This window comes from Xiphophorus hellerii, chromosome 20, assembly GCF_003331165.1.
Source record: "Xiphophorus hellerii strain 12219 chromosome 20, Xiphophorus_hellerii-4.1, whole genome shotgun sequence".
In the NCBI taxonomy this organism is placed as follows: Eukaryota; Metazoa; Chordata; class Actinopteri; order Cyprinodontiformes; family Poeciliidae; genus Xiphophorus; species Xiphophorus hellerii.
In genome coordinates, this window is record NC_045691.1 from 12,476,923 (window position 1) to 12,549,011 (window position 72,089).

Genomic DNA, 72,089 nt, shown 5'->3' on the forward strand with positions numbered 1-72,089 from the left:
TCCTACGCAAGAGAAAAGGAGTTAACTTCAGTAGAACGAGGTCTCTGTTAGTTGCCAGTGAGGAATAAGCTGCTACCTCAACAAAATAAAGAATTAGCAAGATTTTGACTTCACTCAGGAACAAAACTTTAATTTTTGGAGACACGTCCAGAGTACATGTGGAGAAAAAAGAGGAAGGTTGTTACTGAGAACATAAAGCTCTAACCCTGAAGTCTGTCCTGATTAGGGGAAAATTTAGCACTGAGCAATTTCAAAGTTACCAACACACCAGATATATAAACGCCAGAAAATCTACAAAATATTGCTAACGTATTCGACATAACAGCAACTGCAAGTAACTTTTAAGTGATGCTCTCAAATAATTATGGAGAAGAAATAAAAGAACAGAATGACAAAGAGTCACAATAAAGATGAAATTGGATATTACAGAGATGAAACGAGTTCAGCAGCGGGGAGAAGCTGCATGTGTTCAGTTTAAATGTCTCACAGGGAAGCAATTAAATACCACAGCTTATTGTTGATGGGAATTAAAGCCCCTCAGAAGATATTGTCTCTATACTATACATCTTCATGGTATAATTACTATAAGTAGGTCATGGTGAATGATATGCACTCTATTATTAGATATGCAAAGATGCATATGTGGAAGAATTGGAATTTTTTTCATAATAAACTGATTTCTGAAGGAAAGATAATTAGTCCTTTCTATCCCTCTGGCACTAAAATCAGTAATTCATATTAAAAACAATCAACACTTTTAGACGTGCAAGTTTGGAGATTTTTTCCTTCTCATCTAAAGATTCAGATGAGATTTAATATGTGATATAATTCCAGTCAACAGATGAGACTTTCACATCCTGTAATGTTAAGTGTTTTTTTTTGTGTGTGTGTGCATGTGTGTGCATGTTGGCGTGCACTTGTACAAAACAGAAAAATGCACAGATATACATAGATTAATTTACACGTATGAGGAAGACAAGTACATATTAGGATCGTCAAATACATCAATTGTATCTCTTTTATGTGTTATTTTTTTCCATAAAAATGTGTGTTGGAAGCACACATCTCAAAGCTTCTTGGCTTGCTTTTCCAGTCTGCAATGGGAGTCCTTGGCCCGTGACAAGTCTCTTCAGTGAGAGGATGTTCCCCTTGGCTGTTCTATAAAAGCAGATGCACATGTACTTCCTTCCAGATGGTGGAAAGCCTGATTCAAAGGGACTAATACTGTGCAGGAAAGACTGCAAACTCAGCATTGTTGGCAACAGCTGTACACTGCAAAGCAATCCCAGGCAAAAAGCAGAAATGACAGTCATAAAATGTATTCAGATAAATATTTCTAGATTCTAAATATGTCAAATGAAGGTTGTGTAACTTTATCACCTGAACAGATTGCACTCTTGAACTTTTACATATTTTGTCATGCCGCAGTCAACTGCAGAGATTAACAGGTTATCTGGAATACATGTTAAAAAGGACAAATATTAGAGATGCATCCCACAAATCTGACCTGTCTGGATGTGTGGCAAGAAGAAAAACATTATTTAAAGTCACTGTTTGCTACAAACTTTGTAGTGGACTAAGCAAACATTTGGAAGACGAACCAAAGTCATTCTTTCTGGCCTATATGCAAAGTACCGTGAGTGATGGAAAACTAGTCCTCCATATCTGGATATGACGGGGTGCTTTGTCTTGAGCATGAACAGGAAAGTTGGTCGGGGATGATGCAGGGTAACCCTGGAAGACAATCTTTTTAAGCAAAAACCTATCAAGATAACTAAAGTGTACCGCCAGAACCACAAGTTCAAAGCATATTTGTGTGTTAAGATGGCCCAACCAAAAGTTTAGACTCAAATGTAATTGAGTGTTTGTGGTAAGACTTGATGTTCACAGAGGCTCTCAGTCCAGTATTACTCAGCTTGAGCTATTGTCCAAGAAAGAATAGCCAAAAGTTCCAGCATCAAGATGTGCACAGCTTTGTAGAGACTTGGAAAAAAAATGTGACTCTACAAAAGATAGACAAAGGTGAGCTGAATAAAAACACATTTTTAAAAAGTCATATAATTATTCACTATTTTGTGCCAGTCTATTGCTTAAAATTGCAATAAAACATGTTTTAACTTTCACAAAAATGTAAATACAGCTGCAAGGCACTGATTCACGACATTGATTTTATAAGAGGTTGTTCACCTTTTTCAGATCTGCTAATTGAAAATGACATGATTAGTATCACAGTTGGTGTATTTTGCTCCCAGACCTTTGCATAACTTTTTGAACTACAGCAGTTTTAAAACTCAAACTGACTAATCAAAGCCCAAATTAGCTGTTTTAGTTACATCTCCAACAATTCCTTCAGATCAGGATCTCTGCCAACATTGTAATGTCAGATATAATCAGATGGCACATCTTTTTCATGTTTCAAAAGATTGTCTTTGTTTACTTTCATTTCTGTTTTGAGGCAGTGGGTATGACTGTTAGCAGCACCTTGAATGATGTTGTGATTGGTCTGCTCAGTTCAGATTTATTCTTACTTGCCTTTGCAGTGTGTTTCACCTTGCCTTACCATAGATATTCCTTATAAATTACTGACTCTTGTCTTGGCATCGTGGAGTTTGTTGTTTTATATTCAGTTTACTTCCCAGCAAGCAAAAAGTAACTTGTTTTCATTTCTTAATTGTGCATTTTGCTTCATTTTTACCTGACATTGTGTGAATGACTGATGTGTAGCTCAACTTACTGAACGGGCAAAGACCTGCAGACTCAGACAAAAAATGTTACTACTATAAATCTTTTTAAAGGAGCACAATGAAAACTAGCCAAACTCTATTCCAAGCAATGTGGTTGGAAGTATTTTTAAAGTATTGTACTGTTATGCTTTGAGGTTTGATAATTTAGAGTTTCAGCGATGCAGCTGAAACCATCTCGGCCAATGATTGCAGGACGATCAGATATAAACCAGTGAAGGAAAAAAAAAGCTCACTCGAGCATGTTCATCTTGTTGTTCAAAACTCACCACAAAACCAAAATCACCATGTGTGAAAGATATCAGAGAAAGTGAAAGCCAGCACGCTCTCCGCCGCTGTCAGATGAGGGAGAAAACAAGAAACAACACATGTATCCAAATCTGTAATTGACTGAGGAGAGCTGAGAGCTGCAGAGTGGAGCAGGAGAGAGTCTTCTGATCAAACCAGGGGCTAAATATAGGATCCTGCGGCACGATTTCTTCTGCTTGAGCAGGGATTCACCCAGTCTGGGAAAGAAAAGGAGAGGAAAGGAAAGGAAAGGAAAAGTGAGTATAGAACAGTCCCTTGGTGGATCCTTGGTGTGTGTGTGTTTGTAAGGGAGAACAAGATGTAAGCTCATTCACACGGCTCTGCATCCATTCACACCCTTCATCACACAGAGGAGGAACAACAGCACAGCAGTCTCTGTGGATCTGTCTGGCTGCTTTCTAATCTGTCCATCATCTCACCTCGCTGTGTGCCTTCGCTAAAGATATTCTCAGCAGATCTGTGAAATCAAAGTCCCACAGAATCTCAACCTTGTTTCATTCAAGCTTCTGTCAAAAACAATGCCTTCAAGTCATTATCTATAAGCTCCCAGTGAAGAGTTGTTATACACTGAGTGGCTCGGCGGAAAAATATAGTTAAAGCCTTAAAGTTGTGAAACAACTGCTGGAGATAGGAGAATAAATCAGCATTCAAGGGAGTAAAACATATCTTTTTAATCTGTTATAAATAGGCAAACACAATCTGTGTCCCCAGAAAAATATTTTTTTTATTATTATTATTATTTCTCTCTTTCTGTTCTTTATTGTGTTTTACATGTTTAACAAAAGTCAGAGAAGTTATGTAAGTTATGCAAAATGCATATAATATGAACAACTTTGTATAATCTCTTGATAACCAAATAAAGGTGAAAGCCCATGTGTGTAACCATTTCTAGCTGACTGTGTGTTTCAGCTTGTCATTCTGTGAGTCATGTTTTTTTTTCAAGTTTTCCCTCTATCCGTCTTCCAACTCAGGTCAGCTTCCACATCTCTACTCAGGAAAGCATCACCACAGTCTGATGCTGCCACCAGAATGTATCAACATAGGAATGAATGGTATGTTCAGAGAGATGCATACTTATTTTTTTCCACTTACAAGCATTTTGTTTGTAGCCCACAAAGTTCCAATTTGATCTCATCTTATCAGAACACTAGTGATGCACAGACAACTGTCAGATCCTTAAAGAGAACAAAGAGAGAAAAACACCAATGTTTAGAAACCATGACCAGACACGCCCCTCTCAGCATCAGCAACAGTGCGGTTGATGGAGTGGTTAGCTTTATGTTCCTCTGTGCAGATCGCTGATTACCTCACATGAATCAGAAACAAGAAGGAGGGTGTGAAATGGGCCCCGCAGAGACCGCGCTTTCTGAGGAAGTGAAACAAACATCACTCCCTACCAGTATCCTCAGAACATGGGAGAGCTTTCGTTAGGAGGGTGTCGGCTTTCTGCATCTCAGTGCCATCAGTTAACTGCAGCAGGGCAGAGGATGTTGAAGGAAGCTGGAAGAAAAGGGTCGCTGAAGTGTCTCTACAATTTACTGAATCTCCATCACAGTTCTTGCAGGAGCAGGCTCTGAAACATAAGCAGATTCCTCACACTCTCTCCATGAACTTTTGAACTGCTTCCATTATGCAAATGACATCACAACATCAAAAGCAGAACCAAGAGGCAGCTACACACCTTTCTGCCTCAAGATATTAAATGTTGAACCACTGCAAAGATTGTGCACTCTCTATGATTGCAATTATATTCTGGTTTTTTTTTTTTAATTTATCTATCCAGCCATTGATTGTCCATACCTGCTTATCTTCACTGGTGTCTGTCTCCAGCAGTCATTGGATGAGAGGCTGGTCTAGGGCAACACAGAGACACACAGAACACACAACTACACATGCACACAACTACACATGGACAATTTGGAAACTCATTAAGCCAATATGTAGTCATGTTAGCTTCACAGCATGCTTAGGGAGAACATGCAGAAAGACCTCAGGCCAGGATTCAAACACAATAGCTCTTTACTACAAGGCAACAGTGCTAACTATCGCTCTACTGTGCAGGTCTAGTTGATATTTGGTAAATTAAATATAATTATTTACATCAATCTGTTGAAGTTACCTTTAGAAAATGAGTTCTCTGTTTGCTTTTGGCTAAACAGTTAAATTACAATAAATATATTTGGTCTGAAGGCCAACATCTCATCTCTAAGTAAATAAAAGTGCACAAGCACAATCTGCTAATAATATTGAATAATTATCTTTATTTTTAATTAAAAATGCGGATGTGATCTGAAAGAAATGGTTAAAAACAATGACCTATGTTGATCAGTGGACCAACACTAATGTCATATACTGTAATTTAAAGCAATTTAATTTTTCTGTTATTATTCTAATTATGAAACGAAAGGGGTATGTAGAGAAATAGCTTAGTCAGATTTTACTCACGAATCGCACATTAATTACATCTAAGTAACAAATAAAGAGGAAAAGAACATTGTGATCTTTCAGGCAAACGGAGCCACGCTTTACTTAACATGTGGCTCTATTTTTTATTGTGGTTTGGAGCGACACCAGGCGGTCCCTGTGTGAGCGCTTTGTTATATTTCAAGCCACCAACAGGTGGCAGTGTGCAAAAACATGCCGCTCTTTCCCCACACACCTCCGCTCTTGACTCAAGTCTTCTTCTCTTTGCCGCAGCGAACTTTCTTTCTCTTCCGGTTGTCGTCTGTTGGTGTGGCAGGTATTTATTCATCCCGGTCCTTTGAGCTTATTATAATCTTCATCCATCTGCTTTTGTTTTATATACTGGTGACCAAACATCCGCGGACATTGATAAAGCTTCTAGTTAACAATGTTAGTCTTCACAGTATGGATAGGATTCGACCCTTAAAAAGAGACAAATAAAACATCTGAATAGTGCTAACATCTGTGTAGCTATTCTCGACAGCTACCTACATAATACCAACTAGTTCGTGATTTAGTTGACTATATTTTCCTCTTGCGTTCAGTCTGTTTATGCAGGGTTTTTTTGTGTGAATAAAACAAGTTTATGGGTGGCTAACAAGCCGAACTAAATGAAAGTTTAATAGCAACAGACGCTAGCATCGCTTTCGTGGCTAATGATGCGCTGGTTCTGTTTTTCTCTTGTCCGTTCTACAGATTTACCAGCGTTGAAATGGCAAAGTCTAAGAACCACACAACTCACAACCAGTGTAAGTGATTGCATCTGAATTTACTCGTTTATATTTATCTAGCTATGTGCAAAGAGCGGCGTTAAAACGAATGACTTTCTTGTTTCAACAGCTCGCAAATGGCACAGAAATGGCATCAAGAAGCCCAGATCTAATCGCTATGAGTCCTTGAAGGGGGTATGTATGTTCACCAACTCTGCTCTGTGTTACAGTGGTGCTTTGAGAAATGCAGTGTTCTTGCACAAACCTTAAATAGCTAAATAATTGTACTCAGTCTTTGTGCATTATCCCTTTGGTTTGGAAGTTGCTTCCACATATCCAAGACCTCAGATTTGTCTCTGTTATCTCTGTCCAATTATATGTTTTGTTAAAAATGTAAAACTTCTTCCAAGTTTCACCTGGAAGAAGATAAACTTTTTAATGATACCAAATTAGTGTTTCTGAATTGACATTTATTCATAGACAAACAATTCAATTTGCTACATACATTCCAGATTTATTCCAGTTTTTGAACATTACAGTCAAGTTCAATTTATTATTCTAATTGGTAGAAAACACTTCTAAGCAGATCACGTTGAGTCACTGACTTGCAGCATTCACTCCTGGATGAGCATGTAGTGATAGTTGAGAATCACTTGCATTGTGTTGTTGACTTTGTAGCAATCTCTTACAATGAACATGCATATAGTGACAATGGAGAGGAAAACTCCTAACAAAAAGAAACCTTAAGCAGAACCTGGTTCATTACAAGCAGCCATCTACCTTGACTGACTAGGGATATGAGTATGCTGTCTGTTAGTACTTCTGTGCCTTCATCTAGGAGAGAGAAACATAACAGATAAACTCTGAGCTGGTTTAAACGGCTACAGGATGAAAAAGTTGCAGCGAAAATCTCAGCCAACATCTTTATCCAGGACACAGAGAGAGACATGGTCAAGTGCATCGTCTAGAAGGAGAAATGGTTCAAATTGGTTCCAATTTTATAAGTAAACCCACCATATTGCACTGATGCAGCATTCCCTCTTGAACAAGCATGTTGTGATAATAGACCGTCGCTTTCATTTAAAATCTTTAAAATGTTGAAAGATTAAAGAATGCTGTTTACAGGATTGTTTTTGTTGAGTTTAATACTATTTCATCTGATGCCCTACAACTATTCAAATTTTTTTTAACCGAGAACCTCTAAATGATAAAGTTGACTTCTTGTTTATGACATTGTTTATTTTGTAAGAAATAAAAATAAATATCGCAATACATTTTCTAGTATCATGCTGGTCCAAATGCTTTTAACTAGATATTTGCACAAATGTTGGATAAAAATGTTTTCTCATTTGGTTGACAATAAAATGGATTACTTGCAGCTGCCAGTGGATCTTTGAAAAACTGTACTTTATTAAAATGAGCTTCAAACACTTACAGCTCTGTTTTCAAAGGTGTAAGGATGTTAAAACGCAAAAGATGTTTTTAGATTAATAAACTTTTTGTATTGCATGTTTGTTTTGTGCATTTCTGGTGAAGCTGCTGTAGTATTCTGTACTTGTGCTCAGAACTTTTGCACCATATTTTTACTTTAATCTAAACTGCTTTACAGGATTTTCTTTGATGGGCAAAATGTGTTTCCCCTGGATGTTTTAATGGTTTATGCTAGACTGTTTAGTGTAACAGCTCACTCATTCTGTTACCCTTCCTGTTTGCAGGTGGATCCCAAATTCCTGAGGAATATGCGTTTTGCCAAGAAGCATAACAAGAAGGGCTTGAAGGCGGCACGGAAAGCAGCAGCTCAGAAATAAGCTGTTTGCTTAACTTCCATGTCTGTCATTGTTCCACATACACCAACATAATAAAGTAATGCTTTATTAACAAAACAATTTTGTTTTATACATTGTATGTGTTGATTGTCCAGAAAAGGATTTATTTTAAACCAGCATTGTGGCTTTTTGCTTCCACACAAAATTTTGAAAAAGTTTGAAAGTTAGATGTGTCCTGATTTAATTTATTGAAGGTTTGACAAAAAGCTGTTTGAATTGGAAACCTCTATACTAAATGCATGATGGTCGCAGCTATTTTCACTTAATGAAAGGCAAGTCAGAATTGAGGATCTTGTGATAAAAGTTGCTTAAATTATGCAAATGAATCTGTAAGTGTCTCAGTTCAGTTCTCAATAAATTATTTATTAAAAAGTATAAAGACATCATGGCATTTATCCAATAATGTAGCCGTAATGGAATATGTTGTACAACCTGGAGACGCCCAAATAAACATTGAAAGCAGTTGAAATATGGTAGTTTTTAATATAAAGAGGATAAATCTTTAATAGTAAAAGTTAGACTTATACCTAAGAAGACATTACTTTCTGTATCATGTTCTGCAACTACTGGTTTTAAGCAGATTGCAACAGTAAATATAAATAAAAGCTCAATTCTTGCAGAATGATCTTTAGGTTGAACTCGGTACATTTAATCACAGGTTCTTGTTATGCTATAGTCTTTCTAGTCAAGATTATATAATAAAATGACTTAAATTCTCTTGTACTAAAAAAAAATCTACATTCAGTGAATTCAGCAATGATTTTTTTTGACATTTACCATTTTACCTATAGAATACCTATTATTTCTCCTGCTTAAATATTGGTTCAAGGACGCAAACGATTCACGGTGAAACCAAATTATCCCCCACAGTGACACACTCCAGTTCAATGTGGAGGACCCAATGGTGTCAGTCTCAGAAAAGATCCTCATCAGATGCTCAAACCACCTTCACTGTGCCCCCCTTGGATGTGGAGGAGCTTCACTTAAAGCTTCCCCTGAATGATGGAGTTTGTCACACAATCTCTCTAAAACATAATTGAGCTACCCAACGGAGAAATCTCACTTGATTCTTACAGTTTCACAAACACTGGGATCTATGTACAGCAGACCTGGAGTTCTGTAAAGCATTGGGTAAACTTGAATTTGAAAACCAAAGAAAAGATGAAACGATCATCTCTACATAGTCAGCAACATTGTAACTTAAATTTCACTAACTAATCCGTGTGTTATTCTAACAGTCCTATTAGAAATATTTCTATCAGTATACTATCAATGTCAGTTTTTTCTTTCTTAACTGAGGAACATATTTTCCCCATCTCTTTAAGCTGTATTGCATTTAGTTTGATGGACAAGCCAACAAACATAAACGGACCTTTTATTTTGAAGCAGCAAATCGGATCTCGTGTCGTCACTTCCGTCCATGCTCTGACTCCAGCTTGCATCATTTCTCGTGTCTCGGCAGCCGGTTGCAGTGCATGTGAGTGCCTCTCATAGAGCAAAGTTTTCAAGAACGCTGTATTTAATCATACTTTTAAGGGAAATCTGAGCACTTATGAGCAACATTTAACAAACGTGTACTGTTTCTTTAACAACAAACTGAGCAACTGAGCGTCTACTTGCTAGATTAGCCTGCTAGCTGACAACAAGGATGTGTCATTCGTGTGAACCAGCTAGTCTAGCCTGTTTGGAAAGTGGTTTTGTGATTTATTTATAGACATAAATGTTGATCTTCTTGTTAGGACTTTGAATTTGAGTTCTATTTAAAAGCCTTGTAGCTTGATATTAACTAAGGGAATCAACGTTGTAAATCAAAGTTTGTCTGGGCGATTGGTGCTAAAATATAGCTCGAATTGCTCAGAAGGTGATACAGGCATTAAACGTTGCACAAAAGTTCTTCATAGGGTACCTAGCAATTTTATTGGTAGAGATAAAGAAAATTATAAAAACATAGCATTTTTACTTATGAAGAAGCAACCTAAGAGATAAGGTAAGATAAATAAGATTTATTTGTCATTGTCATCAACAGATTACAACGAGATACAGAACTTCATTTGTCCTTGTCAGCACGCTTCCTCATTCCTTCTTTGTCACAGTGGAGTTTTGTTGTTTTTAACTTATGATTGTGGGACTTAACGCCATTTTGCATTTTGTTTGAGAAAGGTGGCTTCATTGTTATCTCCATGGTTTAAGCATGAGACTTCTGTTTTCATTGGCAACACAACAAGCTCATCAGATGAATGATAAGTTCCTTTGTGTCAAACATACACAAAAGACATTTTGTCCAGTGAATTTCCATTACCATTTCTATCAGTTCACCACCAACAACATGCATACAAGATTAAAAGAGGCAAATTATTATTTGATATAAGTTAGGCTTTCAGTACCGAAGTTTTTAAGTCTTCGGGTGCCTAAGACTTATTGTCTAAAAAAAACCTAACTTGATGACAAAATAGACGGCAAAGGTTGGATGAATTTCCAATGAAAATATAATGGTGACACAGCTGCCGCTGGAAGGAGCTGCTTGCAAATGTTGACAGCAATTGCTGATGGTGCTTTCAAAGTAAATTGCAATTAAAATAGTTCATCCCACAATAAATAACGCGGTCACTGAAAAAAATAAATATTCTTTCCTTCTTCCATTTTTCTCTGAAAATGAGCAATTGGTGTACAAACACCACTTGAGTGATTTCTTTGCTAAATGTATTAGTTATCTATGAATTGTGAATATCAATTTCACTTACAATTACTTTTTGTTTAAAGTCTTTATATTTTTTGTAGCAAATTTCAGTGTTCTATTATCAACAGTCAAGTTACTATGCGAAAGTAGTTACCTAGCAGCAGTTGCTAAGGCGGGATACATTTTCAAATGGCTCCGACTCTGAGCCATTTGAACATTTGTGAAAAGTTTTTGAGTGATTTTTACACCAAAGACTCTACTGATCCCTTGCTTGTCAAGAGAAAGACCTGAAACACACGTGGCTGTATTAACTGAAGTTAGCTGTAAAGTAAAAGTAAACACTATATATTTCTAATATATTAATGAACTGTTTTTCTGTTTGTGTGTGAACAGACACCATGGTGGAGCCAGTTCCTGAATCCATCAGTTTTCCCTCTGAGGAGGAGAAGATTATGCAGTTTTGGCAAGAAAGGGACTGTTTCCAGGAATGCCTCAAACAGTCCAAGAACCGACCCAGGTGGGACTCCTTATGATGGCATGGGTCATTTAATTCAGAATCATTTGACTTATTTTGTCCAAAGATTCCAGATTTAGGATTTACAGTAAGCTAAAATATTCTTTATATATTTCAGTTTTTATATATGTCTGAACATACATCAGTCTTTCTCTATAAAAATCCATTGCATGAAAGGATGGTTTGTGCTTTTGAAAGTGAGAAAGCAAGTTAAACATTGACCCAACATTAAAGAGATTGTACTTTCAGTGACAAAGGTAAAATTTTAATTTAACTTAGTTATGGTTGCAATTACTCAGTGACAAATTATTCCAGGTTTTAGGGAGACTACGTGACTCATAGATGATACAGATGAAACCATAGTGACTCATTGATAAAAACATAATTTTTTTAAACCCATGGTTATAAAGTATATTAAAATTCAAAAATGTATTAGTATTTGTGTGAAAATGTTGCTTTTTTTAATTTGAAAAAAACATTGAAAACATGTTCAACTACAAAGTCTTTCTTATCAGCACTCTTCATATTACTATGTAGGACCTCACTTTTTAATTTCTTTGTTTTATTGCGAAGTGAAATCCATGATATTACTAATACCTCACCAGGTACACCTTTTACGATGGCCCTCCCTTTGCCACGGGTCTGCCGCATTACGGTCACATCCTGGCTGGCACCATCAAGGACATAGTTACCCGCTTTGCCCACCAGAGTGGCTTCCATGTGGACCGGCGCTTTGGTTGGGACTGTCACGGTCTGCCTGTGGTGAGATTTTGCCCTCCAGTTTCTCAGAATGTTAGAAAAGTAATATTCTATGTGATTTACTTGTTCTTATTTGTCATTCGTCATTATAGGAGTATGAAATTGATAAAACTTTGGGGATCAAAGGACCTGAAGATGTGGCCAAGATGGGCATTGCTGAGTACAACAAGCAGTGTCGAAGTATTGTCATGAGATACTCTCATGAATGGGAGGTGTGTGCAATAAATATTTACATTTAGTCCAGTCTATAATCAATATGCTTATATCTGTTAAATGGCAATTTATTTACATTTTTTCCACCAGAGCTCAGTGAGAAGAATGGGCCGGTGGATCGACTTCAAGAATGACTACAAGACTCTTTACCCGTGGTTCATGGAGTCAGTCTGGTATGGATATCTCAAACTGTTGCATTTTTTTCTGTAGATGGTGTGAATTTAATGAAAAGGACATAAAATCTTCAATTATGGTTATATTGAATTTCTTATTTTATCTTCTTAAGTATTTTACCACTTAAAAATAAAGATATATTTCAGGACTTTATTAGCATGTATTACTTGATTTGAGCTTGATCTTAAAGGCAACATTGTTAGCATTCACATTATAACCCACTGATCTGTGCTGTAAAAAGCTAGAAAACATTTCTCCTCTCAGAGCTCACTCCACTTGCATTTAAACATTGGAAACTAATTGTCTAATTACCAGCTTGACTTTAACTTAAATATCCTGTCGTCTGCAAATTGTAGCCGCATGCTGCTAGAAAATAATGCAGTTGTAATGGCAATGTTCAATGTTACAATAATAATAATGCAACATTATTATCAGCGAGACTCCATAAAAATGTGTGAATATGCTATTGTCAAGCAAAGTCTAAACTCACAAAACATAGAATATATTTTTCTACTTGAAAATTATTTGGATATTCCATGCAATACGTATATATGAATATCTTGAAAAATTTGACCATGTGAGTAAATAAGCAAAGGAAAAGTTGTAAAAGTCTGTTATAATATACAGTATGTGCCTAATTTGTATTTTATGTTTTTTATCTGGATTAGACATTTTATTCTTTTATATTTGACCTGGTATAAAACACAAAAGCAAACATATTTGCATCAACTAAGCATTTTATAGATGTATATTATGAAGTGTGAAAATGTATTTTAATCTATAACAAAACCAAATGCTGCATATGTTATGTTACAACCTTTGCTTGTTATTTCATGTTTAAAAATGTTTTTGAAATCATTTTTATTTTGTTTTTTTTTTCCTTCAGGTGGGTGTTTAAGCAGCTCTATGACAAGGGTCTGGTGTATCAGGGAGTTAAAGTCATGCCTTTCTCCACTGCCTGCAACACACCCCTCTCCAACTTTGAGTCTCATCAGAACTACAAGGTTAGCTCAAGTCAGAAACTCTTTCAGGCTCCTTCAACATGTATTTTTTCTGAAAGGGATATTTGTTTTGGGATGTGGTCTATTTGGCTATAGAAAAGATTTGCATGGACAATAAAAACTCACTAATTTTCTGTCTTGCTCTAAATCAAATGTTGCCTTGCAAGCAGAAATGTATAATTCTTTATCTCAGTTAAAGATGCAGTCTGTTTTGCTTGGGAAAACAATAACTAGATTAAAAATGCTTTGAATTGTATCACCATTTTATAGACTTTAGCTCACGAGCCCATTTTATAGTTTTTCTGCGTTTACACATGAATTTATGAGGTTTTCTATAATTTTGTTGTCAAAGCAGAAGATGGTCAAGCCTGAACTCAAATATGCACTGATTGTGTGGTGTTTTATATTTGTGTTTGCACATATGTTGTAAATATCACCATATTTGTTTATTTTGTTTTTATATTGTATTGTATTTCTTACGCTGTTTGCACTGTCTTTGGAGCTGGGTCTCTTTGACTAAAATCTCACAGTACAAAGGTATAATGACAATAAATTCATTCATTCATTCAAGTCCATATTTATTAGTTTGTAGTAAATGTTTGCTAAGGATGCAGCTGCAGAAACTCTCAATTGCAGAATAAACTTGAAATGAAATAAATGAATAATTTTTAAGGAAGTGTCTGTTTATTCTAGATAGATTCTTAGATTATCGTAATATCATAAAATTATACTCTAGATTTTATGAAAAATATGTCTGGCGTAACAGATTATGCACGGTCCCAAACTGGAAACGAGAATAAAGAACAGAACCTACTCATCCTCTTCTGTTTCTGTCTGCAGGATGTTCAGGATCCCTCTGTGATTGTGAGTTTTCCTCTGGTTGAGAGCGAAAACGTTTCTTTGATCGCTTGGACAACCACACCTTGGACCCTGCCAAGTAACCTGGCGCTCTGTGTCAACCCAGAGTTCTTGTATGTCCAGGTCAAAGGTGAGAGATTGTGTTAAAGAACGAAGAGCTACATAATTTCATATTTTTATCTGTATTTTCTTTTGTAGTATTGTAATAAGTGCAGGAACTAATGGCTTTTTGCTAATAAACAAACTGAGGTTGTAGATTTCTTGAATTAGCTGGTTTGCTATTGTTTGCCTATTCTTTTAAACAATGACCTTAAATGTACAGCCAGAGTATATATACAAGGGAACAGTCTAAGTTAAGGCATATTAACAAATTCTTCACTGTCTGAGATTTTTTTGGACATTCCAAAGTCCAGAAGTAAATCAGCTTAACAATTTTCTCTCCCCTTCACAATTAGACACTAGTTTGTTTTGTTCCATAAGACAAAATGTAAGTAAAATGTGTTAAAGTCAGTGGTTGCTTCATGACAAAATATAAAAATATTCAACAGCTGTGAATAATTCTTGAATGTGCTGCTGTATGTTCTTAAATTTGGATTTCACAACTTAATTTATTTAAATGTTCCTTGGTCCAAATACTTTGGTAATATTATTCTTAGTAATTTATATATAAAATTCTGATTTTTTTTTTTCTATATTTAGTAGTGCTGCAGCTTGTTCACTCACCGCTTCTGAATTGGCTCCTGTTCCTTTAAGCCTCCTTCAGAAATACCACTCTTCTCTGATTGGATATCTTATTGGTCTAAAATGGCAGAGTGCAGGCTGTTTATGTATTTTTTTTTTTATTATTAATGGAGTGTCGATGTGGCCACTTAGTATACATCATGTGATTTTTTTACGTAGGTGTGATCATGTAAAGCGAGACCTCTTATAAAAATGTAAAACTTCAACACACTACAGAGGAAAGAACGTGTTCTCATCCTCCCATTGCCGAGATGTTACATAATTTCTCTCACTGGAAGAAACATTTTTTTAAATGGAACATCTTGTACATCATATCATTTGTTTATTTATTTATTTATGCAAAAAAAAAAAAAAAACAGCTTCTTGCCTCGCTTCCTGATATGAGACAGAATTGCCAGACCTTTACTCCTTGGACTGATTTTTAGGGTCTGGGTCCAGGTCTGTGTACCTATTACCTGAAAATGTGGATGAACCTCAAATGAGGCCACTTAAAAAAAGCATTGTCCTTGTTCAGATACAGAAAAAAAACCCCTAGAGATGTAGCTACTGTTTTCTGTTACCCTACTGCTGTATTTTTTTTCAGTTTCCTGTGAGATAACCGGTAGGTTTTTAAATGGATGACCTAGATTTCTGTCAGCTTGCTATAACCTGGCAGATACTGCAGGGGGCACTGTTGACATGCAGTGTTTAATTCTCTCTCCACTGGCTGTGCTGCATGAGAGACTGCTTTGGAATACCAATGACTGTTCTCGTTTGGCATCGGCACAGTTGCTTCTCTTTACTCTTTTTCCATCTTCATCCCAACATTTTTCCAAATTTTCCCTGATCGCTCTTCCCTCACATCCACCTGTTATTATCTCTTGTTGTTGGCTCCTTGCTTTGCCGCAAATGTTTCCGATTGATTCGAGGGTTGCCAGCTGCGGCAGGTCTGAGCTGCGCTGTCATTTTTCACGCCACTGAGGGGAAGAAACATTTTTTATTGATTCTGCTACGTATTGTCCCCCTTTCTTGTCCCTCTGGCTCAGACAGTTTGGTTTTGCCCGCCACACAGCTGCCGCACTTGCTGTTCTCACTGCCTCCTCTTTTACATTTCCTCTCTGCCATTTTTTTTCAACAAGCTTTAGTTTCTTAACATGTCTGTCTCTTATACTGTGCCTTGCAAAAGTATCCATACTGCAAACTTCAGTGTAATGTGTTTGAATTTTATGTAATAGGTCAAATCAAAGGCATACACTACTGTGAAGTAGAAAGAAGATGATACATGACCTAATTATTATTATTATTATTATTTTTTTACCTGAAACGGATGGTGTGCATTTATAATCACCCCATTATGTCAATACTATGTAGAAACATGTTTTGCTGACATTACATCTTCAACTCTTTTGGGCTTCGTCTCCACCAGCTTTGAACATCTAAACTTTCTAAAGACTGAAATATGTGACCATTGTTCTTTACAACAGAGCTCAGTCTCAGCCAGATTGGATGAAACTGTTTCCAGGTCTTGCTGAAGCTTCTCAAATAGGCTTAGGTCTTCATTCAAGGTGTCGATGCAAACTTAAAGAAGTCTTAAATTCATATAAGTAAATTAAGTCCTTCAAATATCTTAAATTAGTTAAAAATAATTTAATTTGACAATAAATATGTTAATCGCAGGACTTACATTTTTGTTGTTTGCGTGACTATTTATTCTTGTATGTGTAGCTTTTTTATTCTTGCGGGACCTTTCTGTCTGGCAAAAGCTTGAGTGGTGCTCAACTTTACAGTTGAGGCTGCTGGTAACTAGCTGCCACCATAGCTTTGGTATGCTAACAAGCTAGCTTTTTTTTGTTTCTATCATGGGTAATTGCACATTTATTGCTAGTTGGCTGGACAATGTTTGTTTTACTGCTGTCTCATTTCTGCTGCCAACCCACACGATGGTAGGTGCATTGTGTGCAAAAAAAAAAACTTGTTTCTTTTTCAGCCTTGGGACTAGTTTCATGCAATGCTACACTACTGCTGAAGAGATCTGAAGAATATTTGATGAGTTGCTGTTTATCGTAAATTAAGTTGATGTTAAAAAGCATTAATCACTCTGAAGAGGGCGTTTGGTTGACAGGGGATGAAAAATGACCAGAGCTGTTAGATGAATGAGCAGATATTCCTCTTTGATAGATGGAAAGACTTATTGGATGCTAGGAATATTGTGTTAGTATATGTCCACCACAGAGATGTTCAGATAAAGTGGAAATTTGATTTACGCATTTCCTCATCTGGATAAATGTGGGAAAAGCTAAATGAGATTAAAAATATATACCTGCATTTCTATACATTATGTCATTTATTCGTTTTCTGTATGCTTAAAAAACCTAAATTGAAGAAGTAGGTTAGGCACATTTCTTTCTATAACACATTAAGTGTTGAGTTTATCATTACTGAGATAACTGACTTTTTCATTATTATTAATTAAAAAACATATCCATCCTTATCTCTGCCTCATTTATTGCCTTATCGTCTGTGGTCTTTGCAGGTTAAACTCTGTTCACTGTTAAAATACCTACCACAGTTCAATTTGCAATTTGTAATTTCTTCTGTAGAAATTCATCAGATATGAAATGTGTCTGTATGAATCCCTGGATGAAGTATTTCACAACTTCTGATCGTTATTTAAAGGGTTGTTTGTTAAAGTCTGGCACTTTTAATTGGGATCTGCTGCTCTGCATCAGTCTGTATTTGAATATCGGTTTTCCTTGGCTCTAAATTATTAATGACATCATGTCCATTAAATATTCACTATTGACTTCTAGTTTTTACTGTTTCTGGTCTGAAATATATGTGTGTGTTTAATGTTCACTTAAGATTGATAAACGTATTACTAGAGATTATTGTGTAAAAATTGTTCTTCGTATAAAACTTGCTATAAAAGTGGAAACCCATAAGTTGCAAATGACATTTTCCCATTATTCTTTCAGATAATACCACAGATAGGACCTACATCATGATGGAAGCCAGACTGGGAGCTCTTTTCAAGTCTGAGAGCGAATACACAATTTTGGACAAGTCAGTAAAAACTATATTAAGTTTTTACAAGTTCAAATAAGTAATATTGATGTATAATCTTCGCTCTTCTTTGAGGGAACTCTACTGTTAAGCTTGGTTTCTCCCCTAAATCCTACACCCTTAAAAAAGTAGGAATGGCAATCAAAATAGTTTAGAATGTCGTATTAAATCACCTCTTGATAAGCTTTCTGGTTTTTGAGGATTTTGAGTAGTGTTTTTGTAAATTTTTATTAACATCCTCTGTTCTTCTTTCTAGATTTCCAGGCAAGGTCCTCAAAGGAAAAAAGTACAAACCACTTTTTCTCTACTTCAGTAAGGTAGGTAGGGTTTTCTATTTCATTTCAATCAAATTTTCTCGCAGTTTTACGTAATCTTTTTATAAAATAAAGAGAACAACTTTTTACTTTAGTTTCTTATTTCAGAATAGAGTCCCAATTAAATTAAATTGAAATGTCTCCTGAGGGAAATTAGCACTTTTTATATCAGTGTGACCACAAAGTCAGTGTGACAAAACTGTTATCTCTACCAGGACACAAATATCTCATGGGAATCTTTGCTGCTGACAGCATACATCAAAAAATTTTGTGCTAGTGTAGGAACCATGTAACTGCATGGGACATTCAGTTCTAATATAACCGGGCTGAAGTGATGCGCTAATTACTCATAGTTAGCATGGCTATTTATGAGTAAATGACTGTTTGTAAATAGAGTAAATGCACTTCGGTGAACTTCAAAATTTGAGCTCATGCAATTACTATGCAACTGTGTTGTGACCAAGCTTGGCTGGAGTTGAGGAGAGGTAATATAAAACATGTGTCAAGGTGGTAAGGTCGAAGTGAACAGGTTTGTTATATGAAACAACTGAAAATGAGGACAGGAAGCGCAACTGAAATTCTGAAAAAAATAAAAACAAAAAAAAAACAATCTTTCTTAGTAAAGAGGGCTAGTCTAACTATTGAAAATAAAGAAATAAAGCAACCAAAAATACATCTAAACTAAGCTGGCTAACACAAAAGTACACGTAGGAGAAGCACTGTAACATTTGTACTCATTATAGTGCATTAACACCCATAACTTGCTGCGCACTCACTGTTACTATGGGATTTTGCAACAAGTCAAATGGACTGGCAGCGTCCATCTTTCAGTGTTACAGCATATTGTGCTTGCAGAGAGTAATAATGTGTGAACCTAAGGAACACTAATACAACACATAAAAAACATGGTTGCAAGTTGTTAGTCACATGTGCGAGCAGCTTGATTTGCACTGTGGCGCCCTGAAAAAGGTGATACAGAGCTGAAAAACTGCATGGGTGCCAGCGGGTATACACATCGCTGTGCTTGACAGAAAATCTGTGTATTAGATACTTTGCAACAGCATTTTAATAAAATATAATATGATTAAACATGCAAATGCTTACATAAACTCTCAACGTATGCAAAAATGCCTCTGTTGATTGTGATTGTTTTTCTTCTGTTTCTTCACCTCTGTTTCTTTTCCATTGTGTGAAATTTTTTCTGTTTGACTCAAGTGTGCGGAGAAGGGAGCATTCCAGGTGGTGATGGATAACTACGTCAAAGAGGAAGAGGGCACAGGAGTTGTCCACCAGGCCCCTTACTTTGGAGCTGTGAGTAACACTCTTACATTTATCTCCAGTTGTCAAACAGCAGCAGTGTGTGGCTAAGTGCTCATAGCTTCTTTTCTCTGAAGGAGAGAAATTAATAAAAGTACATATTATGAAATGTGAGGAAACTTTCATGCCTTGACTGACTCCTGCGAGCATTTAGGCAAATATTAAATGAGAACACTGCTTGTATTCCAATGTCCACCATCCATTTGTAAAGTAGGCATCACAGATTTGGGTCTCATTCCTCTGCTTGAGGGAACAAAGGATAAAACTGAAACTAAGCGAGTTAGTGATTGATGTATCATTAAGTGGGTGTGGGAGGATTTCCATCTATGACAGCTATTAGGCTCTGAATTTCTTTAACAACTGGAGATGTTCAAAGACAACAAATCAGAGCATGACTGTTGGATCAAAATGTTTCTTAACTAAAGCTCTCTAGCGACCCTTTGTAGCCGTCACAGAGCGACTGAATTGATCCTGAGATTAAATTACACAGAAAGACTCCTGTAAGTAATTGACCTTAGAATCATCTCTTTTACTTCCACGTATTTTGACTACTTGGTGTCGATTAACCACATAAAATCTACGATTTGAATGACACTTGACATGTTTTTATGCTTTTCATTTGGACCTTATATTCAGTGGTGAAATTCGCTTGGACTTATTTGAACAGTCAAATCTGAAATATGAGTGCATTTATTCTGAAGATATATGGTTGGGAAAAAGGCACTGCCCAAATGCGTTTTTCAAAATTTATTTTGTTATGACTAGATGTGAAATGACCCAGTGAGTCATCCGTCTTGGATCCTGACAGGGTGTTTGAATAGAAATTACATCTAGAGCTGGGCAGTGCTCATATCTTTCGTGCAAAGCTGCTACATGCCAGCAGAGCTTGTTTCACTGCTGTAAAAGCTGTTCGCCTCAACAAGGAATTTAATGTGCATTCACATGGTTAAACCAGAAAGATCCTTTTTAAAAACGAAATAATTATGATTAACGTTGACATTTTGTGTTAAGTTTGAAGTTGAAAATTTAAAAAAAGTCTAAATGTAATAAGAAAAGCTGTAAGTGATGTTACTGTTTCTGCAGGATGATTACAGGGTGTGCACTGAATACAACATCATCCAGCGGGACCAGGCTCCTATCTGCCCTGTGGATGCCTCGGGCTGCTTCACTTCAGAGGTCACTGACTTTGCAGGACAGTATGTCAAAGTGAGTGGCACGTCATGCATTTACATGCAGATTAAATTCAGGGAAGTTTCACATTTTCTGCTCTAGGAGCAGCTAATGTAATGTTTTACATAATGGTGTTAACATTAGCTTTAACTGGTAAAGCTAATTGCAGCTGTGCAGGGTTCTCATGTGATTTTTATTCTGAGCCTCACAGGGCCATTTGTTCCTTAAGGCGCATGCTGCAGTTGCATTGTAGCTGAAATATAAGATAGCATTCACATGATTTAAAGTTGGTGACTTCAGAACTTGATGTACTGTAAGGAGCCAGACTTACATTTAATTTTATTTAAAGTGATGTTGATCAGTTGTTTTCCAAGTTTTTAGATGTATCAGAAAGTTATTATATAAATGAAGAATATTTAAGTGATAAAAGAATTATTAAGCCTGAGAAAAAAACAACAACTTTATGAACAATATCTGAATAATGTCCTGTAACATCTCATTGTGAATCATCTTCTAGGATCCTTTTTCCTCAGCTAAGTTTTGATTAACCTGCAGGTGTGCTTGGTGTAGTGTTCAGGCTCCAAGATAGATTTATTTTCTATTGCCTGACTATCTGAACATTCTTCAAAGCGTCTTTGATAAAATTTTGATCTTTTATTCCGAGGCCTGGTATCCCTATGATACTCCCAAATAATTTTCTTTGAACATTTTTTTATTAGATGCAAGGCCTTTTAGATACGATTAAATCTCTTTCAGCTTTTGTGTAAGATTAATATTTCGCATCATTGCAGCTCACCTTGAATATCTTCATGGTGGGTTTCACCTTATGAATTATTCAGTTCCCAAATCAACATCTAATCTTTTCATTATTTAGCTGGAAGAAAAACTGACTTGATTTCAGATAGACACCAATAACTAGCTCTGTCTTACCTGGAAATCATCCACCAGTTTCTGACATTGTCCTGAGTCACCACACAGCATCTCAGTGAGATTAAGATCTGAGCATGTATTTTATGTATTTTCTATAATATAAAATACAACAGGCGGCAGCAGCTCACATGAGTTCCAGTGAAGATGTTTTGGAATTTTTAAGATTTCTTTTAGCATCTTGTGATCTGCCGTCGGTCAAACTTGCTTGGGACGGCCAAGCGAATGTCATCTACTTGTTGACTTTTTTCCTGACTGATAAAATTCTGCAATTGTTGTTTGGAATACCTCAGAATCTAACAGAGCAAGCCTCCTTCAAACTACTAAAGAACAACGTCTAATAACATGTGATTTGCCTACATGTGATTTTATATTTTTGTTTGTTCTTTTTTCAGAATTAGGATCTGCAACCCAAATCAAGTGCCTCTGTCCTGCAACTTTTGGATGCAGGACAGTGCGTATGTATTTTATTAAGTTGTGTTGGTACAGGGATGCATCCAGAAGTTGCAGGACAGATGCACTCAAGGTCTTGGGTTTCAGACTCTTTTTTTGTAAAATTATTGTTATTTTTATTTTTTAAATATATTTTTATCCATTGTTGTCCTACTTTATTCCCCAGCAGAGATAATAATTTATGAAATCACAAATACATTTTTGTTATCTTTTATTTAGTTTTAATTGTTTTGTTTTACACTTTGTGCATAATTTATTAGAAAAGTGAGTATTTTGACTAGATCAAGCTGGGTAAACTTGGATTCTTAATGGATTTAATCATAACAGGTGATTTGTAATGAGAGTGGCTGTAGCCTAAGGAAGTCAACACCGTTGATCAAGATGTGCTTAGTTATTTGGTAGATTCTTTTCTTTTAGCAAAATGGGTTAAAAAAATCTAAAATGACTGAAAGTGTCTCGGAGGGATGCAGCACTCTTGAGTTTGCTAAAACATTAGAGGGTGATCATGTAGAAATTCTCTGCTCTGCTTAGATCACACTCTTTTTTTGGGGGTGGGGGGGTCAAAATATGTAATACAATTAATATGCTTTCTGCAATATTAACACGTTAAACTTTATAGATTAATCGCATTTGTTAATGTTAACAGCCCGAATAAAAACAAGGGATGACTCTATATTTCAACTCTGCAACTGAGAGTAAAAGAAATCTTTATGAAAACAGATTGATACATTCTTGAAGAAGATGCTTACGGCTCTTTGTCTACCAGCACATCAACACATAGATACGTCTTTGCATTTGGTCACACCCAACATTGTTTGTGTCCTGAATTGATAATGAGTTAAAAAATAGCATCTGTAAATGATGTGGTCACTATTTTACAAGTTGGTGCAAAGCTCAGGGAGTGGACATTGTCACTAACAGTACAGCGACAGCTAATAAGGAGCATGGAGCAACAGCTCTCTGAAAGTCTGTCATAATCCACTTTTGAGATGTGTTAAAACCTAGCGTAGTTTCATGGCTGTCTGAGACATTCTTTACCGCTGCATAAAAATGAAGAGGTGATCCGGGGAAGCTTCAGTCTCATCCTGAGCGACACAAGAAAGCCAGACTGTAGTTCTTTTTCCAATTTCAGAAGGAAATCCGGTATCTTTCACATCATGCGGGCTTCATCTTATACCCAGAAGAGCTTGCAGGTCAGCAGCTCTGCTGGCAGAGTAAGAGTTCAGAGCCCGTCTCCATCCCGGTGCCGCGGATCGTCGTACGACAGCCGTGGGCGCTCTGGTTACCGTGGCACTGCGGTCGAGGTCGGGACAGAGATACACCAGCACCATGCCAACGAGAAGGAGGAAATGCAGGAGCTCAACGTCAAGTTTGCAGGATACATCTCAAAGGTTCAGGCCCTGGAGCAGAGAAACGCCGCTCTGCAGGCGGAGCTGGCCACTCTGCAGGACCGCTACAAGGGAAGCCCGAGTGGCATCAGCGAGGAATACGAGCTCAAGTTCAAAGAGGTGCGGGATCTGATTGAAGCCCTTACCAACGAGAAGGGAGCAGCTGACATTGAGCGAGGCTACATTGAGGAGGAGGTGGAAGTATGGCGACTAAAGCTGGAGGAGGAGCTGGCGCTCAAAGAAGAAGCAGAGATGATTCTGACGGAGTTTCGTCAGGATGTTGACAGTGCCACGCTGCAGAAGGCCGAGCTGGAGAAGCGCATAGAACAACTAGTGGCAGAGATCGAGTTTCTCAAGAAGCTCCATGACGAAGAGGTGGCCGACCTCATGAAGCAGATCGAAGACTCAAAGATTACAGCTGAGATGGACGGCGACCGTCCTGACCTCGCTGCTTACCTGCGCAACATGCGCGCAGAAATAGAATCCGTCGCGGCCCGAAATGTCCAAGAAGCCGAGAAGTGGTACAAGAGCAAATTTGACACCCTGAAGGAGCACGCGGGCAAACACGAAGAGCAAATGAAAGTCATGAAAGAAGAGATCACAACCTACCACAACCAGGTATCAGACCTGCAGAACCAGATCGACACCCTGCGAGCTCGCAATGCCTCCCTGGAGCAGCAGCTGGAGGAGATGGAGGTCTCCCACATGGACAAGGTGGAAGGTCTGGAGAGCATCATCGCCCAGATGGAGGCACAGCTCTGTGAGACCAAACTGGAGATGACCAAGTACCTTCAAGACTACCAGGAACTGCTGCACATCAAGCTCAAGCTGGATGCAGAGATCGCCACCTACAGGAAGCTACTGGAAGGAGAAGAGCAGAGGTTGGGAATTGCTAAGGATGCCTAATCCAGATGGGGAGCTGTGAAGAGTTAGTGCACAACATGAGCAGAGATCACCTTGTTTTAGAGACTTCAAAGGTCTTAAGCAAAGGACTTGATATTGTTTAACATTTTAATAACAGTGGTAGACGGCTTTCATTATTTAACTGAACACATAAAAGTCTAACTTACTGTTCCTGGTGGAAATTCAGTAACTGAAAAAAAATACAAATGTAGCAGTGATGTGCATCTATGCATAGTTTTGGATGTATTCTGTGTTAAGACACAGCTCTTTATCTCCTGTATAATTCATGTTTGACTCCATTATGCTTTAGTTCGCTGCCATCGGTGCTGTCCTCCGTCTTTCCTGAACATTTTCACATTATTTTCAAAACTCATTTTTTCTGTCTCTCCTTGTCTCATTTAATATCTGGGTTTGGCAGGCTTCATCTCTCCCTGCTTGTCCCCCCTCTCCTTTACTCCTGCTCCTGCTAAATTTACCTCCCCCTTTTTTCCTGCCAAGTCAGCCCTGCTTGTCGTACCTCTGTCACTTCCCTATGCTACTGTCTCTCGCTCCGTGTCATCAGTCTATTGCCTCCTGTCCAACTTTCCTTCACAGTAAAACTCTCGACTCGAAGCAAATGAAGAAGGCCACCCTTATTAATTCTGAATGGACAAGGAACAACTGTTAACCATTTACAGTAATGTTTACCAGCTTTTACTAAATAAAGACTGAACTGAGTGCATACAAAACCATGCTGTTGTCTCTTTCCTCTAGCTTCCCTCTTAACTCTTTGGAAAAAACATTTCTTAGAATATCAGGCTTCTTAGAATATCAGGCCTTTCAGTGTAACTAATACTGTTTTAACATTGTTTAAATACCTTATTCCACATTGTTTGTTCATTAATTTGACATATTGTTGAGTTAGTTTCACCCTCACTCAGGGTTGGTTTCCACAAAATCTTCTCATTAGGAATTCAAACTGATGTGTGGTTTGGATTATGGTGGGGATTTATAGAAAGAAAAAATGAAAGTATTTTGATGAAAAGCAGTGTATTAACCACTTTGAGATGTATTTATGAGCTTCCTGTGAATTGAACTGTGGTCATGGTTACAGGAAGCAGAGTGTGAGATGAGCTTCTTAGCTGATTGGATACATGACCAGAAACTGAATTGCATAACAAAATACACACTTCTTATTTTTACTGATATGTTAAGGCTGCATGTCATTTTAGTCATTTTTATATGTAAGGTTACATCTCATTTACATTTAGTTAAGTTCGCCCACTTAAAAATGCAAAAAAGAAGAAAACTCAAAATATAAACCTGAAATAGTCTTGCTTTGGGTTATGTATGTTATTTAATTAGAACTTTATTGAAATGTTATTTACAGTAAACAAGATTATTTCTTTCTTTGAAATACTTTATTACAAAGCAGGTCATTTCAAATGTCTGATATCCAGATTTTTATTGCACCCCTTGTCAAAATAGACCCATTCAATAAATCAGGAAATTATAGAAAAATTAATTTATTTCTTTAGCTGAAATCAAAACATCATATGGATCACTTACACACAGTTATGTTTTTAGCCTTTAGTTATGTTAATTATAATGTTTTTATGCAAGCAGCAAATGAAAACAGAACAATTATGGTTAAAGTATTACAGCAGACATTTTAGGACATAAATGTGGGCTTAATGAAAAGTATATTTAATGCTTAAAGGTGATTTTTCAAAAGGTAGTTTTAAGCTGATAAATGAACCTCATCAAAACCCCTATTGTAACAGATTGAATATAACTGTATGTGTATCAAGCTGTAAAATGAACCTTTAATTGCAATAGCATACGCTCTCATTGAACAATTGAGAAAATTGAAATCATTAATTGAATCACAGCTGTGTCTCGGGTGAACTGCACATCAGCTGTATCTTGGTGAACAAGTTGATTTACATCAGAAATGTAATTCCAAAAAACAAGTTTATTTAAATTTGCCAGAGTAATTATTATAAGTTTTATTCTTGTTGATGATGGCTTACAGCTGATTAATACCGAAAATGGGTTCTCAGCACATTAAAAGAATATATAAAGCCAATAAAAATGAAATTTGTAATACAGGATTATTTTAGCCTACACAATACTGCAAAAGGTTGCAGACTCAATAGTTCTCCAGATTACAGTCATTAATAAATCTAACACATCTGCAAAAGGAGGATAAAGGGCTCTGCATGATCCACTCCCATAATCAGTTGTCATTGCTGTGACTACATGACAAAAATCTCTTTATTTTTCTTCTCCATCTCAGGTTGTCTGCCCCTTCTTGCCACAAGACCTGGTGTCTTTTTACTTACATGAGCTACTTTTCTGACTATCTGTGCAAAGTAGGACTGATGGTCATGTAGCACAGATAGACAGAACACCGTTTTTTCAGTCAGAGAGGAAATGTTAATTGTTCAAGGCTGCGAGGAAGTATTTACTGATATATTAAAGTCACCCTGCTCAGTTCTGGTCTGATGCAGCTGGAGAACGGCTTACCAACTTTCCCTTTCCTTCCACCCCCCCCCCCCAATCCCATCAAAAATAAAATCATATTTTCCAGCCCGTCAATGATTATTTCCTCTTCCTCTGAACTTGTGAACTGTAATAGTGGTTCCTCACTGCCATGATCTCTGTGTTTACTATGTTGTTGTAAATCACACACCGAAGGAACGACACAAAAACTTCAGGAGACATTGAGTAACTTTATTCATCACAAAATGTAAATAAAAATGGAGTAACATCAGATTTTAGCAGTTTAGGATTTTTTTTGTGTCTTTGTTAAAAGACCATTGTTTTGATTGTATTTACCCAGAATGCACTGCACCACAGTCTACTTCCAGCTTTTTGAGCAGTCTCTGGTCCGTTTTATATTCACATATACATTTGCACAATGCCAGAGTTCACTTCAACCAAACAGAGGTCTAGGTTTGTAGGTGGACCGGATGTTTGTTTTTTCGGTCTGCTTTAGAGTTTGATTGCACCTTCACACCTTGCCAATCAAATCAGACTTTCTAAACAAACAAACTAGAGTTGAATTAAAGTGGACTAAACAGGGCTGGTGTGAATGCACCATAACGTTTCAGTGACATTCTAGATGACTGCAATTTGTAAAGTATGTGGGATTTTATTTTGATCTTTACATTTGAAACTTTTACTGAAGTGAATTGGTTGCTACTTATTTATGAAAACATATCTGTGCAAAAGCCTGTGTATTTTTCTTGATATATCCATACAGCCAATAGACTGAATTATACTTAACATGAAATCAAAGTCTTTTGGTGGCTTGTGTGAGTTTTAACTCTCAGCAAAGATGTGTTCATGCGTCCACCCATCAGACCTTTGTTCTTGCTACACCGCAGATCTAACACAGTGGAGTCTCTTACCTTAAAGGTATTGTTGTGTTTTGTTCTGTTGTAGGATGCTGACAAGAACATCATTAAATTTCTGAAGGAAAAGGGACGCCTGGTCAATGCCAGCACATTCAAACATAACTACCCTTTCTGCTGGAGGTGAGACATCTTTACTGTAAACCTCTCTACTGTTCTTTGTGCTCATCACCCTTTGAAAATAAAAGTCTATTTTTCTTCATGCAGCTGAATCCACCATTCTAGAAAAGGTCACAAATGATTCCTCCTCCAATACCTACAGAAATATTCTCTGTTTAAAGACATTAAGGTCATTATTTTGCACAGGAAAGCTTGGCAGTGATGACAGCTGGATAATTTGACAGTTAGCATGTTGCTAGTTTTATGGGCTCACCATGTATGCCTTCTCAGTAAATTGCTCATCATTCATCACATTCTTAAGTGTTAAACTTTTGCCCCTTTACCCAAATGTAAAGTTTTAACTTTAGAAATCAAAGGGATTTTATCAAGAGCATTTTAACATCTTTTTCCTTACGTCAGTGACGAGTCCTGATTATAACTTTGTTTAATGTAGCATCATTTCCATCTTGATGTTTGAAATTGTGTTTCAGTAGCATATTTAAGTAACTTAAAACTTGTCTGTGCTTCAAAATAATTTCTTCAGATGTAATTAAAACCTAAAATCTTTTGTCAACAACCAACCACAGTGTGAAAACTACCCACATGCAGAATCAAACACACATTTTATTGTGTGTTTGAATTGTAACAAATTGTAACAAAAAAAGTTTATCAAGCTGAGGTAGCTAGAAATGTGTGTGGAGAGTGGAAGAAAAATTGAAAGCTAACAATTTCATTAAACTTTTATGAGCAGGGCCATTTTGGGCCCAAGGGTAAAACCCGTAACTGAATTTTAAAGGTGCCTCAAGTTTTTAAGTGAGTAGTAAAATATAGTAGTACTATACTTTATGAAATGACTTGCATTTTTCAGGTCTGACACCCCCCTGATCTACAAAGCTGTCCCCAGCTGGTTTGTGCGAGTGGAGCACATGGTGGACAAACTGCTGGACTGCAACGGGAAATGCTACTGGTAAGCTGCGACAAACCGATATCTATCTTGGAGTTAAGTGACCGTGAAGTGTCAACTATGGGCATTTCACCAAACAATTGATCTTAAATGCTTTGAGCCAGAGCAAACGGCAGATGCAGTCTCAAAACAATTACATCTGCCGCTCAGCTGTGCTAGCTGTTGGTCCATCTCTCCGGCTGCAGAGGTCTTTAAAGCATCCATGATGGATTTAAAATCCAAGTCTTTGCAGTGACTTTTCTGAATTTTCTGATGTGAGAATAAAATTCCTCCTCAAGGCGTTTTTTTTTATGTAGAGAAAATTAGCATGTGGCTAAATCTGAAGCAGGATAAGCTTCAGCAGTGATGGCTTTTCTAAGTGGTATTACCCATGGTGCTCCCAGCGCTCTTTTCTGAGCCACAGTAGCTGCCTCTGGTAATGGGACTGTCAAACCAAGATGAATGACTTACCACAAGGAAGGTGAAGACGCACACATGCAGAGACTGAGCCAAGCACACACACATTCAAGTCTGTGGTTCTTATCTAAAGGGTGTTGGTACTGCATACACCAAGCTGCCGAATTATTAAGCAAGTCTTACTAAATCATACAGGTACATGTCAGAAAAATAGAATAAAGCGAAACCCAAATATTATATAATCATCTCACATAGTCATATATTCTAAGCATTTGTTTCATGTAATTTTGATCCCTGTGTCTTACAAATAAAGAAAACCTAGAATTCACCACTTCAGAGAATTAGAATACTCTGAAAAAGGTCATTTTTGGAAAGTCATGGTGTCAAACCCTAATCAGCTAATGAACTCAGAACATTGCGCTTAAAACATTGATTTTTGATTGGTCTGATGTGATATTCTAATAGTGTGAGACACTGAATTTCCTTTACCCATACCTGCAAAAAAAGAAAAAAAAATATTTTACTCTGTGTAATAAACTAAAATGATTGGCAAGAAATGTTGCACTTTTGTGCAGTATTCTATTTTTTTTTAGCTATACCAGCAGACAACCAGAAGTCATTTTGGCATTTTGTTTGCTAAATAATTAGTGTTGGCAAAATGTTTGAACTTATTATTACAAATAAGCTATGAAAGAAATAGTTAATGATTAGGAATGTTTTACTCTCTCTTTTGGACATATTTTTGTGCCTTGAATTGCTTTGAATGAATGGTGATGTAAAATGCAATGCATGTTATTTGATGTAATAAAACATGCAATAAAAAAAGTTATCTTTTAATATATATTTATTTTTCTTTTTACAGTTCCACAAACATAAATCCTCAGTGCAGCTAAATGTAGCCTACATTAGCTCATGAAAAACCTCTGAACCACTTCAGAAAATTTATTACAAAAGACTAGTTGGAATGCTCTTAAAGGGATTTGTTCCTTTTATCCGTTTACTCAGAAGTTTCATTCAATACTCAGGCTGAATCTCTCCAGGTACCTGCCTGTCAGAATAAATTAATGACTGAATTATTGAGCGCCTAAAGGGAGACGACATTTTCTGAGCCAGAAGGTGAATTGAACATCTCGTCTTTAAAGTGATTTCTCCACATTTATAATACATAAAGTTAACAAAATACATAAAAGTGATAGTTAAGTAAGCATAAAAAATACTGTTGAGAAAGTGTCTGTCTGGACTGATTTTGTACATGATTCTTATTGATTTTATATAACTCAATTAAACCATGATCTCTTTTTCAGATACAGTTTCAACCCAGATTTTCGCTTTTTTTTTCTGAATAAAAATGTTTATCCAGAAAATTAATATTTTATCATTATTTCAGGAAAAAGAAAACTTAATGAACCCAGGTAGGAAACACAGACTCTAAAAGAATAAAACTTATTTTTAAATATATTTTTTGTGGTAGAAAAAGTTATTCCATTAAACCAAGAACAGCCCTCAAGTACAGCACCTTTATTCGACAGCTGATAAGGTTTCTCAGATCCTAATGACACTCATCTAAACCTAAGAAACCAGTTTATTTTAACATTTTTAACTGAGCACTGTTTTTGCAATTTAGAAATTTGTTTAGCACAGTTATTTTCTATTTTTGCTCTGCTTTTATTGTTTTGTTATTTTTTCCCCACCATCATTTACATGTTTATGTTTTTGGTCAAGAATTAAGAAAACCTAATCTTGAAATTCAGTAAATGTATCCCCCCCCCTGTTGAACAGATTTGATTTGTTTTCATTATTTTTGTTTTATGTCCCCACATATTTGTTGTAACAAAATAGGCATTAAACCTTCAACATGGAGTCATAGTTTTCATTACATGTTGGAAAATTATTTTTTAATTGGAGTTGTAACTAAAGCAGGAAGTAGATTAAAATGTTAAGCAGTTTTAGACATTTTACATTTAAAAATTTTCTCCTTTTTCACAGTAACCAAAACCGTTATTTATTTCACTTATTTACAAGTTAGGTTCTCTGCCAGATATTAATGTCATTCAGACAAGGTGTGATAACTTGTTCACTGTCAGTATTTCTAAGCATTGCTTGGGTTTCTTGGTATATTTTTAGTATAATTTATCTTCAACTACATTTATAGTACCTCTGTTGGTTAAAAGATTAGTATTTAGTTGCAGCTAATCTTTTAACTAGTTTAATTGGCAGTTAATTAAACTGGCTTTAATGGACCAAGCAATAAACTGGCTTTAAAAACAGCTGTTTCTGCTAAAGACGCACAATATTGGATTTTTTGGTTGATGTCCGATATGCCGATATACTAAAACTAATGTAAAATTTTTTCATAACATTTGCGCTCTAAGACAATAACAGCACTCAATCAGTTCAAATTTGCCATTGTGCCTGTGCTGCAGGCATCATTGTCACTTTCATATAAAACGCCTTTTATATTGAAGAGTTATTTTGACGAAATGGCTGATGTCCAATATTAAATTTTACAGATAATATTGGCTGATACCCATACCGTGCTGATAATATCTTACATCCCTATATCTTCTGCAGTTTAATGTTTTTTGGAACTTGAAACCACCAGTCTGGTCTTGCTCAACAATCATGAATCAAATTTTTACCGACCAGCTCTGCCTCCCTGCTGTGATAAATATTCATGACTGGAGACAGATTCACCTTGCTCCTTTTTAAAAAATTTAGTCATCGTAATTTTTTCCAACAAACCACTTTCAGTCTTTTTGAATGATAGAAGCCTCTAGGTCCTCAATAACCCTCCTCGTGTCTCGAGCACGGGCCTGCATGTTTTAAGTTCTTGATTTAGCTCAAACTGGGAGAAGGAGGGTAAAGGATGGAGGCACGGTGCTGAGCAGCACTGGCAGAAAAAAAAAATCATTAAATTGATATATTATGGGCCTAAATAGAAATGCCTTGTACAAATGGGAATTGATGAACTCTTTGCTTAGCGCGTGGATCCTGGCGACAATTTATACTCCCCACTGCACTGTTCTCGTGAGCAGAACGGCCTGGCACAGCAAGAAAGGAAAGGGCGGCAGAAAAGGAGGAGGTGACGGGAAGATGGTAGATTAAAGCCAGAAATCAGCTCAAGTAAACAGGAAAAGGAAAAAAAAGAGCAATACATAAAGAGGAGGATGCCTTGGAGGAATGTCCACCTTTACTGTTAAAGTTTGCAAAGAAAGCAAATGTTTATTTCTAGGTCAAAGAACAGTTCATTGTGTTTAGACGTAGGATGCTGATGAATTTTTATGTGTGGCAGGTTAGCTACTGAATGCTAATTAAGCATTTATTTTCTTTTAGTCTTGTCCAGGGTTGATTGGATTCTGAATAAAATATATATATTTATTTTTATTCGTCTTCAACTGAATACATTATGATCTTTGTGTTTCTGCAGGGTCCCAGAGTTTGTGCGCGAGAAGCGTTTTGGAAACTGGCTCAGAGATGCACGCGACTGGGCAATTTCGAGAAACCGCTACTGGGGCACGCCGATCCCTCTGTGGGTCAGCGATGACTTCGAGGAGGTCAGAAAAACAAAAAACACCCACAGAAAATGCACTTTTTGTGCTTTAGTAGAGTCTTTATTGCTTCTAATGTTTCTTGGTGCAATTTGTCTGTCTTCACTAAATACCAAGATAGCTTTTCTTTTCAAAGGAGGCTGATTGTAGTGTTTGCGGCACTCCAAGTTCAATCAAGGTTCAGCTTGAGAGGGCTCAATTGAAAAGTTGAACTTTGCTACTCTGAGTTTTATTTATCATCAAGAATGATTTTTGTGGGGGAAAAAAAGCACAAGAACCCAATTGTTTTCATAAATCTGCAATGTAAAAATTGATCCTTCTAACCCTTTTTTAATGATTTGAGCAGTTCTGGCTCCTTTCCGCTGATGAAGGAGAAACTTTCTGGCATGGCAGAATGAGGGTGACCACGGCGTTGAAACAGAAACATGAAGCTTGACTCTGCTGCAGTCAGACTCCTCCCTTCAGGCACCAACATGCAGTGCCTCCATAAACTAAACGCATGAATGATTCATTAATGTAAACAGGAAATAAATATGAATCAAATGTGTTTGGTTTCACTTGAGTTAATGCAGCTTCAAAGGTGTTCAAGACAAACAGCTGTTGGGGGTTTTAATGGCGAGAAGATGGAAGAGGAGGAGGGGGCAGAATAAATTAACTGGTTTAGAAAATGAGGAAAAGTAATGCATGTGGAGAGAAAATGGAGAGAAATGTAAAATGAGAAGGATGCCAAACTTTAATTGTTGCTTCTGTCGTGAATATTTGCTGCTAAACTTGGCTGACTGTGTGAATTAGACTGAACTGAATAGAGGTGTCAGAACTGGGTTATTTGAGCATTTGAAAAATGAAGCGGCGGTCCCCTGGCTGAAAGAGGGACAGCAAGCGACCTGCTTGCTGGAAATAGCTTTCTGACTGTTTCCAGAACATTCACACTCCCTGGTGCCACCCTCACACACTCCTCAGCAGCAAACCACTCACTTTCATCCCAACCTACAAGGATCTGCATGTCTGCGTTTTCTGATTGCTGTTGAATGTTTCCTCCTCTCAGCATCTTCCTTTTTGTCGGATTTCTCTCTGAGCTCTTGGTTTCCCGGTATTTTCTTTTTTTTTAACTGTGTCTAATTTTTATATGGTGGGGCACCAGGCTGTATGTGGGCCACGTTACCTGGTGCTGTGGTAAAACTAGAGCAGAGCCTACAGGTTACCTCTCTGGAGAGACCAGATAACACACTTTGTCTTACTGTGTAAGGTGAAGTTACTCAGGAGAAGGCCTACTTTAAACTTCTGTGTCTAAACACCAGCACACACTGTCTGCTTTCAGAAATCAAGAAGGTTTTCTGCAAGTCCAATTGTGTGCGCTTGATAGTACAACCTGTGTCTCACTGTACAATACAAGAATCAGAGTCTAGAGGATGAAGAAAAGAAGTTGAGGAAGAGTTCATAGTTTCTGTATTTCTTCCTTCATTTCCTTACTCAGTGACTGGACCAGAAGTTGATAGGGTAACCAAAATTTGCTGAAGTTTGAGTAGCAGTAACTCTAATTTAGTGGTGGAACTCAATTAAAATTTTTTATATTTAATTGCAGGATCTGTAATTAATTACTCAGAATAAATTGCATTTTAATCAAAAACTACATATCTTCAAAATATGCAACATTTTCAATTCAAAACCCCTTATTGCCTGCTAAATTATTAAATAGACAGATGAGCAAATGAGCCCAACAACATAAATATTTATTGTTTTTAATCTACTATTTAGGTTATTTAGTCATCAGATTGGTGTGTAGTGCTTTTATACCCTTTAAACTTTCAGGTGTTTCAGGAATCCCTGATCATTAATGTACACCTGTGATGAATTAAAGTTAAGTGAATTTTGTAACAATAGTAACAAGAATGCCCTTATTGCAAACATTGAAAACATTCCATTCAAAAAAACAACATTTGAATTATTTTATTAACCACCCCTCAAGTAGGAGATTTGCGTTGCAAGAGCAGAAAGTGGACCCCATATAAGAGCAGCAGAAATGAAAAATAATGCAATAAAAACAGTACAGCATAAAAGTATACTATACACCCAATGTAGAAATAGAAATACAAAGAATTAAATGTATATTTGAAAATATAGACGAATTGTATCACTAATAAATGGAATCTACTTTAAATTTTTGGAGTTGCAATAAATTACTAAGGTGAATTTTGAATGAACAGCACATTATAATTAGGTTCTGGTTAGTTTTGAATGGTTTTGCACGTGCATAAATTTATTTAGTGTTTTTATGGATTTATCAGGTGGTCTGTGTAGGGTCCATGGCTGAACTGGAGGAGCTGACTGGAGTCAAAGTTACAGATTTGCATCGGGAAAAGTAAGTGGCATCTACAACTCATAGATAATCCATTAAGACAGGAGTCTGCAACTCCTGTCCTCCAGTGCTGCTGGGTTGTAACTGTAGGTTGCATCCCTTCTCCAACACACCTGAGTCAAATAAATTGTTAATGACTTGGCATTTGAAAAACTTACTGATTTGCCAAGGAGGTAATTCAACCCTTCGACTCAAGTGCGTTGAAGGATTGGAGTTGCAGATCACTGTGATATCAGTTTAAATGTCTGTTAAAAATGCTAAAAAACATAAGACACTGATAAATCATTCAATGTAATGCTTATCTGGAGCAACAAGAGTAAATTGAAGAATCATATTTCTTCTTAATGTGAATTCAGGATGATTCAATTGTAACATCCTGTGGCCTAAAACTAATGAGCCTTTTTTTTTCATCTACTTTAAAATAACAAACCATCTTTTAATGTTCATCCAATTCTTTATGGTAAGCCTAATAAAAAAATATCCTAGTGAATAGTTTTAAAGGTTCTGGTGTTTTTAAGACTCTGAATAAAAACAGAAGTCAAACTTTTGGAGCTTCAAGCTACTGAACTTTATCATTTTTTTCCTTCCTTCTTTCTTAACTTTCTCTGTCCAGCATTGACAGCCTGACAATCCCGTCACGGTGCGGTAAAGGCGTCCTGCGGAGGGTTACAGAGGTGTTTGACTGCTGGTTTGAGAGTGGCAGCATGCCGTACGCCCAGGTTCACTACCCGTTCGAGAACAGGAAGGAGTTTGAGGACACCTTTCCAGCAGACTTCATCGCCGAGGGCATTGACCAGACCAGAGGATGGTATGCTGAGGATGAATGGAGCTGTTCAGTTGGGTTAGATTGAGACGGAGAGACAGAGGAGAGACTGAGGATAGGAGGAGAGTGAATGATTGACAGAGGAGAAGATGAGAACCAAAGATCTCAGTCATACTGACCTTGTTTTCTGTCTCTGTAGGTTCTACACCCTACTGGTGCTCTCCACAGCGCTGTTTGGGAAACCACCCTTCAAGAACGTCATTGTTAATGGGCTCGTACTCGCTAGGTCAGTCCGCTGACTCACAACACTTGAAACAGCCATCCAATTATCTGTCAAATTATCTAAAAACATTAAAAACAGAGTCACTAATTCCACAATATTCTGTGTTTTACAGTGTATTCCTTGTACTCGTCAAGTTTTTTATGATTCTGCCCTAATTTTTTACAACGCAGAAATCAGTGAGCCCTAATTCTGAGGATGCAAATTAAATTTCAAACATCAAAAATGAAAAAAAAAGTATAACTGAAATGACTCATGCAGCAGCACTAATTGGCACAACTTGGCAAAAGGGAATCTTTCCCAAAGTAGTAAGATTTATTACTACTATTAGATGTTGTGTGTAAAAATATTCACAGTATTTCAAGAGAATGAAGGTTCTTTAAGAATAATTCCATAAATTAACATGTCAAACTAGGAAGATGAAGTGTTGTATGAAGGCATTCAGCATTAAGCTGTTCAGAATCATTGCCTCTATGTGTTATATAATGACTACACGTCATCATATAATTTGGAATATTTGCTTGGCTAAATTTTATTGTTAAAAATTGAATATGGTTTTATGAGCACTTAATGTTAACATTACAGCTTAATGTTGTGGAAAAGGCTGATGTGACAGTAAAATGGTTGTTTCTGGTTGTTCTGTGCTGTTTTGAACTGCTAGTGATCACAGCCTCATCAGCACATTAAACCAACCAAAAGCGTCTTTATTGCCACTTTATTTTGTTTCTGTTACTTTTTAGAGTTTGTTTATTTATAATGTTGGAGCTTCAGCATCTAGGCTCGAAGCTTCTCTGCATCCTGGGTGCTTCGTCTCAGTCTTGAGGTTTATATGTAGCTGTGTGCACACAGGCCCGCTGACCTGGAAGAACTTGATTAATTTGAATACCAACTTCATGGTTTCCAACATGCTCTGTTGTGCACGCATACACGTGTGTGTATGTGCATTAATGCCTGCCTGTTTTCTTCCTGCAGCGATGGGCAGAAGATGAGCAAGCGCAAGAAGAACTACCCAGATCCAGGACTGATTGTGCAAAACTATGGAGCCGATGCCCTCAGGTCAGCTTGGTGCTTGAATATGAGCACATTGCAAGGTCTGAGGTTACCTTGTGTTGTTTGCAATAATGGCTTCAGAATGTTAAAATCACTAAAAACACTCTGTTTAAAACTCTTAGTTGGATGTCTGTATGTCCGGGTGGAATATTTGCACACTCATGCATGCTGTAGATGTGAATCCAAACACTTGTCCCCCTTTGTACATCGTCTCATTTGCCCTGAGCAGTAAGAGTTCTACGGCCATATGGTGTTATGAATAAACCACTCTGCAGTTGCACCATATGCTCACATATAGACCATAAATTAGCAAACTACTAAATTAAAGAGAAGAAACCAGCAGTCTGGTTCTATTCCAGGCTTCACGTTCTTTTTACTTTTGATGAAAAACTACTTAAAGTACTACGAACCGTTACACTTGAAGATGGTTTAACATTAAATATATTCACCGTTTTTATCTCATTGAATTATATTAAAATACTTATTTGTCATTATTTTTTGTTTATATGTTCCTTTTTAGTTATTCTTTCAGTTGTTTACATGTATTTTGTATTTTTTTGTATATGGGTTTTATCTCCTCCTTTCATTTTCTCACCCCTTACTTCCCCAGATGTATTAATTTCATTGTCTCCTATTTTACATTGCTTATGTTTTTGCATTCTAATTATTCGTGTTTCATAACAATAAATGACACAGTTTGAGCTAATTTGCTCAAAGTAGTACTCCACCTCCCCTACATCTGCTTTGGCTACTAGGCAAGCTAATAAACCAAGGCCTGTGTTTGCTGTTTGTTACAATTACATTGTCAGTGAAATGCATAATTATATCTTTACTGCAGGTTTTATTTTCAGGATAAAACATGCTGTATTCCCTAGAATGATTTCTGTTTGTTAAATCGGCTTCAGCTCTGAAACATTTCTTTCCAAATCACTTCTATGTATTTCATGGATTGTAATTTTTTGCGCAGCACGTTCAAAGTTACTGAGCAAAGTAAAGGACTTGGAGACACCACTTTTGTGGTGATGGGTCATTAGCATTTTCCTGCTTTATTTGAACAACTCTAAGATATCACTGGTTATGTTTCAGAATAATATCCAGTATGCATTTTTTTCCCTGCTTGCTCCATCAATCTGAGCCCGCAGAATCACTTATGTTCTATCTGTGTGCAGGCTGTACCTCATCAACTCCCCTGTGGTGAGAGCGGAGAACCTGCGATTCAAAGAGGACGGCGTGCGAGACGTGCTGAAGGATGTCTTCTTGCCGTGGTACAACGCCTATCGCTTCCTGGTGCAAAACGTACAAAGATTACAAAAGGTATGTTATTTTTTTTCTTATTTTTCCTTCTCGCATTGTTTTTGATTAATTGTCTCTGATTGCGTTGATGCATACATTTAAAAAAACATTTTGCACAATTTAATTGTGTTAATTTGCTATTAAAATATGAATTGAAATTGTATTGAGAATCACCAAGCTGCGAGAAATCAATCAGTGTGATCCCACAGTGAATATTAACAGCTGCTGCTTATTAACTATATCAACAAGACGTCACCAGTAATGGTTAAATAAATCGACTTTCCAGAGTCAACAGGTGGTTTTGAAAGGCTTACATCATGCTGTCAGGGATCAAATAATGATTGAAATGCGAATGAAATGCACTAATATTCCACTATAAGTACCCAATAATGCACTGAGTCAGTTAGAAAACATTTGTCATTCTACTTGATTTTTAATGAAAATGTGAGATAAAATGGGTTTATTAACACATGATCAGCATGGTTGTAACTTTTTGTAACTTGGTTCAATAGATTAAAATCTTTGTATCTGTTGTTTTGGTTCCTATCAGCTGGAAAATTCTGCAAAAGTAAAGAATTTGATTCGGGTGTTTTCTAGGTTGAGATGTAAAAATATTATGATTCTCTGATTTTTATTCTCAGACTTAATTTCCTTTTCTGTTGTCTAAAGGTTTCATCCCTCTTTACATCTCTCAGTTTTCCAATTTTTCATCCATCCTTTTCCCAATCTTGCACCTGTTTCCCAATCATCCATCCATCTGCTTATTGTTCATTGGTCTATTCTTCCTTCCACCTCTTTGCTTTATTTCTATCCATTTTCAAACTTGTGGCAACTGCAGAAATATCTGTCACATATACATTTTGGGAATCCATCTCTTTGTAATTTAAATTGAGCTCATGCAGGACTGGAACATTTTTTGACATGAAACATGCTGCAGCCCTGTTATAACATCACAAAAAATGTAGCTGGAACATGATCTTCAGCTAGGTTGCACCATCCTAATTATATCAAGAGTGCTAAGGAATTTCCAAATTCTAATATTGTTCTTGTGATGTAGGTTGAGATTTCCAAATGTTTACCTAACCAACCTTGTCAGAAAGAAACCTTATGTGAAGAAATCAACATTTATTAATCTGATGAAGCACAGAAACATTCTCTCTATGTGGCACAGCAGATGTAGACTAATGAAAAAGTTTCCTCAGACATACTTATTGCCATTGGGATTCATGAGGTATCCATCCCCCAAATTAATATTTAAATATCTTTGTTGGATTACAAACATGAATGTCTTTCATTAAACAGCAAACCCTGTCCACTGTAGACTGAATACAACACGTAATGGAAATATTTACAAAACCATGTGTCCATCTTTACTTGTTTTCTTGTCAAATTTGCATACCTCTTTCTTCACGTGTTGCATAAACTTTAAGCTGAGAATAAGAGAAATCTCTTTCAGTTCAGATACAGTGCCAGTTGGTGGCATAACAGAAAAATGAGAGTTTTTTGACCTTGTCACTGTGGCTGATGAGTACATCTTTCAGAGTACAAACTTTAGTCCAACTTGCATTGGTTATTGCAGGTCCAAACTGAAACTGTTTGTATTCATGCATTAGGAGGAGGAGATTCAGTTTCTGTACAATGAAAACACAGTGAAGCAGAGTGACAACATCATGGACAAGTGGATCCAGTCATTCACACAGTCTCTCATCCAATTCTTTAAAGCTGAGATGGATGGTAAGTCAGATTTTCCATCTTTATATCACTTTATTCTTGAATAAAAACATAATTTTTGGGGAGTTGACAACTCGTGGCATTCCTCTGAAGTATAAATAAGTAAGCGGTTGCCTCTGGTTGCAGCGTACCGCTTGTACACGGTGGTCCCTCGCCTGGTCAAGTTTGTGGACATGCTCACCAACTGGTACGTCAGGACTAACAGGCGCCGCCTCAAGGTGAGAATCCAGCTCTGAAGTTAAAACATCTCAACTCAAAAACTAATGCGTTTGAAATTCTTTGTACCTGATGATTCTGTAATTTAAGGACATCAATATTAACATGTTCCGCAGGGCTACAGTAAGATACATTTGGCCACTGGAAGAAAGTAAACTTAAACCTGTGATTCAAATATCTCTAGGTTGTGATTGGGGGGATAATGTTGATTCTTGTGTGATGATCGTCATATTTCTGCTTCTCTAAGGGGGAGAAAAAAAAAAATCATTGATGTGTTTGTGAACTTTGTAGGGTGAGAGTGGCACTGAGGACTGCCTGTGGGCGCTGGAAACACTCTTCAGTGTTCTGTTCTCCATGTGCAGGTTGATGGTGAGTCATTTGGTTTCTATATAAAAGCAACTCAGACCAAGAAAGAAAGAAAGGTGATTGCAGGGAGAACTTTTAATGTTTGAAGGGTTTTCTTTTATGTTTGCTGGAAACCAAAAGGAAAATCTGCAATGAATAAAGTGTGTGTGTGATTTTTGTATGGTTATGCAAAATGGATGAATAGTTTTTTTTTTAACACACAAAGTGTTTGCATGTGGGCTATGAGGCAAGCTAAAAGCCAGTCAGCCTAACTCAAATCAATACAGATCAGCTCAGAGCTTACAAATTAATTAGCCGTGGTTTAAATGGAGGAGAATCACATTAGAGGATCGCTCACAATAGCTCAGTTCTGTTTGAACATTTGCTCCAAAGGATTGAAAAAAAAAAACGGACTGCAGAAAGAACTTGGTTCAGACTTTCAGACCTTTTATCTCAGCGAGTGTAAATTAACCACAGTGCAGACAATTTAATCATTTCTTCATCTATTCCTCCTCATGCTCGTGTCTGCTTGCTTTCATCCCTCTTCTTCCTCAGGCCCCCTTCACACCCTTCATCACAGAAATGATGTACCAAAATCTGCGTCACCTCATTGACCCTGCCGCTGTTGAAGAAAAGGACTCAAACAGCATCCACTATCTCATGCTGCCACAAGTCAGGTCAGCCAAATTCATTTAGTAAAGCATCAGGCCAGAGTTTTCCCTGCAGGCAAGCTTTTCTTAGAACTATTGGTGAAACAGGATATTGTTGTAAGAAAAGAAGTTGATCTTGAGCTGATGTTTCATTCTTCTTAGCCCAGTACTGGGTAACTTCTCATGAAAGGAATGCATCATTAAACTCCTACTTTGAATCTATTAAGGAGGACAATCAGTATTTTAGTTCATTGTAATAATTAGAAAAAAAGATAGTTTCTTTCTTTAAGCAATAATAGCTTGACAAAAATGTAATTTCTAAGAAACATTACTTTCTACTCTGTGACTTTTTGTACTTTGTATTATAAACATAAAATATCACTGAATCAAATTTATTTTACCTACTTTCCACAAAACTGGACAAGAATCAGTTTATTTTTCTTCTACCTACAGCGAGCAGGATCATAGAATGTAAAAAAAAAAAAAATAACAAAGAAACTCACTGTTAGAGAACTGTAGCAAAAAGAGGTCATCAAATCTCCAAATCTCTTTTATGTCTCGCCATCACAAATTTAAACGTGTAGAGTTTACTTTTGCTTTACCTGGAATAATGTGATTTGACTTGTTTTGATTTGATGAGCTTTTTCAGCAATAAAAACTACAGCTGGATCTGGTTTCTCATGCCCACTGTTAAGTATGTTGTAGGATCTGTGATGCTGTGGGCTCATTTCTCTTACACAGGCTTTGGGAAACTTGTTGGAATGTATTACTTCATGACCTAATTGAAATTCCAGAACATTTTGAAAAGCAGGAAATATGGAAATGGGTCGACAGTGGGTCTCTCAAAAAGATGATGATCCAAAACATGAAACAATTCAGAAATAGTTTACCAGACGCAGTCGTTTAGTTGCCAGCCATTCAGGGTGGCTAAATGCTGGCTCCCACAAAGCTCCTCCTTTGAGCTTCAGAGCATTTCTCCCCCTCAACCCTTCCACTCAGCTCCTTCAGACTAACCAGCAGCAATTAGCAAACACCTGGTGGAACTGTGTGTTTGCTGAGCTTATCATACAAATTACTTCTCAGTGTAATGCTCCTAAAATGATTGTAAATGGCATAATGAGAAGCACTGAAAGTGAACTGCTGTACAGAGAAGCTTCTTAAAGAGATGGGTGCCCAATTACAAGCTGGGGCAAAGTCAAATGTCTTATAAGTTATGTTTGATATATGCATTTTTTGAATGACTGAATCTAACATAGTCACTTCAATGTGCTACAAAAAGGCTCAATGAGCCTGGAAAATACATAAATAAAAAGTCCTCCACCACACAACCCTGTGCAGGAAACACACCACCTTTATCCTGTGTGTGACCCTGTTCTCAGAGGACATATCCTCTGCTTATTTACAGCCTAATCAGGTTCTGCCAGAGTCACCAGCCTTGCTTTTCTGCCACTAAATAACCATTAAATTTGCTGAATTATGGGCTTTTGAACCTTATGATGCTGTTACCTACCTTATTTCAAGGTTTAAGGTCTGAATCAGTGAAAATAACTTTCATATTTTTTTTCTGTAAATTGATTTTTGCAAGTTCTTTGATCTCAGTGGTCCTTCACTGCTGCCATCAGTCAGGTCGTCTGTGTTCACCCACAGCAAAGACCAAGGAACACCCGCACTATCCCACACTGACGTTGTCCTGATTGTTTGCTCTACAGAATGGATCTTACTGATGAAATATGATTTTGTTCCCTTTACTTCATTTACTTTAGTGAAGTGCATGTCTTGGCGGCAGATCCTTTCTGAAATGCCTGGGAGGAATTTCTAATCACCCAAATTTAATTACATCATCTGGAACTATAAAGAAAAAGTTCTGGCATGATTAAAAATCTATTTGATTTTGCATAAGGAAAGTAGTTTGTGTAATGGTTCATATAATCTCGTCTGTCACTTGGACAGCCTCTAATGCTGCAGCTCTATTAAAGCCTCTTGTCCTTGGTTGTACTAAATGGGTCCATTTTGACCCGCCTCTAAAGGCCCAGCTACCAATCAGGTGTTGGGAAACTATGACTCCTTAGTCATCTCATTAAATGATTGGCTATTTTTAGTCAATCTGTTTTTTCTTTAATACTTTCTTGTCCTCGCTTGTGAAAGATTATATGACTAGGTTATATTTTAATATTGTGTTATTATGCTTATTAGTTACTGTTTGCTTTAATTGGAGCTAAGATGCACCACAAGAGGGCCTAGTTAGTTGGTATTTCTGTTATAAGGACCACTCATTGTAGTAGCATGTTGAAGTACCTCTGTTACATCCATTCTGATTTATTTTTGTAGTCTTTTGTTCATCTTTTTTGTTGTCAGTTGAGGCATTTTCACCTTTGAACAATTATTACCTCTGGTTTTGGATGCTGTGCAGATCGAAGGATTTTTGCTCTTTTTTGCTTTCATACAGTTGCTATGATGGGTGACAGTTGCAACAAGGTTTTGTTTTTACAGCTGATTAGCCTCTCAAAAGCTCAAAAAAATACCTGAACTCCAACCCAAAAATCCCAGAGGAATTGAAAAGGTTTCCTGGGTCCAGAGCAGGACCGAAAAGCAGAGAGAAAACGAAGAAGTTCAAACCATTTCTTCATCTCTACCCATTCAGCATGGCAGACATTTAAAGACAAAAGTAAATGGGGTGGATTAGCAGTACTTACCAACTACTGATGGTTTAATCCAGGACATTTTACTGTAAAATATCATCATAAGCTTGACAGTTATGAAACTGTCATCCAACAACAACCTTGAGTCAGAGGTATAGACCAGAGACGTTGCAAGACTGACTTCTGCTGGATATCCTTTCTGTCCACAGCATCACCATCCTCAACAACTCTTTGAAAATACTTGAATGACATCAATTATAATTATAATTCATTTCCCTTTGGGGGTAAATAAAGCATTTTTACTTTACCGTTGGTTTGTTCTAAAAAAAAGGCATTACATTTTGTGAAATGATTTAAGTTTTTAAATGCAGTCACTTGTCGTTATTGCTAAGATTTGGTAGATATTATATTGTTGTTTGTAATATGATGATAATCAGGATTTTCTTTACTTATGCCTCTGTTTTCAGGGACAATTTGATTGACAAGCGCATTGAGAGCGCCGTCTCTCAGATGCAGTCTGTGATTGAGCTGGGAAGAGTGATTAGAGATAGAAAGACCCTTCCTGTCAAGGTACAGCACCCTTCACTTGCATTTTACTCATCACTAATGGAGATGTAGTCAAACTCCTGTAATCAAGCGGTTAAAGATAAAAGGAACCATCTTGGTTCATTGTTTATGGGGAATGAATACAAATAAATGTCACAGTCAGGTATTTATGTAAGTATAGATTAAATTTATGTATAATTCTACGTCCACTTCATAATTAATCACCACTTTACATTACTTTATCACATTAAATCCTAGTAAAATATATTTGGTTAAGCTGGTTTATCAGCCATTAATATACATACTTTATCTGCTTTTCCTTTGTTAATTCAGTACCCATTGAAGGAGGTGGTAGTTATCCACCAGGACCCAGAGGCTCTAAAAGACATCCAGTCTTTGGAGAAATACATCCTCGAAGTGAGTAAACACTGTAAACTTTGAGCACCTCAATGAATTACATCTCTTTCATCAGCACTCTTAAACATACAGTTTGAAGAAAACATCCTGAGAACCATGTTCACTTTCCAGAAGCGGTGCAGTAATGATGAACATCAGAGGGAGCGTAACTTTACATGCTGTGTCTGCACTCTGCCATCACTGAAATTTGTAGTGTGTTGAGTGGAGAAGGGAGGACAAAGGAGATGTCTTGGAAAATAGTTATTTAAATACTTAGTGCTGACACGCACACTAAGCAGTTTTTTATTAAAACATTTGAGGTAATGTGACTGTTAATGTGTTCACTGTATTCAGCAGCATCGCTAACTGTCTCATCTTTAGTGCTTGTCACACATGCTGGTTGTAGAGTCACTATGTGTAGACTCTGGAGTAAACTGAATTTAATTAAAAGGCTTTTTATTTAGATGTCAGATAAGCTGACTCTAAGAACTGATACTCATCTGTTTTATCAGGATTTTACAAACCTGCACATCTGCATCACCCTTCAAAATAACTGCGGAAGACACTTTTAATGCCAAATATTTCTGGTTAAACTTTAAAAATGCTGATAATTAAGACCTTTAACAAAAAGACACAAGGGCAGCAACAGCGTCCATGACCATTATGTTGGTTGTGTTTGTTTATTAGGCCCGTCTACTCTAACTTGTTCGCACCTGTCATCTACAAGCAAACTAAGTTGTTTGTGAGAAAATAGTGCAGATTTTTAATAGTTTGGGTCAGAGCTTTTTAAATTGCTTTGTTCTCTTTGAAGACGAATAAAGAAGCCATGTTGACTGTAAGTTTCCAGTGGTTTAAATTTTAAAATTGATTGCAAAAAAGCATTGCTTCAACAAAGCGAATCAGTGTTTTTGTGCTTTTTGCTCTAAGCTTAGATCCTTACCTGTATGTCCCATGACAGACAGAGGAAATATTAAAAAGGTGCAACAGAGCAACTTTGCTGATCAAATTTCAGCCACTAGGTTTATCTGATGAAATTCTTGCTTTTTAACAGCCTTAATGAACTGTAGATTTCCCAAAAAATGCAAATGCCTTCAAACAATTTTTCTTTTTAAATAATGCAATGTAAATTACATTGCAAAATGTAATTTTCTATTTAATTTTCAAACCATTCATGGATGCTGAAAGTAGGTATTAGGAAAAGTAGTATTTTAATCATCTTCACTCATTATCAGTGTCCATACTGAAGAGTGTTGTTTTCAGCGACTCCATTTGATGTCTCGATGCCTCTTCCTGCCATATTTTATAGGTTTATGACCTTGCACTCAGTAGATACATTTTGTTTTGAAACTTTGCACATTTCGTTGACTGCAAAAGGCAAGACATAGTGTTGCTCTTTGAAATTCTCCATGGCAATTATTGCATTTTCTTTTTATCCTCTGTCCAAAAACACATTTGTTGCAGTGTGCCAGCTTTGTGAAGGAAGAGGTCAGGCACAAAATGGCACTTGCTGTTCTTGCATCTGAATTTTAGCTTGACTCAGCTTTCCTTCTCTGACATGCCTGTTGGTGTCTCCACTGATGGCTCCAGTCTCTAGTGAGCTGGAGATGCTCTTTCGAATATCAGACGAGTCACCATTTGTGCTGACAGAAGCCTCGGCTCATTGTAATGCACCAGTATACTGTAAACGGCCACCGTCACCATCACACACACAAATCCATATTTATCCCCTAAATAAAAATTTGTTATTTTTGTGAAATGGGTGCATAGACTGAATCCTGCCCAGGTTTTTAAACCCACACTGCCTTTAATGTTTCCACTCAGACAACTGCAGTACTCTCTGTGCTCACTGTCAGAAAGTTAACAATGCCAGAGCTCAGGCTCAACCCGAACAGGGTGATTGACTGAAAGGAGGAGGGGATGAAGGCCTGTCAGTCTGGTTATATTTAGTATCGCTGTTGCGCCCCTGGACACAGATTTCTCTTCCTTTTGGCTAAAAGATAAAATATTGACTGAAGAGGATTGGCTTATTGCAGTTTTATGGCTTATTTACTGTTTGACTTAATGGCCTGTCTTGATCAATTTTGGCTCAAGTTTTACTTTTAGGCCCAGGGCAAGATAGATTATTGAGATTTTCATCTTCAGTTCAGTTTTCTCATGTTTTCTGTTAAATTTAGTTGCTTTTATTTGATATAAAAACATTTTTCTCCCGAAGTTTCCTATTTAGTTTTAGTTATCTCTGCTGGCATCCAGGACACACCGACTGTACATTTTGGGAAGACATAGCCTTTCTCTTATTCCCACAGGAACTTAATGTGCGACAGTTGACACTTTCAACAGACAAGAACAAGTACGGGATCCGTCTGCGAGCCGAGCCCGACCACATGGTGTTGGGCAAGAGATTAAAGGGGGCCTTCAAAGCTGTGACTGCTTCTATCAAGGAGCTCACCAGCGAACAGCTAGAGGCCTTCCAGAAAACAGGTACAACTGGGCAGAAACGCCACTGACTTTTAACGCCATAAATATTTAAACAGTTTGAATGCATCTCAGTTTTGTAATCCTTTCACACTTCTCTTTCCCAAGCAGCGTGATGAAGATTTGATTATTTTAAGCTCAAGCTTCCCCAGTTTTTTCAGATCTGAGTTATGTGAAAAGATTGTCTGTTCACATCGGACCCAAAGCAACAACAAAAATAAAGAAATAAAAAACTAAGTCCCCAAAATACATATCTTGGCTAAAATAAAATAACATAGCTAAAATAATGAAACAAAAGAAAATGTCCAGGGACCCAGTAGAGTTTACCATCTTTTTCCAAACTAGTACTATGTTATGTATATATATTTTTAAATATAAACATTGCAGTGAAAACTTTAGTCTACATCATGTTGTCATCCATTAATAAAATGAATGGGGATAAAAAAACAAAAACAAATGAGGGCTGTTAGTCGTACCTCAGGCTTTACTACTGAGGTACCTCAGTAGTAAAGCCTGTTTATTATTTTTATTAATACAGATAATGAGTTAAAGCGTTTTGATAGAGATAGTTGCCAATGGGGGGGTGACCTTATGGCCATTTTGTGGTTTCCAGGGATAACATTCCTCACTTTTACATTCGACTGGCTCTAAAAAGGATTTTTCTTGTTGATATTTTCGGACCAAAAACAGATGGGCAGATGCCAAATTTTCTTCTTAATCAGTTGCTTATCAAATAACGAGTATTTTAATAGCAACAAAGCAGTCAGTGTAAACAATAGATTCTTGCAGTAAATGTCTGCAACCTGCACACACGCAGACACGCACAGCCGGTTTATCCCTAGAATGCAATCAGAACCCGAGTTGGGATCAAAGCAGGTCAAGGTATCTTGTCTCTCCAATTATAGAAAGACAAGGAGAGCCCCCACAGTCTCTGGGGAGCAAAACAGCAGAGGTCAGCTGGGCTGTGGGAACTTCAGATTTCCAATCACTCGCATGTTTGAAGTCAGGCCAATTGGAGGGAAAAAAAGGAAGAGATGGACCTCATACGGCATGGAAGAAAATGTTGGCAGGAGGAAACCTAAAGATGGAAATATCTGTAGTTCCACCAAGTCAAAGCTCAAGAAAGATTTTTTTTTTTTAGCTTTAAAGTTCATGTAGAAAAACTGAATAATAAAACTGTTGAAGGTAACTTGCATTCAACTTTTTAAAGAACATTAATTTCACGTTTCATGACTCTAAAACTTGTTCCAGTTTAGATTTAGGAAGCAGTTTCACAGGAATAACTGTCGCTTGGTAGCTATTATTGCCTTACCTGTACTTTTGATCCCATTATGTCTGATAAGATAGAAGAAAAGGGGTCAGTGCAGAAGATTGAAAAGGCAAAGAAGCAGCAAGCGACACAGGAAACCAAAGTGTGGAAATCTCCGATTAGAGAGAAACTGGGAGACTGTTTCATCCAGCCTCCAGGGGTTAACAAGTAAAAAGGACAGAGAATCGTGGTCACGCTTTAAAGGGAGAACACAGACATGGCCAATTGCTGCCATGGGCAAAATGGAGATGTGTTACAGGTAGACAGTTTTCTGCATTGTTTTAAATCCCAGACTCGTAAGTGAAAAGAATCCTACTGCTTTTCAGTTTCAAACTAAAAACACTGTGAATTCATAATCTAGTGCAAATGAAAATAATTAATGTACTTACTGAAATTAATGAGCAGATCTAAAATTTTAAGATAATATTTTTTATTGGAAAGGCATTGGGGAACAAGTGTCTCTATGGCAGGAATTTCACCAACATCTGCATTTGTGATCACTGCCAACGAGCCTCTGGGCCGTTCGGAGAGGCGTATTTGCTCAAATTACGTAATTTGGCTGCGTGGCACTGTGCAGATCTCACAGATTAGTCAAGCATAAACAAAACTTAAGGCTGTAAGAGGCAATTATATTTTCATGTAGGATCACTTTAGGTTTTATGGTTTTCTCTCTTTAAAAAAAAAAGAAAACTGCATACTGTATTTACTCGAGTTGGTTTTGTGTGATTAACTAGAGTTAATTTAATCATTTTACCAATGTAGGCAAAAAAAAAACCCCAAAACAAGCAAAAGACTGAATGAATCTCAAAAAGGGGGAAATGCATCTTACAACACTTCATGCACATTTCATTCTGCATCTAACTAAAGATTTCTTTCAAACATAATCGATTCAGGATGGTGTTGTGTATATTATTGGCTTTTGCTCAGCGTTGATTTTGTCTGGTTGAATTTGAAGGGTCCATTGTGGTGGACGGCCATGAGCTCCATGAGGAAGACCTGCGGCTGATGTACACTTTTGATCAGACTTCTGGCTCTGCTGCACAGTATGAAGCTCACTCTGATGCTCAGGTAGGCTTCTGATTAAAACACGGTATTCATTTTCAGAGTTGATCAGAGTGTCATTTTTATACTCTTGCACTCCTGAAGTGTCGTCTTGTATTGTGACTCATAATGTAACTCATCTAAAAGGCGATGCTGCTTCTCTGCTGTTGCACCCATCTGCCGTTTCTGTAAACGGTTTCAAGTCTCTTTGCCGCTTGCGACGTATGAAATCATTTCATGGCTAAATGGAGACATGCAGTGCGCCTTTTTCCACAGGGCCTTTCTAATCAGTGCTCCTCCAGCCGTATACACAGCACACAGATGCACCTTAACACCAGTGTGCTGAACTGACTTTTTAATTCTCCTCTTTATTCACTCATTCACACAAACTATCCCGCTCTCATCTGTGTGTCTTTTTCTCTCCTATGTTTCTCCTTCCTTCCTATGATAAGGAGTCGACATGACTCATTGAACCATATAAGCTCCAACATTTGCTTTCTTTGCTTTAATTTAGTTTCCATATTGAGACTGCTTCAAGTCTCAAGTCTCGTATAGATTAAAGCTTCCTCTTGTTGTGTCTCCTTTCTAACCTCCTGACATGAAAACCTTTCAATCGCTGAATAAAAAGCAGCCTGGGGAGCTGTTACTAAAATAAACTCAAATCACAAGGTGAATAATAAGTTTTTGCCACTTTTCCGACTAAAACGGTGAGTTCCTGCAGTTTGTGCATGAATATAATTAATTCAGAAACTAAAATTTAAATTCCGCCTCTGCACCAATTTCTGCTTGTTACAGAAAGAGCAAAAATTCATAACTCTTAAAGTCAACATTTAAAGGTCAGCACAATAGGTTTTGTGTCAGTGTTAAATAACCTTCTCATCCTTTCTTGAATCTTTAGGAGAAATTACAGATTGCAACAGATTAAAAAATAGTTTAATTGATATGTCATTTGCATAAAAATTAAAACATTCTGAATGCAGAAACTAAATGTTTCCAATCATCATACTCTAGCAGCTAGTGTTGAGTATCCCTGTTTTATGACAATTCAATATTTATCTTGATCCACGGCCAAGGATCTGACACTTTAAAGGCATTCACCACAATTTAAATTGAATCTATATGTTTATCAACCAAATACAACAGAAAATGATTTGTTATAAGATAATTTGGGATGATGCGGCAAAAGAATGCTTGGCTCATATCAACAAGTCAGGTACACACAATTAGAAAATCACTACTCAGCATCTTAAAGGGAATGGTTTCCCCTCTATAGAAGTAGTCAGGTTTCAAAGAAGTCTCAAACAAATTTTAAATCATTTTTTACTTTATGGAAAATGTGAAGATGGAGACCTGGAAGTTAGCCAGAGATGAGGTAGAAGAAGGCTGGTTGGTTTTAATATTGTTTGGGCAGACTGAGTCATTTACTTTTGAGTGAAACAAGATAATTTGTGCTTAAATATGTATTTATAAGTAACTGAATATTTAATTGTGTCTTTGAATTTACTTGACATTGTAGTCGGTATTTGTCGACTAGATCAGAGGGAAATAAACTGTACTCTCCCGGTGAAAATTATAAAAACCTTTCAGTTTATTTTGGTGCAGAAGCAGCAGTTATCTTCCCAAACAGTTAAAGCCAGTATGTTGGAAAATAAAATAACTCCACAGCAGAAATGGCAGCAGAAGGTGTTGATTCATAGCTTTACAGACTGATACAACCAGATTTGCTCCAAAAACACTTGCATTTGATCACAGCTGCTGTACGAATGCTGCACTCTTTTTGTATTGTTATGTCTGTCAGGAACACAACGGTTCATTTTCAGATATCTACTAGGAACCATCATAGTAATGTCTATATACATAGTTAATATGTTGATTTTTTTTGTTTTTCTATTTCACTTTCCATTGTAAAATGAAACTTTTAGACATTTAAACTGATTGACTTAGCAATAAATTCTGTTTTTAGAATGTATTCTTTTGCTAATTATCAATTTAATTAAAGTTTCTTATAGAAAAAGAGTGAAAGTGGAAAAAAAAAATCATGAATAGTGCTTTTTGTTTCCAGCATCTCTCTGTCATCAGTTGGGTTTGCTTTAAAGTTTGTGATTGGTTGTGATCGTGTGTTTCTCTTCCTGCCTTTTAGGTGCTTGTGCTGTTGGACGTGACCCCAGACCAGTCCATGGTGGACGAGGGCGTTGCCAGAGAGGTCATCAACCGCATTCAGAAGCTACGCAAAAAGGTGGGGCGTTTATTTCAGGAGCACCACCAGCTCCTCGAACCGGGCTGACACATAACAAACTAGTACTGAATTCTGCGATCCAGTGTTTGTTAGCTGGGGTCACAGTTGGAAGGGTCACTGTGTTTCTTTGGAGGCTGAGTAAATCATAGGACTCTGGAGGTTTTGGGTTTTTTTTTTCATTAGGTCTTTAAATAAAAATATTTATTCAGAACATGGCATCTTGTTTTTCCAAAGAACTTTCCATTCTAATCCTTACTACTTCATTTTATTTAGAGGTTACGCCTGCAGCTATACAGTAATAACATCGCTGAAACACTTTATCTAAGTTTTTCTCCACCTTTAATCACCCCTCCCTTCCGCTTTATGTCCCACTCTATTGTCAGGGCGGTTTGGAAATCTTTCCACTACAGCGTCACAGTTAGAGGTTTCTCCATCATAAGGCAGGCTTAATAGAAGCTTAATTACAGTCTGGCCCCTTTCAGATTCTCACATTGGGGCTTTTGAAGTGGTGTGGGGAGTAAAGACGGATTAGCCAACAGCGCTGCGTTGTCACAAGAAACGAGCAGTTTTTTCCGTCCCCCTATAGTAGCGTTGTGCGCTGGCGCCCGGCCAGCCTAAATTCCTCCAGTTATTTCAAACAGAGACCTGTCAGGAATTTTCCACCCTGTGGATGGGAATTAATTTTTTAGCAGTTCTGGTACGTGTTGTAGTTTGTTGGTGCGTTTGGACGGTGAAACAGGGGTCAACGTTTCCTTGATCTGATGCACTCCGAGTACGAACTTAATCAGATGTAGGACCTTGTCCAGGGAAAACCTATAAAACTTTTCCCCCATTGATTGACTGCTGCTTTGTATCTTGCTTCTCCTGCCCTTGAGCTGCACACTACAGCAGAGGTGTGTTTCCAAGCGCGTGCATTTGCTTCCGTCAGTCAGTGTGTACGCTGGCGTGCAGATGTGCACAGCTGCATACTGTAGATTAGAATGGGATCAATGTGTTTGAATATGTCAAGGTTAGCGGGAGCTGGCAGCAAGTGATGCCAAAGCAGATGGGCTTTCATCCAGCAAAATGCCCCGGTGTTCCTTTCTGTCTTGATTTGTTCCTGCATTGTTTTCTCCTTTGTATTCCCAAACCTTTGTGTATTTATCTTGTTGGCCGTCCATTTTGTTTACCCTTGCCTCCTTTCCTTTCAGGAAAATGTTTTCTGCATAAAAAATGGATTTGTTTTTAGTAAGGTTAGTTGAAGTGCTGTTCAGATGGTGCTTTTAGCAGACATATGTCCTTATAATTGCCTTCTCTCATGTTTCTAAGCTCGGTGGTAACAATTTAAAAACTTAATCACACAGTGTTTAAGTGTGTTCTTACTTAAACACATAATTTTCCTCACTGTCCTGCATTAGGCACATTTGGTGCCATCAGATGAGATATCGGTGTACTACCGCTGCCAGCCAGAGGGGGAGTACTTGGGATCTGTGATTGAGGCTCACACTGATTTCATTCTGGCTACCACCAAGGCTCCGCTCTTGCCCTTCCCTGTCCCAAAAACTGCCAGTGTCATCATTGAGGAGAAGACTCAGGTATGGATTCATACTTTAAACAGGACCTGTGCTGAAAATCCTTAAGGGCAACATTTTCCTGTTTAATTGCTGTTTTTTTAAGTGACTGATTTGATTCCTTTGATTTAGGAATCAAATCATTCATTTAATCTTGAATAAATAAAACCTTTTATTATGTTACACATCTTTCAACATCATTTTATTGCAATTTTTATTGGTGATGAATTATAGTTGAAAACATTATATCGTTTTTGTTGCTTTAATTAAACTATTTTATTTGGATTTTGCAGCTGAAGGGCTCAGACTTGGCGTTCACAATAGTAAAAGGATCTTCGCTCTCGCAAACGCCACCAAACGGACCAGCTTGTGCGTACGTTAACCTCAGAGTGAAAGTCAACAACACAGAACAAGGTAGCATAAAGCAAACAAAACAGCTGATGATTCCAAACAAGCTTCTCTTCGCTTTTGAATATTTAACATTCCTCTGATTTTCAGCGGCCTTGCATGTATGGCACAATTTCAGTATAGTGCCTGTGTTTGATAATCCAGCGTGGCTGTGCTTTTGTTCTTCAGAGGGCGTAGTGTTGCTGGAGAATCCCAAAGGGGATAACAGACTAGACTTGGACAAACTGAGGAAAGTGTGCAGCAGCATCTTTGGAATCAATAACACCCAGCTCAGATTCTTCAGCGATCAAAGCGGTGAGAAATGTTTCAGATACTCAAACACATTATATATCCTACCTGTATTTCCCATACCATACCTCTTTATTTAAAAAGCACTTTGAAAAATAACAGGGCTGGCCACAGTGCTGTACAATAAAATTTAATGTGAAATAAACACTGGCCAGAGAATAAAAAGTACACAAACACAAGTTACAAACCTTGGTAAAAAAAAAAAGAAAAAAGTAGTAAAAACAAGAAATACAACTATAACAAAGAATAAAAACATTATAAATTCAAACCACTAGGGTTATGAACAGCCTTTCTTCCATTACCATCTCCTTTTAACACTCCCGTCATTTATCTTTATTCATTAACCATCGGAATCTATAGTGATCAAAAGTCCAAATAAATTTATAACCACATTTAAACCCAGGAATTGTTGCCCTGTATAACTTAAAATACCGTAGAAAATTATACAAAAAATTTCAGAAAATGCCTAATGAACACAATGGTACAATGAATGTCGAGAAAATGACACATTTCAGATTAGAAATAAGGCTGGGTTAGGTTAGGTGATCATATAATCCAAATTAAACCACTGAGAAAATCAGACATTTACTCAGCCCTCGATGTGCCTGCTGGAGGTTTGAGTCCCATCCTGGCTTTGCTACATGTCTCCCCCCTTTCTCACAACCCATTTTCATGTATTATAACTGTCAAGTAGAGGCCACTAGAGCCCACAAAACCTTTTTTTTTTTTAAAAACCTGCAAACATGTGTGTTTTTTTAGATTTTATGTGTTAGACCAACAGAAAATGGTTCCTACTTATTGAACACAATTTTAAGTTATTCTTGTATGGCAAAATAAAATGAAGTGCAACCAATTGTATTTTGAACTCAGTATTAGTAAAGCAGGTGTATTAGGTGGTGTATAAGTACAGCTAATATTCACCAACTAAATTTATATTTATGTGTGTATAAGTAAACAAGAATGCGTATAAAAGCTGTAGATCGATTCGTCTTTTCCAATTCAGATAAAATCAGTCCCACTGGAATATTCCTGTGTATTGGTGTTTGCTGATATTTCCTTTTCTGTATTTTGCAGAATTGACCAGCAGAGCGGACCTCCAGGCCCACAGTGGCAAAACTTTGTTAGTGACTTCAGGCCCCTCCTCTCCCGGCGCCGTGCCCACCGCCGACACCCTGCTGTGTCCCTATGTAAACCTGTTACTGTGCAACGCACAGCCGGCTGGTGAGAAACACGTTGGGTTTGCTTTTGTTGATGAATAAGGCATGCGTTTTGTAATTATAATCAACAAATCTGTGCGATTATTTGCTAAATGTGTTATAATCAGAAGCCATTAGAGCTTTTATTTATTTATTATATTACATAACTTACGGCTGAATAAGAGCTGATAGTTTCTTCCTGATTCATTTTCCCAGTGACTCAACACTTTAATGTAAGCTCTTCTTCTTTGGTTGAAATGTTTTATTAAAGGTGCCACATTCATATTTTAAACGACTCCTGACTTTAAAATTATACTTTGACAATTTTTGGTCTTCTGACTTGCTCTGGATCTCAGGAACTTTGGAAGATTGATCCTCTTTGATTTCAGTTGCAGAAGCAGCTAAAACAAATCTATATTTTTATTCCTGCACAGTTCTGTCAGAGCTGTTGGCAAAGTAACGTTAGAAAGCTAAAACTGTGTAAATACACCAGTGGCATCAATCATGTTTTGATTTATCACCCCAAAATCCTCCAGTTATTCATTTCAGTTTATTAATAAACTGTATCTATGGACAGGTTTTTACAAAAGGTATAGATGTCAAAGAAATGTGTCCAGTTACTTTTCAGCTAATAAAGCACAATCTTTGAATGTAAATATGCAAGTTTTCATTCTTTTCACCAGGTTTAGTCCCTTTCATTGTTTCTCTTGGTATTTCTTTACCATTCATTATGTGTCAAAATGACATTTGGTGGCAAATTTGTGTCTGTGGTCTATGTTACTCACATCTCTCATTCTCTCTGGTTTAGAGTGCCAGGCTGGAGATGTTGGCACCCTCTTGCTGGTGAACCCAGTTGGTCAGAATGAGCTCGACCACTCCAGTCTGCTCTCTGAGGCTGCCAAGGTTTTCGGCCTCCGCAGCAGACGCCTCAAACTCTACCTGGACCAGGATTTTACCAGTGGTAAGATCCTGTTCAAAGCAAAATTAACAATAACCATAAAACAAAACTCAACTATTTTAGGGAAACCAAGTCAACAATATTCGATGGTGACTGCAGCTGTTTTAATGTGGAGTTAGCTATAGCAGCAGTTTTTTGGTGCATTTTCTAGATTGTAAATATTCCTCAGTAGAAGAGCAACACAACTTGTAATGCTCTTGCACAAAATACTGAAATGCATATCATGCATTTTGTTTTTCTTAGCTCTAAAATATCTCAAACAGTTGAGCAGCAGAATGCTCCCAGTCCAGTGGGCACAGCCATTTTCAACAGCCTGTACTTTTAAACTTTAAGTTTTGCTCATATTCTGATTATGCTGCATTATTTTAGGCTGCAACAACTTTTTTGTCTGTGAGCTTAAACTTCACTTCCAAATTAAAATCAGCAAAAGAAAAGGACCTGCGGCCATGCAGGACCATGGAGTCTGAATTATGTCTAGTGGACTAAAGTTCCAACATCTTCTTCTGAATTATTAAAGTTAGTTGAATACATTTATTTAAAACATCGTAGCAGGAGCTGCACATTTATACTAAGTAAAGTAAGATTGAAGGCAAGCACCTTTTTATAATCAACATTTACCTCACTTCAGTCACTAAATATGACTTTTTAGATTTTTACCTGTCAGGAGAAACTCTACCCATAAAGCTGAATGTTACATTGCCAAGCAAAGTGTGTTTTCATGATACTTGGAACATAATAGCCAACAAATTTAAGGCTTCCTTTCAACAAATGCTGCTCATATTTTCCAAACGTCTTGTGCAGCAGTACTCGCTAATGCATGATCTAGAGCTATTTTTCAATTTAAGCTTTGGAAATTGTAAAGCATTTTTAAGAGATGGATCATGTTTACTTACATTGTCTTGAAAATAGGGCTGAGTGATAAATCAGTTTTAATCAATTAATCTAATTTTCTGTTTAGTAAAGAGTTTACCTTTTTTTTCTTTTTTTTGAATATCTGAATTTTTTATTATTTTTTTTCTCATTTATTCAAACTTTGAATTCAGGGCATTTGCCAGAAGGAATGACTGAAATATTTCATTTGTAAATTCTTTTTTTTTAGAAAAAAAGGAATTTTTATTAATATTGAAAATTGGATTTTGTATGGAAAAAAGATCTGAGATTTTATTTTTGATTCCATATCGCCACGTCCTACAAAAACAACAATGTTTCCAAGTATGAATGTAATTTATGAATATTTGGTCTTTTTTTTCAGAACTGCCAGCTGAATCATCGGTAAAATCTCTCCACACCAAAACTCTGTATGTGAGAGTTTTTCCAACCACCGCTGAAGCATAGATCAACCCAAGCCACTTGAAGAACATTTGTCTTTGAAGCGATCCCTTTAGCTGAGTTTTCTACCCCCCCAATGATGCAAAAGAAGTAAATTACAGTTTAAAATGTGTAGATCATTTTTTTATTGCTTTGAAAAACTTGATTCAAACAAGGTTTATCTGTCAAATTCACTCAACAGCTTGACTTCAAAAACACGTCCATGTTTTAAAAGATGTTTAAATTAAATGTGTTAAACGGCGTCCCATATATATGTGTTAATGAACCATTCGGGTGTAGATTTTTGTCCCTGACTACATCTTAGTAGACTCTCACATTCATCCGTCAGCTGAGTGACTCACAGATGCTGGATCTGCTTCTGGTGGGCTAACAGTTTACACGCTTCACTTGAGGATCTACCCACCACGTCTGCATGACTGTTCCTACTTACAGGGGAATAAACTCTGGATAGATCCTCTGCTGCTGACAGAAGCTGTCATCACCAACTCCAGACTGGAAACAGTTTGGAGCAAAGTGAGAAACTCTGAAATTAATGTCAAAGGTTCATTCATGGCATATTAGACTATTTTTTTCCCAGTAACTCATTTGAGGAAAGGTTCCAGGAAATGGTCTAACTCGATTAACTGTCACTGTTACCGATGGCTGATTTTCTTTATTATGGTAATGATGCAGGTTACTTTGCTTCATGGCTTATTTGCAGTGTGCTTAGTCCACAGTAATTATATTTTGGCACATAATTGCAAAAGGAATTTGGGCCATTGTGAATTTAACAGATAAACCTATTGTGCTCGTTACAGAGGGAGTTCTCAGACAATGGAGGAGGTATTTAAAGGGTGAAATGGATTTTGGGGGCTGCTGTACTTCAAGGACACAAAGGGTTCTGTCATTTAAAAAAAAAAAAGCAACGAATGGATAATGTAATATTTTAAGCGACAAGAAGAATAAATCAAAGGTGACTAAGAATCTACATGTTCTTTTCTTTCTGTTCTCAGACTTTCCAATGGCAGAGGAGAGACACAATGTGTGTGGGACTATGCAGTTTGACTTCATTGCAGTAATATAAAAATGGGCCTCACTTTTATTATTTAGGCTGAGATGTTTTGACCAACTTCGATTTATTTTAGCAGCAAGGTCAGAGAACAAATACAATAAAGTAGATTATAGAAGCTCACAGCAGTACAGAAAAATATGAATATGAGATTTGGGGAAGTACTTTGCTTTCTTGACTTGAATTAAATGGGAAAATGCTCACATTTATTCCTCAGTAATGAAACTACAGCTTGCAGCCACATTGCTAAAAGTGAAGAATACTTCTAACCTGGTGCTGTATAAATATAATCAAGACTTTCCAACCATCACAGCATATCTAATGTTAACATTTGTAAGACAACTTCTTAGAGTAGCAAGTTAAAAATGTTCTTTTCATTTTTTTGTATTTCATTCAGACTTTTTCTAACATACCAAGGGTGCCCAAATCCAGCTCTCAAGTTCTGCTGACCTGCAACTTTCAGTTGCATCTCTTTTCCAACACCTGAAATAAGGGACTGAATTATCAGCATAGCCTTCAGCTGTGCAGAGGCATGGTAGCAAGCCATTCCTTTCATCCAGGTAGTTGGGGAAGAGGATGCATCTAAAAATTGTAAGACAGGCCTTGACTGGATCAACCCTGCAGTAGACAAATACAGAGTAGTGCACAATTGGGAATGGAAGGCAAATAATTCATGGTTTAACAATTCTACCCCCACAGAATCTGAAAAGTTTGCCTGATTCAATATTTGGTGAAACTGTTTTTTCAGTGTGTCTCTCTACAGATCTAAAGGATGACATTTTTGCCCAATTTTCCTCCACCCTCGTCTCAAATCTTTCAACAACTCAGTCCATCTTCCCTGCACTTAAGAAGATGCATATCTATGGCATGATGCTGCCACTACCATGTATCACAATATGAAATGTATATGCACTTAATATGTGCTTTCAATGAATCAAATAATTGTACAGCATATTTTAACTGGTTTAGACGAAGCACCCTTTGCACCAACCATTGAATCTATTGTAATTTTCCTAGTAAAATTTTACATTTAATATAATCAATTAAAATTTTAGAAAGCTGTATAGCTTTTCTGCGTGGGATGGTAATTTTGATATATACTTGTTCCACTAGGTCATCCTGCAGGTTCTGTTTGATACCCTGACTTTTTTTCTTTAGTTCACTTCCACCTTATCAAAAAGAGGATTGTTCATTTAAGACATCATTATGTTCTACTAAATGGTTCTGCAAAAAAAAAATATATATATACATATATATGACCAGTAATTTAAAAAAAGAAAACAAATACTTTGATATCCATATTTGGTTTTTCACAGAATGCTAAAGTGGTAATAGCTACCACAGTAAGACCAGTCAGTGTCTTACTGATGTTTTGCATATGTAGAGATCCAGCATCTTTGATTTTGATTAACAGAGAAGAGGTGGAGGTAACTGCTGAGGGCACTGCTGCTCTGCTGCTTGTAATTATCTGTGCAATAGCCGACTACAAATTGATAATTAATTTACATCCAAATTAAAACTCAGTACAGTATTTATCGTCTATTCTGCTAAATCTCATAGTCCATTCATCTCCTGCAGCCTGCATCACCACCAGCATTGTATCATAAACTGATGCAGTTTATGATGTATCACAGCATCCACAGCTGGACAGCAGAAACATGCATTTTGTGTTTGCCATCTCTTTCTGACTCTTTAGTACAATCAGCATCCCTTAAGCATTTCTTTGCTAAACTTCAGTGAACAGTGACTGCCAAAAAACAAAGTTTAGCTGGAGCTCACAAAAGCAGCAGGTGTTTTCTTAAAGATGTAGGCCAGTAAGGCATGTTTGCGGCTAATCTGTGTTGAAGAAATATGTGCTGCGTAATGGAAAACTAAATCAATTTTCAACTCCCTGCATGTTGCCTACTACAATATGACAGCTGAAAATGTACCCTAAAATAGGTGGATAAGCGGATCAAAGTAGACGTATAGCAGTAGTAATTTCAGATGCAAATAGTGTGAGCGCAGGGTTAATAAAAGAATGCAAAACTTATTTAAGCTACAAGCAACAGGCTTGCTGGATCATTGAAAACTGAAAAGAAAAACAACAGAAAAACTATTTAATGGGTTAAACCCAGTCAGCATCTTAATATTTTTTGGCTTGTATTCCATGGTTTACACAAATTTCCTATGTTGATTTCTGGTACATAGAACTTGTTTCTTTCCTAAATGTTATGACTGCCTGAACATTTTTATGATTTTTATATGTGCATGTTGGAACAGATGATTGTGGCGCATTCAGCCATCAGGAAATTAAACGCAGTATAAGTAAGTTGTGCTGAGCTTCACAAGTCCCTCCATAAAATGTTGCTTGATTCTGTTTGATGTCACACAAAGAAAAAGTATGTTTGAGCTGTTGCCTTAAAATACGATCACTTGTTCTTTTATTTAACTCAAATGTTGCCTATCAGAAACTTACAAAACATTACGTCCTCATTATCTGAATTTTCTAAAATTATTAAAAGGCATAATAATCTTACATAAACTTAAAAATTTATTGAAAGTAATGCAAATTTGCTTAAAAATCTCGTAATTTAACAAATAAAAAGTATTTTGGTTTTTCTAACTGACTTAAAACAGAAGTTTAGTGTGATTTAGTAATGTAATTTTTCTAAAAATAAAATGATTTTTTTTCCACACATTTTATTTTTATAAAATTTGTGAATATTTGAAGTTTATAAACTAAACTTCAAATAAAAAACCAGTTATTTCTGAAGTTATTTTTATTATTGGAGTTATTTCTGCACTATAGGCAAAGATATTGACATTGGAGACATAACAAACGTGAAAGTTGTTATGTCTCTTGCTGTTGACTTGCTGTTTGAACTCCTTAGTCATTGGGAGGTTGAGTTTAATGGGTCAAGTTGACAATTTAAATAATTCATGATGTGCTTCAGCACAGAAATATAATATTATTTATGAAATAACTGTATGTACTTTTAAAAATGAAATCATTTAATTGAGGAACATTTAATTCTTTACTAATTCTTTATTTTCAGTTGTAAAAAAAACACTGAAGTAATGACACTTAAATTTCATAAGTTTAATGTAATTTGGCATTCTTCACTCTCCATATCATGCAGGGACACTTACAGCTGGTGAAGTGTCATATTCACTTTGTTCCTCCAAATAGAGGTCAGTAAGCGATAAATAAAATGTTTTCATATAATATTTAGCATGGCAATTTTTTTTTTTGTCTATTCTAACATATAAATGTTGGGTGTAGTTCGTTTCAACAAATTCCGACCTGTTCCACTGTTGGCAGCCATCTTTAAAAATGTGAGCCACCTGTGAAGTAATTTGTGTCTTTGGATTGTCGGGTAGCCCTTGTCAGTAACACTGGGCAGCTTTCGATGAATATTTTCAAGCTGTGCTCCTCAAAAGTCAGGTCAATTTACAAACAATAGTACCATGTTTGTTCATTTAACGCGGTCAAATAATTTTGTTAGCTAAATCAAGTTGGAGGCGGCAGTGTTTATGAAAGCAAACAAACGCAATATTAAGTAAATAAGAACGAACGTTAATTTATTTTTGGAAGTTAGTAGTTGGGGTTCAATTTCATTCGAAAAGAACAGAAAACAGAAACTCCGTAGAATGGCGTAAAACTATGAACAGTTGACGGAAAGTTACCGCTAACGACCCAAATTCACTCCATACAGGCCAACTCAGTGTAAAAACTGGCAAGGTAAGGAGTCAAATGTTTTCGCATGACATTAACGCTATTAAATTTATGTCTTGTTTAAAACGACCAAATCCGTTAAGAGACAGCAGTGTTGTTAAACCAAACTCAGAATTAAATAAACAGCACGGTAAAGGAGAATAGTACATCCGAACTGCTATTGTTTGACCGCTTTTGAGTACTTAGTTTAAAATGTTGTTCAAATAACTTGGAATGGTTTTTCACAACAGTGCGCGTCGCGGTGATCGTTGTGACGACATCAGGTGGCCATTTTTAAGAGGGACACACGTATGGCTTTGGACAGGTTACAAAAACCACTATCAGAATAATTTTACTCTATATCCAGGTCAGTTTCAAAACTACAATAAATTAACTGATAAGTAAAACATTTTACAGAGCATTTCACATAGGCAAAAAGAATATGTTTTTCCTTAAACCTGGCCAAATCAGCAAAATGCAGCACTGTTTAAAAATCAAACAACCATAAATAAAGGAAAAACTTGTTTACAGTTCTTATCTGCTCAAACTTAAGCATTTATGTATTCATTTGCAGATGTGCATATCTTTCGTGTCTTTAAACTACTAGTCAACTGTGCCACAGTTATTTGAGCTTTTGAGTTTTTTTCGCATAAGATTTTAGGAAATGTTCCCTCAGTTTTTTTTTTCTCGGTTAAACTTAGTAAAGACATAGCGCACATGGTCCAGTAAGTTTTTCAGATAGGCTCTAATGATACTGTGCTCGTCTTCCACATGTAGACGTAGAGAACATCTGTGCATTAAAAGGAGCTGTAAAGTGGACAGACAGCTCGGCAACGCGCGTCGTGACTTCACAGAGGGAGCTAAAATTCAGCGCTCCGTCTCGATTTCTGCTACGATTCATCCCCTGATCCTCCAAATGCATTCATCATGATCCACCTGCTTCTCTTCCGGTGCCCACAACAGAAAGGTATGAAACGCTTAAGATTTGCAGATCGTCTCTCAAATATAAATGCTCCTTTTTTGCATATACATGGCGGGGTTGGTAAGAGAGCTTGGACATATTTGGAGATTGGTAGTGAGATGCGGGAGTGACACGCTGTTGCTACCCTCTCCGTCTGCTACGGTTGCCACAGATACGTGTAATTTGCTGCAGGTATGCAGTGGAGCAGAGGAGATGAATTCGACTTATTAGTTTCCCATTTACACACACATTTTGTGTAGTCATGATCCTTATTCTTGACCTTGTATTCAAAAAGAAGATAAAATTGACTTAAATTATAGAGAAAATAAATAAGGATCTCATTATCTTATGAATACTGGTCAAAGAAATCATTTCTAAAAGGGAGACGAGTTGCTCTCCTCCTCACTGTTAATAATGGGAGGAAACAACCATATATATATATATATAAAGTGTGGCATAAATTGAGAAAGTACTTATGGGTTTAAAAACTTTAAATAGTTTTAAATTCATATTGCAACACATTTCTTTACAGATGCTCCTTGTGGAAAATATTCTTAAGTTTCTCTTGAGTTAGGGGGAAGCTTACTTTTATCATGCATTATTTTTTGCTTAATCAAATTGCTTAGGATGTGACTTGAAGTTGTTCTGGTCATACCTATGTATGCTAAGTTTTTTCTAATCACTTCTGATTAAATATATCCTCCTTATTCAGTAAGTTTTGGTGTAGCCCCAGGTTGTATTTGAGGGGTTCTGTTAGTTCTATTGTATCTACTTCCCCTGTGGGCTATTCTGTTGAGCTATAACAAAGGACTGTCAGTGTTAAGGGGTTAACTGATGCGATCAATCTGAAAAATGTAGTGCATTACTACATATTGCATATTAATCAAATTACCTTTTTGACGTAGAAACCTTTCCCACATAGGATTACTTGGTTCACAGCAGCACGTTATGGACTGCGACACACAAGGAACAATGATCGACAGCGAAAGGTGCAAGTTTTCCATTAGGGATCTGCTAATCCAAGAATAACTCTTAAATAGAAATAATTTGTAATGCCTTATATTTTGGTTACTTCGTAAACCTTGAGGGTTATATTTTCCATTACTTTAGTTAAATGTGGCCAAAATACCCAGGATGTGTGAGGTCACAAAGCATTGTTACAATAAGGCAAACAAAAACTAGTGTAACCTTAAGTCTCACATAGTAAGCATAATTTCTTTTTTTTTATTGGCTCTAGTGGCCGTTTTTGATAGTTAATTGACAGCAAAGTGGGTAATGAGAGAAGGGGAAGACATGCGGCAAAGGTCGCCAGACCGGGACTCGAACATTGAGGACTACTGCCTCCATATGTGGGTTGTGGTTAACCCCTGCGCCACCACAGCATATCTCAGTAAGCGTAATTTCTGTCAGTAAATGTTGCAAGTGTTATGTGCCTAAGAACTGGTAACCAATCATTTTATTCAGGTAAACTCTAGAGAAACCTAATTACCTTAGGATTGTTGTATAAAATAGTTTATGCAATTGTGAGCAATTCAGAACCGTTAATTACCACTACACCCTTAATGCTGTCATTCTCATATTCGTGGCAGTGTCGGAGTTAATTTCATATGAATTCTCACTGCAACAATCAGAAGGGACACCACATGCATTATGCTCCTTACCGATTCCCTTGCCAGATGGATGAAAAGTCATGCAGTAATTACTTCTTGTGTGCTTTCTCTTTCTTGTTTTATTTCACTCAGCTGCTTGAATAAAAGCATCATAGGTCTATGGTGGCATAAATGTAAAAAAAATAACTATCGCTGTCTAAACCTATTTTTAAATGTTTTTAATTTGATCTGATCTGAATTTTCAAGAAAATGGAAAAATAGAATATAAGACTATAATAAAAGTTTCTTTTATGAAAACTCTCAGGTCGTGCTATGTTTATGTCCGCTATATTGTTTATGTCCACACCTGCTGTGGTAACTTTAAACATGTAGACTTTTTTTTTTTTTACATCTAACATTCCCCTGCTTCCTTTAGCAATGCTGTGTTAACTTTGCTGATTTGTGAATTTTACTGAAAGTGGACTCTTTACTCTTGTAGGATAAACGCACATTAATGGGCTTACAGTGAGCTGTTTGTATTTGGAGTATCCAGGTCAAACCTTGCTCTCAACAAAACCCTTGGTAGAACCAAAGGAGCTCTGAACATTATATTTTAGAGGAATTATATCCAGCAGTAATGTAAGTGACAAACCTTTTTGTTTTGTTTTGCACTTTCCTATGAATGTTTATTTAATGAATGTTATCTTTTGTATGTTGGTTGGATTTACTTTCATAGCTTTAGGCTTAAAATTCCTGCCATGTGTGAGACACAGCAGGTACTTAGTTCTCTCCTGCTGGCATGCTGTTTTTACCTTTTCTAAGAATTTGTTGTTTCTCTTTTGGGTGTCAGAAGAGTGGGAGTTTTTGTAAGGTTTCATAGTGGAAAGGTCTGTCATGTTTTTGACAGTGAGAGCTTACTGTTTTGTGACACAAACAAATTTAATCATGCAAATCTTTACATAATGTAATTTTTCTTAAAAAATGATTATCAACTAAAATGTTTGAATCTGAATAAATGATCAATCAAAACTAAAATAGATCAAAATCATTTCTTTATAGCTGTAATGGAAAGACAGGACATTTCTATTAGTCACTGGTTTATTTTGAGAAGGAGTGTGATTGACTCATGTTTGTTTTGTTTAGAGTAATTAATGATTTCTGTGGGAGTACATTTTTCTTCCTAGGATAGTTGTGCTTAATAAAACTTTAAAGGTTAGCATATAACAGAATAGGAATGCTACTAATTAGCATCTAGATGCATGTATCATCAAAGAGTAATACATAGACATAGAACAAGTTTGAAGGGAAATATGTTTATGCAATAGGAAGCCACTTATACTATTAAACTCTTTCATATTGTGTTTAATATTGCACAAAACCCTACAAGGATTTAGTTTAGAATATAAATGCTTTTCAAGGTCATATCACCATTCTAAAATCTCTTTACGAATTATCTAGACTTTCTCTACTATCATTTGTTGTATCATTTTGTGTAGTATTTGAAATGTGAAGCTGGTTTGGATCTGTCTGTAAAATACCTTTAAGCTGAAGATGAACATGGGTATTATCTAGGCAGATGAGAATCTAAGCCTTTTGGTGGCATTGACAAATTTTTGTAGGTAATGATAATCTACATGGTAATAGTTAGGTCAGTGACTTGCTGGAGAGTCACAATAATGCTGTATTAAACTAAGTGTGTGAAAGTGCAAAGAGACTGGTGTGAGCAGGAAGTGTAGAGCCATCATACTGCAAATTTAGATCATAAAAGCTGCACATTTTTGGCTCCTAAAGCTAATTAGTAATGGAAACATTTGGATTAAATTGTAGCCACCTCAAAGATTATGTCTTGAATTTTCTCTGATTGCAATTACTTAATTTATTAAATATCTTTAAATTATATTATCTGTATTATGTCAATTGCAAGCTAATAATATTCTTCTAAACGGTTTTCCTACAAAGGTGCTATGGGACAACTGTTAAGAAAAATAAGGGGGATAAAGGGGACAATTAGTTATAAAGTGCCAGATAAAAATGTAAGAATAAAACATTTCAATAGGGCACTAGATCTCCTGAACATGCTTCTGCCTTATTTCCGTTGCTCATTTCTGCATAAATACTGAAGTATGTATTTTAGCATGCTATTTGGCTACAGGGATTCAATCATATGTCAAAGATTCCCATTTTCTATATGCATGGGTGTACGCATCTTTCCAAGCTATCTTAATGGTCACAGTCTTTTTTTAGATTTTTGATGGCGATGTTGAGCTATATAGTATCTAGTAAAACATAGCATATGAGTGTCTGTTCTGTTATGCTTTGAAAGCCAAAGGGAAGAAGTGTGTTTTTTTGTTTCTTTATTGAAAGAGTCAAACTGATGTGCCCCATTTCACTGTGGGAGGAAACAATTTGAGGACATTGTGGCAGGCTGGAGTAGGCATCTAAGTATAGTTTTGTGTGTGCGCTTATGTTTACTTATGTTGTGTGGTTGCTTGTGTGTGTTTGTAGATTTTGGGGGTATTGTCTATTTACAGCTCAGCCTGTGGGAGACGTCCAAGTCCAACAGAAAGGGCAGGGGGGCATGGGAAGACCTCCACTCTGTCTCATGTGTCATCCTATTCTGTTAAGACTTTAAGCACTGTGTGTCTGTGCACATTGTGTATTCGTTAGTGCACACATGCTGTGTTGTGTCAAGGTTTTTAAGAATAGTCTCGGTGCAGAAGTAAAATAATACGAAACTCATGAGTGCGTAGGCATACTTAGATCTGGGGAATTTGTTTAACAAGACTTGAATTTTCCTTGTAGTTCCTGCTTGTTTACAAGGCCAAATACTTTTTCTTCATCTCATGGTGACTCATGGTTGTCAGGGACGGCAAAGGAAAAGAGAAGAAATGGCTAAGACACAAACTTTTATTCTTTTTTTACTTTTACTGAAGAATAACTGAGAAAGTATGAAAGTGCGCTGCCGTGTGTGCTAAGGAATGTCAGTGTGGAAAAAGTATTTGCCCCCCTACAGATTTTTCTGTTCTTCCTGACTAACTTTATTTATTAAAGAAAAAATCTCCAAACTAACCAGGCTCTTTTTAAAAAGTGTCCCTCATTAAATCATGATGTAATTGTGATTATTCAGATTTTTTAAACTAAAGTCAAATAGTTATGTAAAGCACACAAACATGTCCACTTATCAGTGGCTCAAATGGGGGTTTTGTAGTAGCCTAGTCATAGTCAAGATTCAAATCTGATTGAGATGCAGTGACTTTGGCTTAACGAGGCTGTTATGCATAAAAACAGTCAATTGTGGCGGGATTAAAACAACTCTGCAAAGTTGAATATAATATCTGAAGTATTATTTCATGGCAAAAATAATTTTTTTATGTAGCGACTAGTTGGTTTACACTGCTTTTTCCTTAAAAACAACATTATCATTTGGAAACTGCATTTACCCAAGTTTTCATGTGATATTAAATTCAGTAGAGGATAATAATTTCTCTTAGCGCTGTTCCTTTCAGTCCAGAGATCCAAGGTTTAAGTCTTGACTGCTTGCTGTTTGTGGAATTTTCTGTGCTGTTTTCTTATTGAGCAAGTACAGTTTAGTATTGTTTTCAAGTAATGACTGTCTGAGACTGAATTATAAGTATTATCATAGATAGGCCTTTCAAACAACATATCAAGCTTTGCATACATTTTTTTGTGTGTGTTTTGAGCAACAGTTAAAATATTTTACCAAATGTCTTGCGGATCATAAGACTTGTAAGGAGTGTTTTTATTCCGCCTTTATTCAGGCGGGGTTTTGGCCTCGGTAGTTCCCCATAGCTGCCAATTTTGGCAGGTCTCTTTATTTTTTACACCTCTCAGATAATTTGTCTGATGGAATAGGCCCATCAGGCCAGCTATGCCTCAGAAGGTTTACCACTGTTTTCTACATCTTAAGCATTTAGATACTGCTGAGGTTCACTGGAGTCAAAAAAGCTTCAAAAATCTTTAGCCTGATTGATATTGATTTTGTCACCCATCTTTTCTGGGACATGATGTATTGCTTTTTAAACTTCATATTGTCAGACAGGCTCTGTTTAAGTGATATATTGAGTCTACAGGTGTGTCAATAACTAGACCTGAATGTGTCCCATGAATTTGATCTCACTTTCAAAGAAAAAGAAAAAAAAAAAAGGTCATTCAATTGATTCATGATTTGAGAAGGATTAGTGTTTCACTCAGGGCAAATGATGGTGACATTATCATTTGAAAACTGCCTTTTCTATTTACTCATGTTATCACTGTTTGATATTTGTTTAGTATGCGTGACAAAATGCTAAATCTAAAAGGACTTTATTTATTGATGGCTTTGTCCCAGTGACTCAGTATTAACCATTTTCATTATTTATAACCTCTTAAAGAATCTTTGATCCAATGTTGTGTACAAGAACTTGATTTGCTTTGTGAGAAAAATAATCCTTTTTAGATGCACAGAATGTTAAAGTCTCTTTTTTTCTATTTTTTTTTATCATTATTATTTTTTAGATTTGTTATATATTTTTTTTACATAGGTCCTGGTTATAATTACAAGTGAGTCGTAAATGCACAACGCCCATGTCTTCCTCCCTGCTCCCCTCTCTCTCTTCCTCCATCTCTCCTACTCTACAGCTCTCCCTCCCTCCCTTCATTTGATTTCGAGACAGAGCTCAAATCTATTTTGTACTTTAATGGGCTTTACAACTTTTTAGCCTTTCAGAATGAGTTTGTTTATAGCAATTACAATGCCCATGCCACATGGAAAAACCTGGTTCAGCCTGCTATGTACGTCTGCCTCAAGCTCCCTTGATTATATTTAGTGTTGGACAGATAAACATTCTGCTACAACTGCCATCAGCACCAAAAGGGATACTTTGGAAAATCACAAGTGCCACTAACTTATTTTTCTTCATTTTCTCCTTCACTGTAAGTAAATCATTTTAAAATACTGCTGTTGCTTTTCAATTTTGATGATGGATTTTGCCATTGTAGGGAGAATACAAAGGAAAGACTTCACTTGACATGAGTTTACTTTGCTTTTGAGATGTTAAAGTTGAATTTATATTTCAGTGTATGTCAGTGAAACAGGCTTAGAAGTCTGCTCTCACCACTGAAAGACACTACTCGGAGGTAAAAGGAGTGGTTGATTTGTGAATTTGTGTTTTCTGCTGCTGTTGCGCTGAAAACAGAATGTCTCCTAAGAGAATATGTGACAATATATGTGGAACAATTTTTGGAACCCCTTTTCTCTGTGTGACAATTTGTTTTAAGTTGAAAAACAAATGTCAACACAATTAATGTGCTCTGTTTTCGGGGGGGAACTCAGCTAGGTTGGAATTCAGTGGCACTTTTGCCTTTAAGTATTCTTGAAAAAAAAAAAAAAAAAAGGCAACTTCTTTAAGTAGAAAAATGTTGAAGTTATTAACATATATTTTTTGTGGAATAACATTCGAAATATTCCTTAGTTAAGTGTGAGGATGAGTAAGAGTTTGGAGAAAAATTTAAATGACAGTTGTCCTCGATTAGAAATCATCACAGGATTTAGTAGTAGAAATAATTATTTTAATGACATCAAACATCTTGACACAGTTTATTTGAACTGATTGGACACACAAATAGTTTGTATTGAAATACTTTCTTTTCATGGATGGATGTTATTTGGAGGGTGGTGCCAGTCAACACATTCTTACTTGTTGTACTGTGACCTTTAAGGATGAATCATGGATTTTGTGTATAAACTTGGCAATTCAGTGAAATCGTGTAGTTTGACACAGAAATGTTTCTGATCCTGCTTAAATTTCCTGCTGGTTGCTGAAAGTGAAAATTGCATAAGACATCAGGAGGTTCTGAGTGCAACACCGAGTACTTCTTGGAGAAAGTGGGTGGAGGGTCGAGAGTGGGTGAAGTATGGGGTCTTGGAGTAAAGGAGCGCTGCTACCTACTTGTGGACTGACAGGCAAGTTTTTTGACACCAATTATTTGCAGTGGAGTTGGTGTATATGGATTGACTTCACAATGAGTAGGTAAATGTTGTCCCTTACTGCTGGTGAAAACAGTCCCTGATTGAGCTTTCTCTCCCTCTCATGAATTTTCTTTACCTTTTTCTCTCAATTCCCTCTTTAACAACAAGTTCTCCTCATCTCTGAATTTTTTTGCTTTGCCCTTCCTGAGCTAAAAATTCTGTGTGCTTGAAAATAGATGTGAACGTTGTGTAAATATGATTATGTGTTGTGGCAAAAAAAGAAGTCACAAACAATGTGTTTTTTCTTGAACATAGCTGCTTAATTTAATTTTGTTTTATTACATTTTTAGATTACATTTGATGTGATTTCTGCTGTGCAGGGGACATGTTCTGTGTTTTAATGTTAGCTAGAATGCTAACAACACATTTGAGAAGGCATGTGGTTCTTCAGTTCTGATAAGGTTACAAGACAGAAATATCTATCTGTATCCAGTGACAGCAAACCGTTAAAAACTGGACCTAAAATAGTTCTTTTAAGGTACAGTTAAAGCAACGTCTCGATCCCTGCATCACTACAAAGTGAATAGTGGAAAAACCCACTTGCCACTTTCTTACACAAGTTTGAAGTAGTGAACGGAAAAATCCCTTATTGGTTAGTGGAAATAGCCCCTGAGAGGAAATAACTTGACAATGCTAATGTCGAGTTCAGCTACAAGTGTACCTCAACCATTAAAGTGCCAGGGGAGAGATACAATCAATGAACCCACGCACTGAGTGCACCACTGCTGGACAGCCTAGTGAGGAGCTACCTAAGTGCAGGTGCTCACACAGAGCTGCTGCATATGCAGTGACATTAAAATTTAGCTTTT

The 72,089-nt window shown here is 36.8% G+C and overlaps 3 protein-coding genes across 3 annotated transcripts; all 3 read left to right on the plus strand.

Moving 5' to 3' along the window:
* The first annotated feature begins 5,679 nt into the window (after positions 1 to 5,679).
* Positions 5,680 to 8,109, plus strand: rpl29 (ribosomal protein L29). Its single transcript, XM_032550616.1, has 4 exons — positions 5,680 to 5,790; positions 6,210 to 6,262; positions 6,354 to 6,418; positions 7,939 to 8,109. The coding sequence occupies exons 2-4, from the start codon at positions 6,226 to 6,228 to the stop codon at positions 8,029 to 8,031; spliced, it is 195 nt and encodes a 64-aa protein (XP_032406507.1). The 5' UTR covers positions 5,680 to 5,790; positions 6,210 to 6,225; the 3' UTR covers positions 8,032 to 8,109.
* Positions 8,110 to 9,438: 1,329 nt separating this feature from the next.
* Positions 9,439 to 58,920, plus strand: iars1 (isoleucyl-tRNA synthetase 1). The gene is made up of 34 exons (XM_032549732.1): positions 9,439 to 9,526; positions 11,120 to 11,243; positions 11,846 to 12,002; positions 12,092 to 12,211; positions 12,303 to 12,385; positions 13,273 to 13,390; positions 14,228 to 14,375; positions 17,941 to 18,028; positions 18,285 to 18,345; positions 19,558 to 19,653; positions 20,743 to 20,865; positions 27,930 to 28,021; positions 28,866 to 28,964; positions 32,785 to 32,911; positions 35,191 to 35,264; positions 35,875 to 36,069; positions 36,224 to 36,310; positions 37,277 to 37,360; positions 38,524 to 38,668; positions 40,261 to 40,381; positions 40,505 to 40,596; positions 40,886 to 40,963; positions 41,495 to 41,616; positions 44,696 to 44,798; positions 45,108 to 45,191; positions 47,474 to 47,648; positions 49,907 to 50,019; positions 52,133 to 52,228; positions 53,626 to 53,802; positions 54,072 to 54,192; positions 54,355 to 54,480; positions 55,549 to 55,695; positions 56,479 to 56,631; positions 57,881 to 58,920. Exons 2-34 carry the CDS (start codon positions 11,125 to 11,127, stop codon positions 57,961 to 57,963), a joined length of 3,807 nt encoding a protein of 1,268 aa, XP_032405623.1. The 5' UTR covers positions 9,439 to 9,526; positions 11,120 to 11,124; the 3' UTR covers positions 57,964 to 58,920.
* On the plus strand, positions 22,789 to 25,303 carry LOC116710595 (desmin). The gene has a single exon (XM_032549733.1). It carries the CDS (start codon positions 23,367 to 23,369, stop codon positions 24,501 to 24,503), a length of 1,137 nt encoding a protein of 378 aa, XP_032405624.1. The 5' UTR covers positions 22,789 to 23,366; the 3' UTR covers positions 24,504 to 25,303.
* Positions 58,921 to 72,089: the final 13,169 nt, after the last annotated feature.

What these genes read in the sequence shown, in the direction of transcription:
- rpl29 (XM_032550616.1), top strand. Translation starts at nt 6,226, where the DNA reads ATGGCAAAGTCTAAGAACCACACAACTCACAACCAGT. An exon ending in CCACACAACTCACAACCAGT is followed by an intron (nt 6,263 to 6,353) that starts GTAAGTGATTGC and finishes TTGTTTCAACAG; the next exon opens with CTCGCAAATGGCACAGAAAT. An exon ending in GCTATGAGTCCTTGAAGGGG is followed by an intron (nt 6,419 to 7,938) that starts GTATGTATGTTC and finishes TCCTGTTTGCAG; the next exon opens with GTGGATCCCAAATTCCTGAG.
- iars1 (XM_032549732.1), top strand. Translation starts at nt 11,125, where the DNA reads ATGGTGGAGCCAGTTCCTGAATCCATCAGTTTTCCCTCTGAGGAGGAG. An exon ending in TGGTTCATGGAGTCAGTCTG is followed by an intron (nt 12,386 to 13,272) that starts GTATGGATATCT and finishes TTTTTCCTTCAG; the next exon opens with GTGGGTGTTTAAGCAGCTCT. An exon ending in TGCAACGGGAAATGCTACTG is followed by an intron (nt 28,965 to 32,784) that starts GTAAGCTGCGAC and finishes GTGTTTCTGCAG; the next exon opens with GGTCCCAGAGTTTGTGCGCG.
- LOC116710595 (XM_032549733.1), top strand. Translation starts at nt 23,367, where the DNA reads ATGCGGGCTTCATCTTATACCCAGAAGAGCTTGCAGGTCAGCAGCTCT.